The sequence below is a fragment of the Sorex araneus genome, chromosome 2 (genome assembly GCF_027595985.1).
Source record: "Sorex araneus isolate mSorAra2 chromosome 2, mSorAra2.pri, whole genome shotgun sequence".
Taxonomy (NCBI): domain Eukaryota; kingdom Metazoa; phylum Chordata; class Mammalia; order Eulipotyphla; family Soricidae; genus Sorex; species Sorex araneus.
The window spans coordinates 207,193,837-207,265,213 of record NC_073303.1 but is presented as its reverse complement, the minus strand read 5'-3'; the positions used below and the strand labels follow the sequence as shown (position 1 = coordinate 207,265,213).

Genomic DNA, 71,377 nt, shown 5'->3' with positions numbered 1-71,377 from the left:
AGCACAGCCAGGGGTAATTCCTGCGTGCAGAGCCAGGAGTAACCCCTGTGCATTGCCAGGTGTGACCCAAAAAGGAAAAAAAAAGAAAAAAGAAAAAAAGAAGGGCAAGGTTGGAGGGTGATTCAAAGGAAGGCAACCAGATCAGCCACTGAATGAAGAAAACCAGGGCAAATATTGTAGACACTGACGTCTGGATTCATGCCCAAAGAGAGGGATGATGGGGATGGGGAAGTCAAGAGATGAGTGAAGGTGTCAGCAGGACCTTGTTAGGGCCACAAATAAGGGTCCTATTTTAAACGTGTTTCCTTTGAGGGATGTTTTAACACCCATGACCAGCAGAAAGCAACGTGCACGTGGGAAGCTCCCCTGGTCCTCCCTCATTCTGTCCTCATAAGCATCAGGCTCAGAGGGTCATTGATGCAGTGTCCCCACTTCATTGAAGTGGTAAATGACCTGCACAGGGATGCAGAGAGTCCCGTGACTGACTGGCTCTCTGCTCTTTGTACCGACTTCACAGGAAGCACGGACACTCGCCTCCCCTGCCATCTGTCACCCACGACTGCTGGCGTGTAAAGCCCGCGGGCATCTTAGACCCCTTGCCAAAGAAAGCGAGCAGCTGCTCCGGAGAGATGTCCAGATACGGAGTCTGGGATGCTTTGACATGAGGACCCTGAGGCATGCAAACTGGTTGCTTTGCCGCTCCCTTGGCATAGCAAAGGCGAGGAGAATGCCAACGGGTGGCTAACCTGACAATGTCAAGGCCCAGAAGGGCTAAAAAGACTGGCATCCACCTTCCTCTCACCCACGTCAATCCTTCCTCCCCTGCAGAGGGAAGCCTGCAGCTTTTGGCTAGAACAGGAACGGGCAGCGTGCCAGGGAAAGCGACACAAATGGGGACTTGGCCGGCAATACCCAGGCCAGTGAACAGTTTCTCAAGCTGCCTTTTTGCCGTCCGCTGTGGGACGTGCGCGCCAGTCTTTGCCACCTTGGCATGTGCAGACTCCGTTTCCACTCTGTTCAGTTTCTGGTGGCCCAGAGAAGGCTCTCCCATGACTGGCAGGTTTTAGTGCACACAGAGCAGTAGATGTTATCAGGGATCTAGAGTTGAAAGTCCAGCTAACATCCATATTTTCAAATTCGATACCTAATTACATCTACCTAGCTAGGTACTTGGCCATTGCCTTACAAGTGACATACTGTTGTAACTCTCGTTCTAAAAGAAAAAAAGATGTTAATATCCAGAGCCTGGCAAGCTACCTGGGGTGTATTTGATATGCCAAAAATAGTAATAAGTCCCACAATGAGAGACGTTACTGGTGCCCGCTCGAACAAATTCATGAGCAATGGGATGACAGTGACAGTGATAGAATAAAAATGAAGTTAAGTTTAATTCAAACAAATTTCAAAATATTGTAATCATTTCTAAGGCAAGAAATTTTAGAGACACTCGAAGATTGATACTATACATATTCTTTCCCATATTTTAGAAAAATATTTACATTACCATACACTTAAAAAAATAACTTTGACCATGCAATGATAACTGTGTATAGAATTTGTCAACTACAAGAGCAAAACTGGTTAATTTTTTTAGTACCTCTATAAATAAATCTACTTAATCCTAGAACTGATTTTGTGTTAATTAATTCAGCATCATGAACATTCAGAAATTTTGCTGCATTCTGAATTTGGAAAACAATTGCTGAAAATCCTGTCACAAATACTTCCAACTAGTTTCCAAGAGTTTATTTAGCATTTTGCATATCAATAGAACAATAAACACTAAGGTCCAGAACAATGAACTAGTGACTTACAAATTTTTGGTAAAATTTGGTTTAATCATGTGTTTACTCCAGTTATTTCCTACATTCAAATTTTCCATTAGAAATGTGGGGCCATGGAATGGATGTCTGGTTAACGAAACTTTGGTACATCTACACAATGGAATACTATGCAGCTATTAGGAGAGATGAAGTCATGAAATTTGCTTGTAAGTGGGTAGGCATGAAGAGTATCATGCTAAGTGAAATGAGTCAGAAAGAGAGGACAGATATAGAAGAACTGCACTCATTTGTGGAGTATAAAATAACATAATATGAGACTGACACACCATGACAGTAGACAGAAGGGCCAGGAAGACTGCTCCACAGTTGGAAGCCTGCCTCATGAGCTGGGGGGAGAATGCAGCTGGAGTAGAGAAGGAATCACTAAGTCAATAATGATTGGAGGGATCACTCAGGATGGGAGATGTGTGCTGAAAGTAGATAAAGGACCAAACATGACGGCCTCTCAGTATCTGTATTACAAACCATAATGCCCAAAAGTAGAGAAGGAGTATGGGGAATATTGTCTGCCATGGAGGCAGGGGTAGGATGGAAAAGGGGGGTGTATACTGGGAAGATTGGTGGTGGGGAATGTGCACTGGTGGAGGGATGGGTGTTTGATCCTTGTATGATTGTGACTCAAACATGAAAGCTTGTAATTTTTTCTCACAGTGATTCAATTATATATATATATATATATATATATGAAGTATGAAGTGTGGGACCAATGGTTGAGCTAGATGGGAACTCCCTGAGAAGTCACAGGCCCCGCTGCCATGGGGAGACAGAACTTCAACTTTCCTAATAGCCCTCAGGGCAGAGTGGAATTTCTCTGGACCACCAGACACTGGTATCATTATTGCCAAGGGCAGAGACCAAACATATCCAGGTGCTCAGTTAAAAAAATTTTGTAAAAGGCAAACTCTTTTGGAACCCTGTAATACCCCCTCCATGGAGACCAGCACATTGCCTAAAACAAAGTCCCCTACTATGTGCCAAATCCTCCCTTAAGGAAAAAGCTGACCTATCCCTCCATGCTGGTGATGTTTTGTCTGTGGCACTCAGTGATCACTGTTCACTCTGGGTTCTTTTTCTCCCCAGTGAGGCTTCTCCAAGGTTCCATACTCCAACTGCAGTAGACTGAAGTGTCACTAATGTAAATGAAGTACTTATGTTTTGGAGACATGTTTGCATCTACACTTCTTCAATAGAATGGCTGGGTCTGGAAATTTTCATTTTACTAAGAGTTTAGGCATACCTTTTATTTAAAGACAGGTCTCAGTGACATCAACAGCCTTCACTGAGATGCTCAACTCTAAAATGAGCTTGCAAATTCCTTGAGAATGCAAACTGCAGTGGGTATTCATGCAATTCTGCTTCAAGGATGTAGTATTTAAACTGTAGCCTAAACATTGGCTGAAAACAACCAGGCAAAAGATGTGGGAAGCATATTTCATGTAGAGGGAATATCCTACAGAAGAGACCCAAAGAACAAGGGAAGGATATTTAAAGATCTAAGAGCTGAACCAGGGGGCCTGAGCAACAAGTCGGTGGAATGAAGCTGATAGGAAAGACATACTATGTCTTTATCTTGATCTGACTTTATCTTTTAGGACATAGCGAGCCATCAGGAGTGGGTGACAAGGGGCATCTTCAGATTGTGGGCTGTGTGTGTAGATGTGTGTGCAGGGGCATGAGTGGTGGCAAAAAGAGGGCAGGTCCATGAAAGAAAGAAATAATTAAACTCTGACTCACACAGAAGTACCGCGTGCAAATGGATATATAGCAAATGAAAAGAATAAAGTGATTCTACCCTAGTTTTTATCTCCGTGATGACTAACTTTAGTTCAACCACGTAGGATTTTCTTTCCCATTTGAGAACCTAATTCTGTGCTTTTTTTTCCCTTTTAGCATGAAAATGGCAGGGTGTAAAATCTTGGAGGTACACATAGGCAGCAGAAACAATATCTAAATATAAAAATATTTACTGTTTGTTTTTTTTTTATTTAATTTGCATTTGCTTTGCTTTCCCACACCTCATTCCGGGTTATCCTGGAAAATCCATCACTGAAACAAAGGAGTAAACAAAGGTGATTTACAGCAAAAAAGAAAGAAAAGAAAAAGGGACCGCCTGCGGGGAAATCCAACACAGGGCTGTGCTGGCATTTAGGGTGGGGTGCCAAGCTACGGAGAAGGCGGTGGTTTATGGCTGCCCATAAACCATCACCTGGAGGATCGGGACCACCGCGGGGAGGGAAAGGCTCAGTGTTCTGAGGTGGGCGTGGGGTGGGGAGAAAAGCAAAAAAAGCTTCCGCTGAGAACATCACAGATTCACCCAACCCCCACGCTGGGAGACAAAGAGCCCTTCGGGGAGCTCAGGTCCTGGTCCTCGTCCCCAAGGGGACCCAGCTTCTTAGCCTTTCTTCCCGACCCCACACCTGGGGCTGCCTCCCCGTTACCCCGGCGCGGACCTCCCGGTTCCCAAGCCCCAGCCCTGCGCTGTCAACCCTGGGCACCGCGGGGCGGACACTGGGCCGAATCCAGCCCCATCCCTCGCACTTCCCACGGCCGGCAGGCCGGCAGGCTGGAATCACACGCACCCGCCCCGCCCCAGGGCCAGGGCCTGGCTGCTTACCGCGGGGACCCCAAGGCGGCTCCGCTCAGCACCGCGGTCAGCCCGGGCAGGCGGCTCCGCTCAGCATCACTCTCAGCGCGGGCAGGCGGCTCCGCTCAGCATCACTGTCTGCCCGGACTGGCGGCTCCGCTCAGCATCACTGTCCGCGCGGGCAGGCAGCTCTGCTCAGCATCACTGTCTGCCGGAGCGGCGGCTCCGCTCAGCATCACTGTCCGCGCGGGCAGGCGGCTCTGCTCAGCATCACTCTCAGCGCGGCCAGGAGGCTCCGCTCAGCACCACGGTCAGCTCCGAGCCGGCCGCGGGGCCGGCAGGGAGGCTGCGGGCGGAGCTCCGGGCTCCGGGCCTCGGCCTCGGTTCGGGCCGGGCCGCCTGCGCGGTGCCGCGCTCCGGATCTGGGCCGGGGGCTGCCGCCGCGCGGAGCCGCACCCGGGGCTGGGCCGAGCGCTGTCGGGGGCGGCCCCCGCCCGGCCTCTCGCGCTCGCTTTGTTCGTGCTCCTCCCGCCCCCGGGATGGAGGGATGGGGGTGGGGGGTCTCGGCTCCGGCTCTGCAGCCCTCGGGCCGCCGTCGCCCGTCCCCGCCCGCTCCTTTCGACTCCGGGGACCCCCCACCCCGCGCCCCGCCCAAATCCTCAGCTCGGGGCGGCGGCCTAGGGCAGAACTGACCCCGTCCTCAGCACCAGGAGCTAATCAGAAACCCTAGCATCATTTCCATCCGGCTGGGAAGAAATTAGGGGTGCAGGCTTTCTGGGGGAGCAGACGAGCCTTCCAGAACGTTTCTTATCCAGCCCCCTTCCTGGCTCCAGGTCTAACAGTCGGAAGGAAAGAGCTGCTTCCCCGTCCAGGTACTCACTGGCCCGCAGCTGCTGATGCTGTGTCCTGCCGCAGTCTCGGGGGAGGAGCAGAACTGTGGACTCGCTGGCCACCGCCGGAGCTGTGGACGGAGCGCTCACGCTGCGGGGCAGGGGTGAAATGTGGGCTGGGCAGGAGAACCGGGAGCAGTGCCAGGAGCGAGGGAGTCAGCCGAGGAGCAGGTGAGGGAGCAGGTGCCCTGAGAACTGGCGCCCAGGCGGTGAGAAGCTGGTCTCAGGCAGCAGCAGAGGGGAGGCAGGGAACTCCCAGGGTACTGCAACCAGGCTTGGGATCGGGCTCAAACGGTTTTTTGTTGGTAAGTTTGTGAGAATGGGACATGTACAAAGAGAAAAATCCAGAAACAGTGTCGATGCAGATATGACATCCCCTATTGGTGGGAATGGCCTCTATGGAAAGCAATATGGATATTTCTCAAAAATAGGAGGGAAGGAAGGAAGGAAGGAAGGAAGGAAGGAAGGAAGGAAGGAAGGAAGGAAGGAAGGAAGGAAGGAAGGAAGGAAGGAAGGAAGGAAGGAAGGAATAGAACTCCCATATGACCCAGCAGTACCACTTCTTAGCATCTATCACAGAAACAAACAAACAAAAATTCATTCAAAAGGATCTATGCACATCATGTTCGTTGCTGTATTCAATATCCTGGCTATACAATAGCCATATTTGGAAACACCCAAATGGGCAACCACAGATGAATGGATCATGAAGTTGTGGCATATATGCAAAATGGAATACTATACAGCTGCAAGAAAGGACAATATCACGCAATCTGCAGCAACCTGGATGTAACTAGAGGATCTCATGCTAAGTGAGGTCAGTGAGAGGGGGCAGACACAGGTTGATCTCTCATACAGGAGACCTAAGACACACCATGAGAGAGCAACAAAGGGTCAAAGGCAACACAATGGGGGATCCTGACAACTGAGTTGAAGGGGACAGAGGAGGAGGCGGATTGGGGCTTTGGGGGAGGAAGACAGGTACGCAGTGATAAGTGTGGTGTTGGAATTGTGTGCATAAGAATCCATTTTTATTGCAAAACCCCGAAATAAAATACGGGAGGTCAGTGCTTGGGCAGATGAGAGGTCGTGCTCTTCTTTGATCCTGTTGCGTCCTCTCCCTGTTCCCATGTTCAGTAACAACCCTGGACACCAGCATATCACACAAAGGTGTCCAACCCCGCTTTCTGAGTTTTGTGGGCATAACTTAGTCATCTTAAGTATCCGTTGCTTGGGGATTGCCTCACCCTCCTGCTGGGTCTTCACAAATTTAAGATGAGCCACTTTGTAGCATTTCTTGCAGTCTGACTTTCTCACTTCCTGGTGATGATCTGTCCCTGCCTCCCACTCTCCTTGATAGCACTATTAGAGCACTCTTGGTAGTTACCCTCTTAAGCAGAAAACAGATAATTCCAGGTTTGTTGCCACCAGGATCCAGGAAATACACCCCCGAGTCCAGAGTTGGGTCTCCTTGAGGTCGTCAGCATTAACCTTTCCTATTATGTTCTGCTTCCCTTATGCATCACAAGGACTTTAAAAATTTATTGCTTAAACTTTCCCCCTTGAGCATAGCTGTGGACTCAATTCTTCAGGTGCTCGATTTCTCACCATCGGCCAGTGACAGCTATCCTAAGCAATCCAGTTTGTCTTTCAGTGTGCCTAAAAGCATCCCATTTTAAGTAACAAAATACAAATACATGTACTTTAATATGTTTCCTTTCCTAAAATATGGTATCAGGTTTTCTCCACAGATCCCTGGAGAGATTTTTCACACCAAGATTTCTCAATTTAGGGTATATTGAGTCAGTGTTTTTCAAAGTTGTTCTCCTATAAGCTTACTTTATGTTTCTTTTGGTAACATACTGACTTAAATTTTCTCATGCACGGCTTGGCTTATTATTTCCTTTTCTTCCTCCTACCCTTGGGGTTCTCTAGTCCTGCTCTCTGGATCACCTGACTGACACCCCCTGGTGTTCCCCACAAATGCCTACAGATTTCACTTGACTTTGAGCACAAAGGCTCCTATTCAAGCAGATTCATCAGTAGGGGGGCAAATGAATTTCCCCCGGGGGCCCCAGATCTGAGACTAGAGGCCAGTGAGAGCGACCTCACACACTTGAGGAAGACTACTGGGACTTGGATTGTAAACCAGGATAAGAACATGCTTTGAGGTGAAATTTTGGGATAAGTTTCTGGTGATGTAGAAACACTAGGACCCTGAAAATGCATGTGCGATCCCACCCATGGCAGAGAGATTTAAGTCCGTGGTCAGATGACATGTTCTTTTGTTGCCAGACAGAAGTTGCTTGCTTGTTCTTTAAAAATCCTTCTGAGCACGTGGAGAGATAATGCAGCACACAGAGTACTTGCTTTGGAGACAGCTGACCCAGGTTCTATCTATCCTCAGCTCCCTCTACGGTCCCCTGAGCCTCTCTGGAAGTGATCCCCGAGCACAGAGCCAGATGTAAACCCTGAGTAAAGCTGGGTGTGTCCCAAAATTAGAAATAAGTAAAAATAGTTTTTGAAATCTTTGTCTTTTTTTCACAAAACAGAAGTTTAATTTATCTTTTTGAAGTCGTGGCAAAACATACATAATAGATTTTTTTCATTTTAAGTGTACACTCTCATTAAATAGATTCACAGAATTATAAAAATTTCCATTATTTCTAACATTTTATCAGTTTGTATAGAAATTCTGTATAGAAATTTGTATGTATAGAAATTCTAAATAACATTTAAGCGGTGGTTCTCATTCTCCATTGCCCCCAGCTGTTGGTAAACATGATTTATTCTTTTTCTCCAAGAGTTTGTTCTAAGAACTCACCATACAATCTTTTAAAGTCATAAAATTTCCTTTTTTTTGTTTTTTTGGTTTTTGGATCACACTGTGATGCACAGGGGTTATTCCTGGCTCTGCACTCAGGAATTACTCCTGGTGGTGCTCAGCGGACCATATGGGATGCTGGGAATCCGGGTCGGCCATGTGCAAGGCAAACGCCTGACCCACTGTGCTATCGCTCCAGCCCCATAAATTTTCCCTTTTATGCAAGTTTATTTTATTTAGCATAAGATTTTTACTATGCTATAAGACACTATGTTGACATAATAAGATTTTATTCTTTTTAAGACTGAAGCATAGTCCGTTGCATGTACACCATATATTTTTTATTTATCTGTCCAAATATGTAGGTTGTTTCTACCTTTTGTGCATTTTAAATAAGGCCCCTAGAAACATTACTGTACAAATATTTCTTTACTTCCACCTTCCACCTATTTAAAGTACATAGCTAGAAGAGAACTTGTACTACACCAAATTCAATACTTCATATTTTGATTACCATAGTATGTCTCTTCACAGTGGCTGCACCAAGGACTCCAGTTTCTCCATTTCACTAATAATTTCCCTCTCTGTGTTATTAGTTTAAGTCAGCTTAATGGATAATAGATGTGAGGTGGTATTTCACTGGAGTTTTGGTTTGCATTTTTCTAATGATTAATGATGGATAAGTTTTTTATTTCATGTGATCACTGGACATTTAAACATTTTTTCAAATAAACGTTTGAATCTTAGGTTGATTTTTTATTGTGTTGCTTGTCTTTCCCTTCCCCTCACTGCCTTCCACTAGTTTTATTGGGGAATTACTGAAATTCAAGTGTGATTTAAAGGTGTGTGCAATGATTATCTGAGACACAAATGTTATCAAATAGAAAGCTCATTTATTCCTTTAATTCCTCACCTAATAACTTTGGAAGGGAGGTATGGCGAGACATTTAAGATTTATTTTCTTAAAGAATTTTAAGTACTGGGCCAGGGATGTGATGCAGCAGTACAGTGCATCCCAGATGTGAGACTCTGGTTTGATTCTGGCTACTGCCAAATACTACTACACTATTACGACGGTGACGACGACTGGGCTGGAGCAATAGCACAGGGGCGTTCGCCTTTCACGCAGCCGACCCGTGTTTGATTCCTCTGCCCCTCTCGGAGAGTCTGGCAAGCTACTGAGAGTATGGAGCCCGCACGGCAAAGCCTGACAAGCTACTGTTTTTGGCCAGGATATGCCAAAAACAGTAACAATAAGTCTCTCAATGAGAGACGTACTGGTGCCCGCTCGAACAAATCGATGAGCAATGGGATGACAGTGACAGTGACTAGTAGTAGTAGTAGTGTAGTTATTTATTGTCATCATACTGCACTTTTGAGTCTCCAGATCTTATTCAGGTTGTAACTTAAAATTTTTGCTCTTCGACCAATTATCTTTCTCACCCTGGTATCATCATTCTATTCTCATGCTCAGTTTTTTTTTCAGATTTCACATACAAGTGTAATCAAAGAGTTTTGCCTCTCCCTTGTTTAGCTTATTTCACTTACACAAGAAGCCCTCAAGATACATCTGCATTATTCCAATAGGCAAAATAACCTCCTGAATAATATATCATTTTATGTTTGTGAAGGCATTTTCTCTGTTCTTTCATCTGTCCACAGACACTAGGATTGTTTCTGTGTTGATTATTTAGCATGATGCTGTAATAAAGTGGGAGTGTGGATAATTCTTCCAAGTAGTGTTTTCATTTCCTGTGGATATAAACCAGGGAGTGAAATTTGTGCATCATATGGGAAATCCACTTTTTAATTTTTTGAGAATCTTCCCTACTATTTCCCACACTGATTATATACTATTTAGATTCCTGTGAATAGTGTTCTAGAGTTTCCTTTATGTACCTGGCAACAGAAGGACTGTCTCTTGTACTTTTGATAATAGTCGATCCTACATGTGGGAAGTGATATGACTTTGATTTACATTTCCTGATGATTAGTGATTTGAAACATTTTTCATGTACCGGTTACCCATTTATGTGTCTTCTGGGGTGGGGGGGAATGTTCCTTCAATTGATCTATTTCTTTTTTTATTTATCAAATCACCATGAATTATAAAGTCACAAAGATACTCGTGATTGAGTTTCAGAGGACCATGTTTTAAATACCAATCCCTTCACTGGTATACCCTACCCTCCAGCACTGGTCCCAGTTTCCCTCTCATTCCCCCCTCCCTGTTATGCTCTCTCCATTTTTAATTGGATTTTCATTTGTTACTGTGCTAAGTGAGGGATGCTGTCTTGTTTGACAAGGGGTCAAAAATCAGATGGGCTGGACACGTAATGCGATTTGGACATGACTGCTGTACTAGAGCTGTTAACAACTGGATTCCACGGGAGGTCAAAAGAACGCCTGGCCGCCCACCTATGAGATGGTCAGACTTCTTTGTCAAGACCCTGAGTGAACGGTTTGAGGCTCTTAGTGTTCCTGGAGTGAGCAGATGCCATTGGGCTACACTAGCACTCGACAGGGACGAATGGAGGCGTTACTGGCGCCCTCTCGAGTAAATCAATGAGCAACGGGATGACAAATGATACAAGTGATACTGTGTTGAGTAGATTCCTTGTTTATTTAGATAGTATATCCTTTTCAGATGCTTGGTTTGTAATGTTTTCTCTAATTCCATAGGCTGCCTTTTCTGTTGTTGCTCTTTTCCCTTTGTTTTGCAGGAGGTTTTTAGTTTGATATAGCCATCCTTGTTGATTTTTGCTTTGACTTCACTATCAAGACCAATATAATAAAGTTTTTTCTATATTTTCTTTCTGTATTTTCCTATTTCAGGTTGTATACTTAGGTCTTTAACTCACTTCTAGTTTTGTTAAGTGGAATAAAATTAAGATTGTTTTCTTCTCTTGCATGTGGATATTCAGTTTCCCCAGCATCATTTGTTGAAGCAACTATCCATCCACCATTGAGTAGTCTTGGCTACTTTGCCAATTAGCATGCATTTATTTTATTCATTTATTTTGGAGGTTGACCAAGCACTGCTCAGGACATCCTGGGAACCCCACGTGGGGTTCTTGATTTTTAGCCACCAATTGGGCTGGTGTTCAACACAAGGGCGTGAATGTGTCAGATGTGCTGCTGATACCGTGTAGTTCTAGGGAAACAGGGGCCACATCATGTGATGCCTGAGGGCCTCCAGAATAGCACCTGGCAGCACTTGAAGGACCATCTGGTGCTGAGAATTGAACCTGAATCAGGTTCTAACCACTGTACCATCCCTTGGTTTCTGCATTTATTTTTGACTCTCCATTTCATTCTGTTTGCTTTTTGTTCAGTTTGCTTTTTTTCTTTTTTCTTTCTTTTTTTTTTTTTTTTGCTTTTTTGGGTCACACCTGGCGATGGACAGGGGTTACTCCTGGCTCATGCACTCAGTGCACTCAGGAATTACCCCTGGTGGTGCTTCAGGGGACCATATGAGAAGCTGGGAATTGAATTTGGGTCGGCCATGTGCAAGGCAAACGCCCTAACTGCTGTGCTATCACTCCAGACCCCCCCTTTTTTTTATCAGTTTGCTTTTATGCCAATAAAATACTGTTTTGATTTAATCAATTTTCAAATCAGGCAGTCCGGAGTTTCAGACTTTGCTCTTTCTTGGAATATCTGCTACTGAGTATCTTAGGCTATTTTGGGTCTTTTATAGTAATCTAAAGTTCATATGGAGTTTTCTATTTCTCCTGAAAATTCTATTGGGACTTTGATAAAGATAGCATTGAACCTGCTTTTGGAAGTATGGGCATCTTAACAAGTTTTATTTTTTCTGATCCTTGATTCTGAGTTTTTAAATTTAGTGCTACCAGTTTCTCTGTTATAACTATTTTTTATTTCTGCTCTCTTGGTTTTCACTAACACGGGACATCTTTTTCTATCGCTTTATTTTGAGTTAGTGTGTTTCTTTAAGCTAAGTGAATCTCTTATAGGAAACAAATAGTTGAGTCTTATTTTATTATTTTTATCCATTTGGCCACCCTGTGTTTTTTGAAGGAATACTATTTACATTTAGCATAATTATAATTTTATTTTATAAGTTAGTTTACAATATTTGATTACATTTAATATTCAAACACCAATCCCACCGCCATTACACCTTCTCACCACCAAATTTGGGATGTTTCCATCCCAAACCCCAATCCCTGTGCCAAAGCAAACCAAAAGAATATATTTTGTATTGTCTGTTATGAAGAGCTGTTGAACATGCTTACAGAAAAGTGTTCATATAGGAAACTGTGAATATTGTTCAATTATGGCAGGAGCCATTAAGACATTCTATAGGATATCACTAACATGTTGCTAAAGTTTGGGTGATGTGAGCTTTGGTGTGTATATATATATATGTGTGTGTGTGTATGTATATATATATGAAAATATGTGTATATGAATATATACACCTCTATGATTTCTTGCCTACTGTCTGAATCCCATGAAATATGGTGTGGTAATTATGGAGAATGGGTAGAGAGTGTCTTATGATGTGTTGCACAGCCATGAAAGCGGCCACGGGTCCAGGAATATGTTTGCTCTGATGTGAGGCTGGGTCCAAGCATGTGGAGTGCGGCCTTGAGCATGGTGGTGGTTGGGTTGTGGAAGTCACATTTAGCATAATTACTAATTATTTTTTCCTGTTTTATAGCTCCTTGTTTTCTTGTTGCATTCCTTTGTAAATTGATGATTTTCCATAGTGGTATGCTATGATTCCCTTCTTTTTATAGTTTTTGAATTTGCTATAGGTTTTTGCTTTGTGGTAACCATGAGGCCTAGATCAAACATATATATATATATGTATATATGCATATATATTACACATATCTATGACTGTGTAATTTGAACTTACAAATCTTAACTTACATAATGTACAAAAATCCATTTTTTGCACATCCCACGTATTGTTGGATACCATTAGTTTGTCCTTTCTCCCCCACCACAAAGAGCTTAGATTTATTGAATAACACCCATCACTGTGCTCCAGAGGCACTCGTCTTCCTGTGTTTATTTTTAACTCCTCCTTCGTGGTCTGCTTCCCCTATTTGTTGATCATTTATATCACCAAACCAGACTGTGTGGCCTGTAAAGTCAGATTCTCTGAGGACTCTAGATTTTGTATATGCAAGTGAAATATTGCTTTTCTCTTTTCTTTATGTCCTGTGCATAGTTTATTTTAGAGCAATGTCCTTTTTGCATAGATACAGGAAGACAGTTAATGCTCTGCTTTTGTAACTTGGGAGTTAATGATTCCAAATAATATTTACTCCTGGGCATCTGTCAGATTTACTCAACTTAAGCCTCAGCTGCTCTTAGATCCTAACACCCCAAAACTGGGGTCCCTCTGAGGAGGGACCCAGGGCAAGCTGAGAGCAAACCTGGCATTGAAAAGAGACAGGCTAAGTGACATAGAACATATAATATGTTAAGAACACGTTCATGAAACAAAGTATGTCATGAGCCAAAAAGAAGTAACTGGATAAGGATCCTGCTGGGATTAGGAAAGACTAACCTGGTCTGAGGACTGTAGTGTAGTCTGAGATATATACAAGATGATCCCAGGAAGAGCCACTCTTTAAGTGTAATATATCTCTTACTGGGCTGGATCGATAGCACAGCGGGTAGGGCATTTGCCTTGCATGCAACCAATCTGGGTTTAAATCCCAGCATCCCATATGCTCCCCTGAGCACCGCCAGGAGTAATTCCTGAGTGCATGATCCAGGAGTAACCCCTGTGCATTGCTGGGTGTGACCCAAAAGCCAAATATATATATATATATATATATATATATATATTACTGTGTCCATACAAAATTACTAGAAACATTAATTTAAAATAATTTTAATTTAAAATAATATTAATATAAAATAATTTTAAATTAATTTAAATTTAAATTTAAGATGACTGCTTTAATGGATTTGGACTAAGGAAAGGAGAAATACACCCTTAAATGGAATTCTGCCCTTGGGTGGATTTCCTAGAAGGATGAGATTTTGTCCTAGAGGACCTTCCCCTGAGAGAAGGGCTTTTCATCTGTAGACTGCGCGACCACGGCTATGTGTATTGCTACCCCCAGCCCTTCATGATTGCTCTATAACTAACACTGTGAGACTGGAATAAGACGTCTTCACTGCTGTCTCCGCTCAGGTGGCTCAGCTTCTCCGTGATTGCTACCCTGCTTCCTTCCCGCCTGCCTGCTTTCCTCTTTTCCAGCAGATGATGTTGTCTTTGCTTTCCATTTTTTTCTCCCTGTAGATTTATACCTTTTAAAAAGTCCGTGTAAAGTAAGGGCTTAGAAAATTAAGAAGTCAAGATAAATGTCCCATCAACTATTTTAATAAAGAATATTTCTCGGGACTGGAGTGATAGCACAGTGGGTAGGGCATTTGCCTTGCATGTGGCCGACCCAGGTTTGATTGCCGGCATCCCATATGGTCCCCTGAGCACCGTCAGGAGTAATTCCTGAGTGCAGAGCCAGGAGTGACCCCTGTGCATCGCTGGGTGTGACCCAAAAAGCAAAAAAAAAAGGAATATTTCTCTTTGGGGACAAGAGTTATAGGGTATTTGCTTTGCACATTACCAACCCAATTCAGAACCCCAGTACTACATATGGGCCCCTGAGTCCACCAGGAGTGATCCCTGAGCACAGAGCTAGGAGTAAACTCTGAGCACCTCTAGGTATAGCCCCAAATCCATTTAACATATTCAATATATTTATCTAGTATCTAGTATATGTATATCCAATATATGTATCATATATATCCAATATATATTTATCCAGTATATATATATATCCTCCCTCTTGGAGAGCCTGGCAAGCTTCCAAGAGTATCCCGCCTGCATGGCAGAGCCTTGGCAAGCTCCCTTTGGCGTATTCAATATGCCAAAAACAGTAACAACAAGTCTCACAATGGAGACATTACTGGTGCCCGCTCGAGCAAATCGATGAGCAATGAGATAATAGTGCGACAGTGCTATTATATCCAATATTATATATATATATATATATATATATATTAAGGGATGGGGAGATGACCCAAAGGACAGAAGTTCAAGCTCCAAATGCAGAGTCCCTGGTTTGACTCCAGTACCACAGGGTTGCCTGAGTCCACCCAGGAGTGATCCTCAAGCATGTACCAAGATAGAACCTCCGAGTACTGCTGTGCGTGACCTAAAATCCAAAACCCAAAACTACAACAAAAAACGGGTGTCTCTTCTCCATGGAGACCTTTCCCTTCCCCTGCATCTCTGTGACCCCTCATGGGAATGCAGAAACCCCAAGGGTGAAGTCCCCTGGGGTGTTCCTACGGCAGAAAGGCTCACACAGCAGCACCCTTCACGACACACTGCCCTGGAGGACCCAGAGACCTTGGCAAGGGTCAGACTTGTCCTATAGTTCCCAGTTTGCGTCCTTAGCTAGCCCCGAGGGGCAGGCACAGGACGAGTGAGCCAGAGCCTGAGTCCTGGGAGCCTCAGCTCCGCACCACTCCAGCTGTCTCTGGGTCGGACTGACCTCTGAAGCCTCTACTCACTCGGACATCCGGGGAATGGGTATGAGACCCCCGAGACCAGAGGGCATGGCAGGTCAATCCTCTGTATCTTGAGAACAACAGCCCCCTTAAGCTCCGCTCGCTAGCTGCTGTCTGAGGGAGTAACTATTGCTAAACGTCCCCGGCCTCCCCAACTCCAGTTTGGGGACGTTGTGTTGGTTCTTGCTCCAGAGATGATGGTGAGTGAACACAGAGACTTAGATCATTAGGATTTGAATTCCTGTCGTGGGATGAGGCTGGGGAGCCCGGGGATGTAGTGAATGATTCTCCTCTCCGGGGGGAAGACATGAATTCAGACAGGCCAGAAACTGAGCCCAGAACCTTTGATTGGGGAAGGGCTTTGTGATCTGGTGAGCACTCCACCCTCACGACTAGGTCATGCGCCCTTCTACCAGCGAGTTCGGCTCTAGAAAGTGTCATGGGTGGTCCTTGTTGAGATCGGCGGGATAGGAGGGTGGGTGCTTTCCAGACCTGTACGGCAAGTTGGAAATCCCTGGTGCCCTTGGGAGAGCTCTGACCTTTGGCCGTTGGTGCACACTCCTTGGTCAACAGCCCGCCTTGGCAGAGGCCTCCACCATCAGACTAAGGAGCTCGGTGTCTTCCACCTACCGGACCCGTCGATGTGGGCGCCGGCACCCAGGGCAGCCCGGCAACAGGAAACGAGGGGGCGGGCGGGCCGGGGCTGGGGCCGGGACGCGCCCCCCTGGCAGGGGGCGGTTTGGAGCCGCCAGCCCCGCCCTCGCCCCGTTGGCCACGCGCCCGCTAAGGCAGTCCTTGACACCGACGCCCACACATCCCATGGCGAAGTCCGGGCCCCCAGACTCAACACCAGCCTGGTGGGTGGCTGCAGCTGTGTTCCAGCTGTGCCTGCTCTGGGCAGAGCTCCTCCAGCCCATCTTGGGGAATTCTACTACCACAAAAGCGACGAAGAAGATGACGGTAGCTACCACCGTGCCAGGTACTGCTTCGCAGGGGCATTGTCTCAGGACCGCCCTGAGGGGGGAGCGCGTCTCTTTGGCTTGGGTGGGCTCCAGGCTTGGGGTGGGGGTGTCCAGGCCAAGGCCTGCTAAGTCTCAGGCCTTCTCCCCGACCTGTCCCATCGGCCTGTGGGATAGGGCTGGGAAGGGAGTGCGGGGATGTAGTCTGGCCCCAGGGTTCCCCATCCCATGCTAGCATCCCCGTCCCACCCCGGCGGGACAGCGGAGCACCACTGAGTGTGGCTCCCAATCCAAAAAAAAAAAAAAAGAATGGGGAAAATAGATTTAGGGACGAACACTTGCTTTGCCAGGGAGGCATTGGGTCCCATTTCTCACACGGTGTGGTCACAGGAGCACCATTGGGAGTCGGGACCCAGCAACGCCCGGCATGCCCTGTCTAATCAAAGAGTGGAGGGCCCTCCTTCAGAGGGGTACCACAAGCAGAAGCTGCTCCCTTGGACTCTGTCTTCCTGGAATCGTGGGTTGAGGGGGGGAGTGACCGCAGGGCTGCCCTAAGCAATAGCCTCTCTCAGACCTGGTACTTCACAAGTGGTGTGCTTGTCGTGGCAGCAGCGGGCCAGGTGTGCAGTGCCTTGCCCCAGCCTGATGCGCTGACACCCCTACACACACACACTCACACACACGCACACACACACACACGTACGCACACACGCACCCAGGTAGCTGCTTGCCCTCCATCTGTCCACTCTCTCCTCCACGCCCAGGCTGACCGCTGCTATTGCCCTCTGTCACACGACCCACGTCACCCGAGCAGGAGCCGTGGCTTTCCTGTCTGCGAAGTGGCAGGCTTCTGTCCTGCCGACACGGCCACTGGCCTATTGTTCCTACAGGTGTCCATTGCGGGAAGGCCCCTGGAACTGGCAGGATCTTGCACGGCCAAGACGCACCTGAAGGAAAGTGGCCCTGGCAGGCCAGTGTGGTCTACCGCAACAGACACGTCTGCGGTGGTTCCCTCATCGACAACTTCTGGGTGGTCACAGCTGCAACCTGTGTGCAAAAGTGTGTCCTCCCCACCCCCTCGCCCAGGAGTGGGGTTGGGGCTAGAGGTGTGGGAGGGGCTCAGCGCAGAGAACATCAGCGGGGAAGGGGGTCCCAGACTCTTTTTCAAACAAGCTCGTCTCTGTCTGGGAGGTGTTTACAGTCACCAGCTCTTTTTGGTGTGTTGTTCATCTGGTCTTCACTGCATTCTGGCTCGACACCAGACTGTCCGCTGTCTCAACCGCATCTCTCAGCACAGAGCGCATTTTCCTCCGGGAAGACTTGGCTTATCCTCTCCCCGCACTCTTGGCTAATACCTGCCAACATGGTGTGGTTGTCTCAGTCACATGTACCTTTCTTTCAAATAGTTCACTCAAAGTCGGCGCTGCAGGCGCTTGCCAAGAAGGACAGGAAAGCCGACTTTAGTTTCAGAGTGTTTTTGCTCCCAGTTCGTCCATCGTCTTCCCCGACCTTAGATCCAGATCTTATTCAGAACAGATGCTGGTGTTTGTGCATCTCATCTATGACAGGACAGCTGCACAAGATCTCCGTTTCCTTTTTTGCAAACCCACTGGGTGTGCAGGGTCTTTATTCACATGCACGGCACAGGCTTGGTGTTCAAAATAAGACCAAGAGCAAAGAAGCAGAAGCCACGCTTGGTACCAACAGCTCGTTTGCCCCTTTCCGGTCTGGCTGTCAGATGGGTCCTGCAGTTAATGTCAGCAGAGGTTTAGGGGAGATAACGTCTAGGGAAGGAGAGAGCATGAGAAGGAAGGGGAGGCTGGAAAGATGCAGGAACACTTCTGTTTGCTCCATGGATGTCGATGGATTCTCTGTCACTAGGCTTTGGAGCAAATGGAATAGACCAGACTAGGCTGGGAAATGGGGCCTTTGAGAATCACTGTAGGCCATGGGATTGCTGAGACCTTCTGATCAGAGCTGCGAAAGAACCATCTTCTCTCCTCTAAAATGTTTGTCCTGTGTCCCCAGTGGCTCCTTCCAGCATTGATATTTTCCCTCCAATTCATTCTGGAGCACACTGGAAAATTGTCGGACACTTTTAAAGGACACATGACACACCTGCATCAAGAGAATGTTAAGAAGGGAGAAGGCACATCTCTCTCCACTGACGGGGTCGGGGCTCTTGCTCGGGAGGCAGGAATAGCGTGAGGGGCACACTCACACAGCCTCTCTACCACAGGTCCAATAATCCAGAAGACTACAAGATCCTGTTAGGATACAGTCAGCTTGAAAAACCCGCCAGTTACAGCCAGATCATGAGAGTCCATAACATCACGGTCCACAAGTCATTTAACAAGCAATACTACATGGAGAACAACATTGCCATGTTGCAGGTGCATCAGCGTGTGCATTTTAGTCCTTACATCTTTCCTATCTGCATCATAACTACTAAAATCACGATTGACTCTAAAAGCAGCTGCTGGATAACCGGCTGGGGGATGCTCACCGAAAACAGTGAGTTGGGGCTGGGGTGGGAAGGGCAAGGAAGGGTGTGGCATGGAGGGGGAGGGTACCAGGGCAGTAAGTTCTTCTGAAGAATCAAGTCTTTATCGTTGGTTCAATTCTGAGCACGTAGGACTTCTGGAAACAGGAGGAGCTCCGGCCCTCTTGACTCTGACCCACAGAGGGTCCCCTCGGTGATGGTGGAGCTGGCCTTCCAAGGCATCACCAGATGCTCCTGCCACTGTGAAAGACACACGGGAAGCAGGAAGCAGTTAGGAAACAGGTCTGTCTTCTCTCCGAGAAACTAAAGTTGGGAATTGATGCAGAAAGGCCATTTACCTCTATATGAATTTTACTGTCCTATCTTAAAACATGCCCATGCTGCCAAGTTGCTGGAGTTTTCTATGCCTTTGAGTCTGAGAGAGAAGGAGTGTTTGCACAATCTCTGCCACTATCACTGTCATCCGTTGCTCATCGATCTGCTCGAGCGGGCACCAGTAACGTCTCCATGGTGAAACTTGTTGTTATTGTTTTTGGCATAACAAATATGCCACGGGGAGCTTGCCAGGCTCTGCTGTGCGGGCAGTATACTCTCGGTAGCTTGCCAGGCTCTCCAAGAGGGACGGAGGAATCGAACCCAGGTCAGCCACGTGCAAGGCAAATGCCCTACCTGCTGTGCTATTGCTCCAGCTGCAAAATAGTGAATGCTTTTGAATCAAGAAAATAGAACTGGGGCTGGAGTTATAGCACAGCAGATAGGGCATTTGCCTTGAATGCGGCCGACCCAGGTTCGATTCCCAGCATCCCATATGGTGGCCCAAGCACCGCCAAGGGTGATTCCTGAGTGCAGAGCCAGGAGTAACCCCTGTGCATTGCCCGGCGTGACCCAAAAAGAAAAAAAAAAGAAGAAGAAAATAGAACATGGAGTAAAAACAGCCGAATGTATATTTGACATTATGTAAAGTGCTGTAAGATGACTTACACCTGTGGGAGATTAAAGTTACTGTGTCAGACAGTGCTGGGTTATGTAGGTACTGTTGATTCTGTCACATAGTACTATTGAACAAACTGCTCACTGTCCAGTATTCCACTGGCCCTACCCTGCTGAAAGGGACAGTTCCTTGTTCAGAAGCATAGACTGAACACGATTTCTCTAGGACTGGTCAGAGAGTAGGAGCTGGGACCTGCTAGAATGTCAGGGATCAGAGCAGCTTTCTGAACAAGGAGCAACTGCCCAGAGATTCAGTCCAGCGCTGTCCTTCTTCCATCATGTCCCCAACTGAAGCATTGGACACAGGCTTTCCTTAAAGATATGGAGGGGCCTGACACAGCAAGCCCTGCCCATGCGTGACCTGTCCCTCTCATTCACCGGGTTGCAGCTTGTGGACTCCAGGTGAAATCTGTGAGCAATAGCCGGAAATAGAATCCACATGGAAAGTGTGCGAGACCAGTTGCTACTTGATGCCTACTGTATTGCCACCTACTTTTACACAGCATGCCTTAACATATCACAGCCATGCCTGGCCAGACCAGGACGTCTGCTTCCAGACCACCACCCCTATCACTTTTCATCCAGATAATAGCGTCTCTCCACATGGTCTCTTCATATTGTTTTTAAAATGATAGTAGCACTGGTCGCACTGCCATCCCATTGTTTGTTGATTTGCTCGAGTGGGCACCAGTAACTTCTGCATTGTGAGACTTGTTATTACTATTTATGGCATATCAAATATGCCACGGGGAGCTTGCCAGGCTCTGCTGTGCAGGCAGGATAGGTTGCCGAGCTCTCTGGGAGGAATGGAGGAATCGAACCCGGGTCGGCTGTGTGCAAGGCAAAAGCCCTACCCACTGTGCTATCCCTCCAGCCCAAAATGATAGTAGCCACCAGAAAGCCAGGAACAGTGCCTAAGCACTGCTAGGTGTGACCCCCCAAACAAAAAATTAAATCAATAAAAAGAAAACATAAGTAGACTATGTGGTATGCTTAGGAAAAAATCCAACCCACATCCTGAGGGTGGTCCTGCTTGCTCTGGCCTGTTCATTTAATTGGAGTAGCACTGGTAGCACTGCCATCCCGTTGTTCATCAATTTGCTCGAGCGGGCACCAGTAACGTCTCCATTGTGAGACTTGTTGTTACTGTTTTTGGCATATCCAATACACCATGGGTAACTTGCCAGGCTCTGCCGTGTGGGCAGGATACTCTCGGTAGCTTGCCGGGCTCTCCGAGACGGACGGAGGAATCGTTAAATATCTTCAAAAAGATATTTACACTCCTGTGTTCCTTGTAGAGCTGTTTGCAATAGTCAAAACCTGGCCTCAGCCTCATCTTTGTTTGCTCCTGCTCCAACTTGACTCACCCAGTTGAAGACAGACTGACTCCCTCCCCAAGGCTCCCCACCCTCCCACCACAAGTCCTTTCATTTTGCTTAGTCTTATCCATTTAAACCTCTTTGGCCTTCGTCTTTGCCCGTGCTCTGGGCAAGGCCACCTCACTCCTGCTGCACCTCCAGGAGCAAGAGTGTTTGGGAGGGGGCAGTCTGCTCTCCTGGGTCTCACTCCTCAGCTGACGTTTATTTCTCCACTCGACAAGGGCATCTGGACTCACCTTACCAACTTCAGGAGGCAAAGATTAATGTGTTAGAAAGATGGGTCTGCGAGATACATATCCAGCCACCAACGAAGCATTTACAAGTAAAGCATGATGGCACGATTTGTGGTGGGGGGTTCAAGAGTGGAAAGAACATATGCCAAGTAAGTGAGACACTGGTTGTTTCTTTGATCAGGGGCTTGGGCTCTCTCTCTCTGTCTCTGTCTCTCTGTCTCTTTCTCTCTCTCTCTCTCTCTCTCTCTCTCTCTCTCTCTCTCTCTCTCTCTCTCTCTCCCTCTCTCTCTGGTGTCATTTCAGCCCCTGACTCCTTTTTTCAGAAGCATACCCCAGCCTGGAGAGTGAGAGTTGAATGACAGTGTCCCCAAAGAGGACTTTTATTACATCCATTTTTCCTTTAGAAAGCTTTGTGAAGTATACAGAGACTAGTCTACAATTACAGTGGCACTGTCATCCAGTTGTTCATAGATCTGCTCGAGTGGGCACCAATAACGTCTCCATGGTGAGACTTGTTGTTACTGTTTTTGCCATATCGAATGCTCCATGGGGAGCTTGCCAGGCTATGCCATGCGGGAGGAATACTCTTGGTAGCTTGCCGGGCTCTCCGAGAGGGACAAAGGAATCGAACCTGGGTTGGCCAGGTGCAAGGCAAAAGCCCTACCTGCTGTGCTATCGCTCCAGTCCACAATTACAGTATTGGATGATATTTTTAAAAAGAAATCAATACACTCCTGTAAACTGCACTCAAAGCATCCTTTATATTTGTCCTTCCTGTCACTAAACCCTCCTTATCAATCCTGTTCTGATTTCGAAAATCCCCTGCATTCATGCAGGGCTGGGATATAGATTGGTTCGCACAGGATGCACTTCTAGGTGACCTTCAGTCAGTATTTTCTGAGGTTTATCTATCCTGGATATAGTTCATATCAACGAATTGCTGTGTCATGTTCTAATGAACGCACTATGTTTTGTTTGTCCTTTCTCATACCGGGGCTCTCTGGGTAACTTTGACAAAGGACCATTGCAAGTAGCACGACTGTGAATGTCCCAGGACAAAACGGATGCCATTTTGTTTGGGTATCACTCTGGGAATTAGTGGGAAAATTATACCATAAGATCTGCCTCTGTTAGCCTCCAATGGAGACTGGAAAGCAGCTCTCTCTTCCCTCCTCCCACAGCAAGTAGAGTTTCCGGCGAGCCCTGTTGCTCACCTGCTTCACACGGTCACCATTTTCATTCGATCCCCTCTAGTTGACTTTTCACTTGATTTCTCTGGTGAGGGAAGAATGCAACCACCGTTTCCTATGTGCATCATCTTTGTCCTACATAGTCTCGAGGACTTCTGCTCATTCTGTGGTGTTCTTTGTCTTTCTCATGGACTTGCAGGAGATGAGTATTCCCTGTGTATCTGTGTTGTGAATGCCTTCTCCCATCCTACACAGCCTTATTTTACTGCAGGGAAACTGAGTCCCAGATAGGGAAGTGAGTAATCCAAAGCCGGGGGAGTCAGACTCGGAGAAACCGTGCCCTAGGTTGGAACCGGGACAGCCACTGACTTCCACCCACAGCCTCCTGCATACCTTCATTTTATCTCCTTTTCTTTGCCCTTCACCATTCTCTGAAGCTCAGGAGCATGGTGCTGTGCTCCTGTCTTCATCCACCTCACAGCACAGTGCTCCCCACCTCAAACCTCCTTCTCTGCTTGCCAGCTTGTCCTGCTGTCAGGGCTCACCTCAGGGATGCCTCCACTTCCCCTTTCTTGCTTTCTCGTCTCTCCTTCTTGCCCCCGTGCCCTCCATGACATCTTCTGTCTTCCCTCGCTCGTGAGAATCCTCCCAGCCAGAGGCTCCAGTCTCACCAGGATTTCTGGTCTCGCCAACCTCAGACGTCTCCCCCAGCAGAGACCCCCTTCAAGCCCCCTGCAGCCCTCTCTGTGAGTCCCGCCCTCTCTCTGGCTTCTGTCAGCCGAGAACCCACTGCTCAGCACCCATCCTGTTTTTCTGCCTGACACTATTTTCCCCTGAAACGAAGGAAAGAGATGAGATATGGCAAATCCTGTTCTTCACTATTTTGTGCCTGCGTTTGTCACCTTTTTTTGTCGCTGGCATGTCCTGGATTGCCTCCCAAACCACCTTATTGGTATCAGGTCACCTCTCTTCCCTGCTGGTTGTTCCTCACTGGTGCTTGCACCCCTGCCCACTCCCATCCCCTTCCTCCACCCCCGATGAAGCCCTAGAGGCTGCCCGACCACTTCCATCCTGCCCAGTGAGGCATGCTGGTCACCGGCCTGTGACTTGGGAGTGTCAGGCCACGCCGGGTGTGATGGTGCAGGAAAAGCTGCACCGCCTTGTGTCATCATGAGGCGACTGGGAACCCCGCGACTCTCTCGCCGCCTGAGTTTGGTGGTCTCGCCCCGCTTACCCACCCGGGACAGCCGATACCAGGGGTGGACGAAGGCGGAAACAAGGGCCGGGCTGGTTGGTGGTCAGTTGCCATTTATTCCCTTCTCCCCACGCACCTGTTCTAATCTCACTAAACTCCCCATTCTAGGCTCACACTGCCCCTCATTCCCGTCTCCTCCCGTGTCTCCCGCTCATCTCTCCCGCTCCGTCTCACAGCCTTGGTCTCTCCCTCGTCTCTCTCCAACTCCCCACATTGGGGGTAGCCACCACACCCCATCCCATCCCAATAGCACAATCAACATATGAAAGCCCTTCTGCTCAAGAGCAAAATACCACTTAAGGTGTTTCTCCTCTCCTTAGTCCAATAACTTAACCAACATCTTAATGAACATCTTAATTCTACTTCTTAATATTAGTTATTTTGTGTGGACACAGGAAGAGATACATTAAGCTTGTAGGGTGGCTCTCTTGGGGACATCTCGCTATAGATCTCATACTACAGTGCTCAGGCCAGATTAATATTTCCTAACACTAGCAGGGTCGTAATCCAGCTATTACTTTTTGGGTCATGACAGAATTTGTCCGTGACCATGCTCTTAACTTATAATTAAGTACTGTGGCACTTTGGCCTGGCCCATTTCAATGCCAGGGTAGTTCACAGCTTGCCCTGGGTCCATCCAGTCCCTCATCGGGACCCTGCTTTTGGGGTGCTAAGAACTAAGGGCAACTGAGGGTTAAGTCAAGAGAATAGATGCCCAGGAGCGAATATCTTTGTTTGTTTGTTTGTTTTGTTTTTTGCTTTTTGGGTCACACCCGGCGATGCACAGGGGTTGTTCCTGGCTCTGCACTCAGGAATTACTCCTGGCGGTGCTCAGGGGACCATATGGGATGCTGGGAATCGAACCCGGGTCGGCCGCATGCAAGGCAAACGCCCTACCTGCTGTGCTATCACTCCAGCCCCCCCGTGAATATCTTTTGGAGTCAATTAACTCTCAAGTTACATAAGCATAGCATTAACTGTCTTCCTGTGTCTATGCCAAAAGGACATTGATCTGAATTAACTCTGCAAAGGACTTAAGGAAAAGAGAGAAGCAATACTTACAAGTTAACAGAACCTGGTTAGGAGATAAAGGTGATTGACCAGCTGGGGAAGCAGAGCACAAAGAAAGAGGTTACAAGTAAACACAGAGGAATGGGAGCACTGTGATGGGAGTAGCCCAACAAACCTAAGCTCCCTGTGGCAAGGCAGAGAGGACAAGGCAATGTTATCCCACGCTGCCTGGCCGTCTCCTCTGGATGCCTCTGCAGACTTGCTTGCTGAACACGTCTGCATCTGTGTGATATGTGCCCTCCGCCTCTCGTGTGCACAGACGGTATTCAGTCACGTTGATTCAACAAGAGACCTGATGTGTTTCCTGACCCCCAGCTTCGGGGAAGGAAGCATGAGCCCGAGGAACAGGCTCTTCTGTGCCTTGGATGTGCTCACCTGATCCCCAGTTTATGAGATGGAAGCATTACACTCCTGCAGCACCACGGTTGTGCCTTCGAGTCTGTCACAGAGTTCCCTGGGCTCGTGTGGAGTCGCTCAGACCCACCCCTGCAAGTCCAGTAGCCGCCCCCCCACCCCACACCACCCCCCAGACTGCATACAGCCATCAGCTCTTTTCTCTTTCAACACATCCTCTGTTGGGCACATTCCCAAAAATTTCAACCAGGAAATGGAGGAGGAGCAGGAGAAGGAGGGAAGTGGAGGTAGGAAAAGGGAGTGGGGGGAGGGGGAGAGAAGGAAGAGGAGAGTGAGGAAAGGGGAAGGAGGGAAAGAGGAGGAAGAAAACTAGAGACTAGAGACATGGTTAAAAACAGAGGGCCGGGGGCTGGAGCGATAGCATAGCGGGTAGGGCGTTTGCCTTGCACGCAGCCAACTCGGGTTCGAATCCCAGCATCCCATATGGTCCCCTGAGCACCGCCAGGGGTAATTCCTGTGAATTAGCCAGGAGTAACCCCTGTGCATTGCTGGGTGTGAGACAAAAAGCAAAAAAAACCAAAAAACCCACCAAAAACAGAGGGCCAGGTGGGCTACCCCGTGAGGTTACCACAGCAGCCTCCCCAGGACACTGAGTCGGTCCCTTCTCCCTCACGCTTGAGAGGCAGGGAGACTGACTGGAGGCCTGGAGGCCTCTAAACTTTCTCTCCTGATGTGCTTACGAGTCCAGAGAGCCACTCTCAGTGATGACTGATCCAAGAGCGGGGGTCCGATGGATACTCAGGCCTAGTAGTGCTGGGGCTCTCCCGGGCTACTGAGGCACCAGGGTACCATCAGGAGTCCATCCGGCAACACGTGCAGGGCATGCCCTGGAGGATGACCAAGCTTGGGACCTTGAGTTCGCAGGGCGTAAGGTCCAGCCCTGTAAATGATCTCAACCTGCCTACCGCTCATATAGATTCTTTTTTTCTTCTTTTCAGGATTTCTTTTTTATCTTTTATTTTTTAATAAGTGAGTCACCATGAGGGTACAGTTACAAATTTACCCAACTTTGTGCTTGTGTTTCCCTCATACAATGTTCAAGAACCCATCCCTCCACCAGTGTCCATTCTCCACCACCAATGAACCCAGTATCCCTCCCACCCTCCAGTTCCCCCCCCACCCCACCCCACCTCTGTGGTAGGGTATTCCATTTTGTTCTCTCTCTCTTTTTGGGTGTTGTGGTTTGCGATAGGGGTATTGAGTGGCCATCGTGTTCACTCTCTAGTCTACTTTCAGCATGCTTCTCTCTTCTCGCACAGGGTCCCCAACCACATTTCACCTGGTGTTCCCTTCTCTATCCAGGCTGCCTTTCCCCCCAGCATGTGAGGCCAGCTTCCAAGCCATGGAGCCAACCTCCTTGTATTGTATACTACTATTCTTGGGTGTTAGTCTCCTACTCTGTTATTTTATATTCCACAGATGAGTGCAATCTTTCTATGTCTGTCCCTCTCTTTCTGACTCATTTCACTTAGCATGATACTTTCCATGCCGATCCACTTATATGCAAAGTTCATGTCTTCATATTTTCTAACAGCTGCATAGTATTCCATTGTATAGATGTACCAAAGTTTCTTTAACCAGTCATCTGTTCTCGAGCACTCGGGTGTTTTCCAGATTCTGGCTATTGTAAACAGTGCCACAATGAACATATAAGTGCAGATGTCATTTCTACTATACTTTTTTGTTTCTCCAGGATATATTCCCAGAAGTGGTATTGCTGGATTAAATGGAAGCTCAATTTCTAATTTTTTGAGAAGCCTCCATACTGTTTTCCAAAAGGGCTGAACCAGTCGGCATTCCCACCAGCAGAGTAGAAGGGTCCCTTTCTCCCCACATCCTCGCCAACAGCGGTTGCTTTTGTTCTTTTGGATGTGTGCCATTTTCTGTGGTGTGAGGTGGTATCTCATGGTTGTTTTGATCTGCATCTCCCTGATGATCATATAGATCCTTGTCACTCTGTCCTGCCAGTCTTGGAATGAGGCTCAGGGTCCCATAACACAGCTGTGTAAAATAAACTCAGATCCACACCCTTGAGGTTTGGATCAAGTGGTCAGCATAGAGTTCCAGATCATTTTGAGAGCAGCACCTGACCACACCACTTGGCCCCAGGCCACCTCGAGCCTGCTCTGAAGGAGCACAAAGGGACTGTTTGACATAGCCCGAGTCATGCATGTCCCTCTCGTTCCAGCCCTCCACACCCATGTTGTCATTTTTCTCCAGGGCGACGCTGGTGGACCCCTCGTCTGCAAAGTAAATGGAGTCTGGTATCTCGTTGGGATCTCCAGCTGGGGCTTTGACTGCAAAGACCCCACTGGCCCCAGCGTCTTCACCAACGTCAAGGACTACAGAAACTGGATCAGTACCACTAAGTTTAATGTAACTGAGCCTTTGGATGCTGGCGAGTCAATGGGATTAGCTCCTTCATTATCTAACTATACTATTAATTCCCAAAACTGTCTGGCCCTGAAATCCAAAACCAAAACCATCATTTTGCTGCTGGTTTTTCCTCTGGAGAGCTTTTTGGTAAACGCCTGGCCCTACTGACCCCCCTGCGACAGTCTGCCTGTATTAAGTGCTGAGCGCCTCTGCTCTTGGCAAATCTCTCCTGCCCTGAGCTTCGAAAGCAAACTCTTTGAGGTGTGACCTGGGATGGGCAAAATAAAAGTCATCAAATAAGCCTCTGATTTATTATCCTGTTCCCTCGAACACTCCCCTGCCCCCTCCCTTACCACTGTGATGTTTCCCACTGCAGGTTTTAGTGAAGAGAGACAGGGGCAGAAAGTTAGCTGCCTGGCATCAGAGCTCAGCCTGTGTTCTCTGGGAGTTTTCCTGATGAGTCATCCTAGCTCAGGGGTCTAGAGTGTTACCCCATTAACAACTAACATGCTTGGGCCTGCTGAACACTGATGATCTGTACAGTGGGGCTATCTTAGCAGTGAAGGGTTGTTGTCCCTGAACTGCGGGGAAAGAAGCGTCTTCCCCACATCTGGGGGTCCCCCTAGCATCTGGGAAGACTTTGCCTTTCAACGCTCTGCCAAAAAAGTGAGAGGTCTTCAGCACCAGCGACTCTGGCCCTGTCCTGCTCCTGGCCTTCTCTGACACCTGACTCCCACTGGGCCCATAGCCCTAGCCCACATGGTCTCCGTGGGCCGGCCCACCCCTACTGTGGGCTTGGGTGACCTGTTGTTTTGTGGCCCAGCACTGAGTCCCGATGCTCTGTCCTGAGCTTGTCTCTGACAGAGCTAGCCTTTTTTTTTTTTCTGTGAACCAAATTTTTATTTACACACCGTATCTAGAAGCAGATACATAAATCCTTATACAATTTCCAAAAAAATGTGCAAGAAATTACTATTTGTTTACAAACCAAAACATGTATTAAAATCAATGGACTTTGGATAATTCATTCTGCGGTGTCCTCAGTACAAATGGTGCACACCTGATTTGAAACTTACAGGAAAGTGTAAACTACAGCAATCTGGACTGCGAGTGTTAACGTCATGGCCCTCCAACAGCTATAAAGCTCCTCTAGCCCCGCACGTGTCCTTCCTTCAAAACTCTGGGGGAAACTGCTCTGCCCTCCGGACTGGGGTGTGGACTGACCACGGCCTCGCCACGGGATCGTTAGGAAAACAGATGTTCATAAAAAAATCATCATAGGATTAAAAAAGGTATTCAGAGACACCAAATTTGTGACTACTAGCGTACCAATACTTCATTTTGGCATTTTAAACTTGCTTCTGGAAGGGGCGCTTGGTCCTCCTGAGAGTCTCCGAGACTGCCCACTCAGGCAGCGCGATTTCACTTCCAAGTTAAGACTCACACTCAATTTAAAGGCGTTAAGATTTAAAATATATTATTCTGAATCATCCGTAAAATAAATCTCATAAACAATGTGAAATATATGATTCAAATCAGCATTTCTGAATGCATTAAGGTATTCTGATCTGCAACTCTGACAGAGACATTGCATACAATCGTTAAGTTTTTAGTATCCTGTTTTTCATCCCGTTTCAGTAATACTGGCTCAGAAATCCCTCTGCATACTCTGCATTTTATTTACTGTAAGTCAGCGAGTTGGCCTTTTGGCACATGATTTTTAAATCAAGACGATTGCCTTGAGTAGCTGGTTTCTTTAGAAATTATTTTGAGTTCTATGATCATTTCTGCGATGTAAGAACTTTTTATCTCCTAAGTCTTCAGATTAATTATTGCACCAAGTAGAAAGAGAACAGTTTTTCTTAGCTAGTGAGATATCATTCAAGTACTCTCTATAGTTTTATTATTTATAAAAATGCATAATAGTGTCCTAGAAAGTCTAGAAGTAGCTCCGGGTCTCCATCAGGTTTTCTGATGAAGTATTAGATGAAAACAAAATTTTCTGATTCATTTACTATGGCAAAAAGGACACGGTTTTCCTGGTTTCTTTTCCTTGCCTTAAACTCTGATCTGCAGAAACATGCAGGGGTCCCCCGGAGGCGGGGTCCACATGTCTCCACTCTGCCACTCTAGAAAATCCAGACACTGACCCACACTGTATCTAGACCCAACTGCAGGATGAAGGTGCCATTCTCCCTCTGTCTGCTCCGAGCACACGGCCGCTGACTCGCAGAGTCACTCGGGCACGTGCGCTGTGGTGCTGCGTGGTTTGTGACTCCTTGGCAGATACTTTCAAAATCGATTCCCCATCAGACTTTGAACAGCATCAGAATAGGGCACTTCAACCGCCAGGTATTTATTTCATGGCTAATGCGAAAGCACGTGAAAAAACAGGCTTTCTGCATGGAAACAGTCTCAAGACTTGCCCTTCAGAGAACACAGAGTACAATCTCGGGGAAGCTTCAACGGAATCCAGAATCATCTGAACAAGAAATGACAGGGCTGGATGTTCCCATCCAGGGTGTCACGGGGAAGAGGGCGGGGAAGACGCTAGCCCACGTGGTAAGACGGATTCAGGGCAGTCCAAAGAACTCTGTGCACCACGATGTCACAGGGTGTCCACGTAAATGCTACAGGAAACACAGAGAAGCCAGCTCGACACTTAGTACGAACACACAGTGACTCTGTGACAATACCTGCCATCTAATATAGATGCACAGGGACCTTTAACTTACCCTAGCTCTATTTTTAAATTGTTTAAAAATAAATAGTTTTGCAAAAAAATAGTTTAAATGTCTTGCATTAATTTGATAACAAGTTTACAACTCTGTAATAGTTCTTACTCCAAATAGCTTATCATGAACACGTAAATTATATTATTACAGTATACTCCATATTCCATCTTACTGAGACACAGGACATGACAGAGGAGTCTTTGTGGCAAGGTACAGTCAACAGTCCACCAGAATCAAGTACCTTCCCTCCCGCAGGTCAAAATTGGAACACGGCATCGTGGCATTCTGTGGCCTTTCTTGGCAACTCTCAGTTCTGACACTAAACTGGGGGGGAGGGGGACAGGGAACGGGACTACAGATACGACAAATGACAAAACCATGAAGTCTGACCAAGGAACTTCCCACCCTGTAAAAGGCAGGAGAAAGGAAAACAGGAACCAAGGAAGAAATGACTCGAACCCCAAGTTGTGTGAAATGTTTCCCTTCAAGCTGTGGAGCTGGAGGCACTGTGGGGATGGGACAATCCCAGAGACACAGTCTCCTCAGCTCAGAGCCACTGGGAAGGAGGCTCTCTCCCCGCCCCCAGTAGCAAGAGAGAAAGCAACCCCAGTGCCAATTTACTTAAGATGTAGCTAAATTACAAAGAAGTTGGGAACCCATTTAAATGGCAGCATAGACGGTAGGGAAAACAATTTCCACACAGCTCACAGAGGTCAGCTGTTTTTTCTTTCATGATACGCCACAATCACCACTTTCTGCCTAAGGTCACTGGGGTCTGTTTTCTTGGTGGGGGAAGAAGGAGAGGATCAAAGCTCACGCGTCTTTAGTAAAGACTACATAAAAGGACAAGATAAATTGATTTTGAGGCAATGTTTTCTATTGAAATCAGTTAATAATTTTATATATAAACTTCCATTTGTATAAAAATCAGTTCTATATCAAGTTCATCCAAGAAAATGTCGACTCATCTTGAGAGACAAAGCATTTCAACAATGAAAACATGGGTAACAAAAAAAAAAAGAAAAAAAGGACCTGCTCTCCCAGGAACCTACGCTCACCAAAGCATTTTCTCCATGATCCTGACCCCGTCAGTCTTTATGTGCCATGCCAATCTGGACCAGAGTTTAACGACAGAAAAAGGCAACAACTTCTAGAACTGGTGGTGTAGCATGTCTTTTCACCCCCCTAAAGTAAGGCCATTTATTAAAATTGACAAACCACAAGAATTGAAGGCAACAACAACCAAAAACAGGGGACTTTTCATAACCAGAAAAATGAGCACGGCTTTTAAAACGTAATTTAGAAATGCCTGTTGGAAAAAAAAGAGAGAGAGAGAGATTGCGGGTGGACGCTCCATCTCCCTCGCCGGCTCTGAGCCCCGCCCAACCTCCGCCCGTGTCCGTGGGAACCGGGGAGTGGTACCCACGGGTGGTGGCTCCAACACCTTCGTTTGAAAATGGGCCATGGGGGCGGGGGGGGGGAAGAGAGAGGGAGAGAGGGGGGGAGACTTGGCATTATTTTACTCTGTAAATTCCATTCGACTTCGGGTTGGAGACACATGAAATGTGCTTTTAATGCATAAAAATCACAGTGGATAGCAGCAAAGGACGTGTGGGGGGGGGCGGGGCGGGGCGGGGGCGGGCTCACTCTGCTCCGCGGGGAGGAGGGGCGCCCGGGCCCCCCACCCCCACCCCGACCCCCGGGCCTCAGTAGTGCTTCTCCTGCAGGTAGGCCTTCATCTTGGCGGGCAGCGGCAGCTTCTGGATGAGGTCGATGCGCGTGGACTGGCGGATGACGAAGCGGCACAGGTACTGCAGCGAGCGCACCTGCATGAAGCGCGACACGGGGTGCGTGAGGCGCACGGGGTAGGTGGCGGCTCCGGGCAGGCGCGAGCGCGAGTAGCAGAAGGCGCCGTTCTCCGAGTCGCGCACCGAGTGCTCGATGAGGTCCACGACGGAGGCGTGGCCCTCCACGTCGGGCTGCTCGTAGAAGCTGAAGCGGCCGTTGGAGTGCTCGATGCGCGTGTGCAGCGTCTTGCCGTGCGAGCGGAAGCTCAGGCTGAGCAGGTAGCGCTCGTCGGAGCTGTCGCGCACCAGGAAGGAGCCGTCGGGCACGCTGGCCAGCTTGCCCTCGGCCTCCCAGCGCGTGATGGGGCCCCAGTACCAGCCCTGCCGCGCCAGCTTCTTCAGCTCCTCCGTCAGGCTGCTGGCGGCCAGCGCCGGGCCGGGCGCCGCGCCCGCGTCCAGCCCCAAGGCCACGTGCGGCTCGGGCCTGGCCAGCGCGGCCAGGGTCCTCTGCAGGGGAGGTAGCAGGGGGCACAGCGGGGGCAGGTCCGCGCGGGGGCCCTGCAGCACCAGCAGCCCGGTCACCGCGGGCCCCGCCCCCGTCCCCGCCCCCGCGGGCTCCGCGCACAGGTCGGCGTCGGCCGGGCCCTCGGCGTCCACCTCCTCGTCCTCGTCCTCCTCGTCGTCGTCGTCGGGGTCCCCGGCGCCCGCGGCCGACACGTCCATGGGCGAGGGCGCCTCGAGCAAAGGCACGGTGTAGTGGATGTAGTCGGGCACCAGCCCCAGGACCACGGGCACGTGCGCGTCCAGGCGCAGCCGCAGCTCCGTTGGGGGCGGCCCGGGGCTGGGAGGGCGGGGCGCGGGGCCGCCGCCCACGGGGGGCTCGGGGCCGTCGGCGGCGGGGGAGCTAGCCTTAATTACTCATCGGTCACTCCCAACTACATTGCCTGAGTGAATCCTCCCTAATCATGGGGCAGCTACCAGTTGTTAAAGATCCACTGTGTTGCCGAACCTCTGGTTCAGGGTACGTGACATTACCCCCTGCCCAACATGCATATGTGCATGCCCGTGTGTGTGCAAACACACACACACACACACACACACACACACACACACACACACACACACACACACACACCCCTTACAGTCATTAGACTGGCCGACACCTTGTGCCTTTCATGCAAATCCTTCTTCACCAGCTCAGCAGAGCCTGCAGATGAGAAGAAAAGTGTCGCCCTAAAAGGAGATTCAGTTTGGACTCCGGATTGCTGCTCCTTGGAGTCAGCACTTGGACTATCAGCTCTTCTGTGTCCTAGACCCCCAACCCCACCCTCCTTCAGCCTATGTGCTTATGTGCTAGCTAGAATGTTGCTTCTCGGGATCACTAAGAAAATGGGAGATGTGTGCTGAAAGTGGATAATGGACCAAACATGATGACCTCTCAGTGCCTGTGTTGCAAGCCTTAATGCCCAAAAGTAGAGAGAGAGTCTGGGGAATATTGTCTGCCATGGAGGCAGGGGGAGGGTGGGAAAGGGGGGGTATACCCGGGATATCGGTGGTGGGGAATGTGCACTGGTGGAGGGATGGGTGTTTGATCATTTTGTAATTGAAGCCCAAACATGAAAGCTTGCAACTATCTCACCGTGATTCAAAAAAAATCTTAAAAATTAAAAAAAAAAAGAATTTTGCTTCTCACCACTCCTGTTTTGTTCACCCAATGGCATATTTCTGCATGGTTTGTGCAGTAGTAGAGGATGGCTCACCCTTCTGTCAAGTTCCTTGTATTTCCTCGTCCCTGCCAAACTCACGGCTGGAAACAGCTACGACCATTCTACAGAACTGCTAATGGACGGCTTTCCCCCACGTTGCTTCCCTTGCGCTTGTAACCAGCAGAATGGGCAGCATTGCTCTCCTGCTTGGCCGCATTTTACACCTCTGAACCCACAGTGTGGCTCAAGTACCTCTTCTTGGTGCTGGAGACGGGGGTGTCTCGGGGCGCCCAGACAGCAGGAGACAGTCCCACACCACACCTGTCCAGTTGTCGTTCCCATCAGAGAGAGAAATCTGGAATAGACAGGTAGTAAAATGATTTTATTTAGGAATCATGAGAGCAAGAGAAGAGAACTGCTTGAGTAAAGGGAAGAGCGCCTGAAAGGAGGACACAGGCAACGCCAGAGGAAGGTGGTAGAGAAGAGATCAGGGATCAAAAGTGAGTTCGGACACTTCCAGGCAGACTGTGCACCCCTTGCCTTGAGAACTCACGTTACAGACCGTTTCCCTCTCAGCTGCCTCTGCTTGGGCTGAGGATTGTCTTAGGGGGTTGTCGTGGGAACAGGCATAGAGCCAGGTGGGTTTCTTGTTACCCTCAGCCCCGTCAGGGCACATTTCTCACCACCACCAGTCATCTTTTGAGTCTGCCTGTCTTTTTTTTTTTTTGTCCCTTTTTTTTTTGTCCCTCCCTTAAACTTTCCACCAAAGAGCCATCTCCTGATTTCCCTACTTCAGTCTTTTTTTATATATAAATTTTATTGAATCACCATGTGGAGGGTTACATAGTTCTCAGGATTATGTCAGTTTTACAATACTCAAACACCCTTCCCTTCACCCGTGCCCATATTCCATCACCAACCACCCCATTATACCTCCCGCCCCCTCCCGCCCCCCCAGTCCCCGCCCTTGTAAGTGATAAGTTTCACTTCGTTTACACTTTATCTTGGTTACAGTCCATGTTTCAACACATAACTCACTATTGTTGCTAGGGTTTCCCCCCAAAAAAGGAAAGACAGTCCTACTGTCAAGGAAGCATTTGATAGCTCTCCATTGCTGAGAATGTAGAGATATTAAGTCCCGCTGTTTGTTACATAACTTTTCTATTTCCCCCCCCCCCCGTCCCGCGCCACCGAGTTCACACCTGTTTAGTAATCACCATGCTGCCTGACAAAGGAAAAAAAAATGAAAAAGATGTTTATTTCCCCTCATCAGCCGGCGTGGGGCTCTGGCTTAGTTGATAGTCTGGTAGAATGTCTGCAAGCAGTTTCTGGAACCAAAAGTAATACGCTGGTATCGGCCCCGGCTCAAGATTCCACCAGTGTCCCGCTGTTCCAAGTACATAATAATTTATTCCCTTGTATCCCATTCCCACGCCACCAGGTCCGTGTCAGCTTAATGGACATCATACTATGGTTAACACCACGCCACGTTTCTTCCCGAGAAAGAAGGATATTTCTTCTCAGCTGGCATGGGGATATGGCTTAGTTCAGTCTATAGAGATGGCTACCACTTTGATTGCCTTCAATATTTCAGCAAAAGAGTTACTATTCTTGTTAGGATTTCCCACCAAAGTCCGACCAGTTAAGAAGGAACCATTTCATATCGGTTATGATTAAATGACATTAGGTCGCGCGGCCATGGCAGCGGCCTCGCAGCTTTGAATTTCTGTATAAAGTCCAGGGAAAGTACAGCCAGAAATTACATGTCACTACAAACTTTAACCCTATTATGGTCCCCCCAAAGTCCAACCCGTTACAAAGGAACCATTTCATATTGCTGATGATTAGATGACATTAGGCTGCCGCGGCCACGCGGTTTTGGGTTTCTATATAAAGTCCAGGGAAAATTCTGCCTAAAATTCTATCGCTACAATCTTTTACCCTTCAACAAAAAAACTCAGTACTATTGTTTGGAGTTTCCCCCCACGGTAAGCCCTGCTAAAAAGGAACATTTACACGTTGCTGACATCAAGAGATATTAGGTCGCGCGGCTGCGATTTGGATTTCTATATGAAGTCCAGGGAAAATTCTTTTGGTAATTGCATCACTCGCTGGCGGCGCCTGGGCCAGTAGCTCCGAGCACACAGTTTGGAGGCATTTTGGGGGCGCCGCTCGTGTCCAAAGTGGTTCAGTTGCCTCCGGGGTCGATCTCGCGCGGCGGCACAAAGGCCCCTACTTCAGTCTTGGTCACACGTCACACGAACTGTAAATGTGAGTTAGCCCTAAAACATAGAATGACTGGCTCTCCGCCCAGGTGAGATCCAGGGCAGCCGCACACAAAACGACTCCTCTGCTCCTTAAAGATTATGATCCCGGAGGGCTACTAACCACTTTTGGCACCCAGCGGCTTCTTATAGAAATGCATCTAGACTGTGAACTGAGCTACAACCCCATGCCGTCCCGGGAGGGGAAAGGTTTTTCTCTCTCGACCTTTTCTTACGGCGGGGATGACAGCAGCGGCGGTGGCAACGCCCACATGGCGACCGCCATCTTCTAGAACCCACTCCCCAGAGGTACGAGCTTGCAGTGACGTGCGCTCAGGAGGTCTTGGGATGGGGGTGTTACCGGCACGCTCTCCGCCCAGCTGAGATCCAGAGCAGCCGCACACAAAACTGTGAACTGAGCTAAAATATCAGAAATCCAAAACCGCGCAGCTGCGAGCTCATATACTCTTCATTCTCAGCAATGGAAAACAAATTATCAAATGATGCCTTTTTAGTAGGTTTGGTTGTTGGGGGAAAATTCTAAATAATAATAGTTTTCTGTTGAAATATTGAACGTATTCAAAGTATAGAGAGAATAAAGTGAAGATCATTAGCCACACAGGTGGTGAGGGGGCGGGAGGGGGGATATACTGGGGTTCTTGGTGGTGGAACATGTGCACTGGGGAAGGGATGGGGGTCTGATCATTGAGGGACTGAGACTTGAACCTGAAAGCTTTGTAACTTATTTCATGGTGATTCAATTAAAAAAAAAAAATAGAGGGGCTGGAGGAATAGCACAGTGGGTAGGGCGTTTGCCTTGCACGCGGCCTACCCGGGTTCGATTCCCAGCATCCCATATGGTCCCCTGAGCACCGCCAGGAGTGATTCCTGAGTGCAGAGCCAGGAGTAACCCCTGTGCATCGCCAGGTGTGACCCCCCCCCAACAAAAAAAAGTAAAAAAAAATAGAATGACTGGATGGAAGGGCATAATGGACTGACTAATAGGACGAAAATGGAAGAGGAAGGCAAGTGTTACTTGGGATATTACTTAAAGTAAGATCGCTTGTACTTGCAGAAACACCAATAACAAAGGTGTAATTGAGGTGTACAGAAGGAGGGCACAAATCAGTAGTTGGCGTGAGGTGCAGCACCAGAACATCTGCCCCTGCCCCAACTCTAAGGTGCAGGGCCGAGAGAGAACGGAGAAGGGGCTGTTCTGAGAGGAGCAGGGACCCTCAGCTGAGATGCACGGTGGGAGGAAACTCGTGTTAAAGGAGCATCAGGGAAAATAAAGATCCAGTCTTTTGTCTCTTCAATAGTTATTCAGCTGAGTATCCCCATTGCCTGAACCCAGCTTAGCTAGAGGGCACAGGGACTTGGGGACTTGGTTTCCATAGCTGGAGCAGGTAAAGGGGTACAGCTGGAGGTACAATTAGAAGGTAGCTTCTACACGTGGATTGTTTCGGTCAATTCACCAACTAAGAAATGAAGAACTTTGGGGCTGGAGCAATAGCACAGTGGGGAGGGTGTTTGCCTTGCACGCGGCCGACCCGGGTTCGAATCCCAGCATCCCATATGGTCCCCTGAGCACCGCCAGGAGTAATTCCTGAGTGTAGAACCAGGAGTAACCCCTGAGCATCGCCGGGTGTGACCAAAAAAAAAAAAAAAGCAATGAACCTTGAGGAATTCATTTTTATCTAGATTCTGGAATGCAAGATGATTTATACAAGGACAAGAGTCCAGTTGCATCCTCCCTGCCTGACTGCTGCCTCAAAAACTCGATCTCAACCCAACGCTGTGTCTCCAGGCGGGGTTGACCCTCCAAGGACAGTTGCACTAGACTTCCTCCCACGTGGAAGATGACTGAGGAAACTCTGAGGGGAGGTCTGCGAGCAGAACTGCTGAGACCAAGGTGGTTTACGCTATGTGGATATTCTCGAGTTTCCAAACTGGGCTTCAGAAAGGCTGAAGCAAAGAGGAGCAAGAGAGTGAGGTAGGGAGCTTGCCTTGCAGGCGGGTGACCCACGTTTGAGCTTGTCTTGCATGAGGCTGACTCAGACTGGACCCCTGGCACCTCATTTGGTCAGGAGTGATCCCTGAGCACAGAGCCAGGAATAAGCCTTAAGCATAGCCTGGTGTGGCCCAACCTCTGACCTCCAAATAAAGGCTGAAGGAAAGGCTATAAATCCACTGGCAGGGGCTAGAGCGATAGCACAGTGGGGAAGGCGTTTGCCTTGCATGCGGCCGACCCGGGTTCAATTCCCAGCATTCCATATGGTCCCCTGAGCACTGCCAGGACTAATTTCTGACTGAAAAGCCAGAAGTAACCCCTGTGCATCACCAGGTATGACCCAAAAAGAAAAAAAATCCACTGGCAAAGGTTACAGGAAGATAGTAATATTAGTCAGAGTTCTCCAAAGAACCTGTAAAATATGCAGCATGATTCCACATTTTACAATCATATTAGATAACATTTGATAACACAGTTAATTATAGCATGATCAAACATTTTATTAAATGTTTAACTATATAACAAATAGTTGAATTTAACTATAGATATGAAACCAGAATAGCCATTTCAGAAGAACTAACTTACACATCATGTTTCTTTGGACCTCTGGACTAGATCAAACCACAATCAAGTATATGTAGTAAGCCAAGTATTGTAAAGATTAACATTGTTAAATTGACCATAATAAGTAAAGCAATATGCAAATTAAAAACAATATTTACCAAAATACCAATAGCATTTCTCACGGAACTAGAACAAAAATTATGGGATTATCTCAGAACTACATAAGACTCTGAATAGCAAAAACAATTTTGAGAATGGGTAGAAAACAAAAATAGAGGCATTATACTCCTTGATTTGAGATGCTTGAAACTGTAACTTAGCTAGTATGATAATAGAATAAAGCACATACAAAGATCAACAGAACAGAATCAAGAGTTCAGAAATAAATGCACAAATGTATGGACAAAGGATTTATTAGCATACAATGAAAATGAAAATTTTTTCAGAAATGTCGGTGGGAAAATTGAACAGCAATGCACATAGGAATTAAAATTAGACCAACACTCTACCAAAAAAATATGGATTTTAGATAAGTATAAGACCTAAGATAAATACACACACACACAGAAGAATCAATAGGATACTGAGGCAATATGTTCCTTAAATAAGCATGATTTATTTTGGTTTGGGGGCCACATCCAGCAGTGCTTAGGGCATATTCCGGGTTCCACACTTAGGGACACCTCCTGGCAGACTTGGGGAACCATGTGGTGTATAGGTAATCAAATCTAGGTTGGCCACTTGCAAGGCACATGCCCTGCCACTAAACTCTCTCTTTGGCCCTCTTAAAATCAGTTTTAGAGGTATGGTTGGGGGCTTGATTCAGATCAATGGAAATAAAAATTTAAAAATTTAAATGGAATAATAAGCTTCTTACAATGAAAGAAGTTTGCATTGAAATGAAATGACTTCCTATTGAATGGAAGAAAACATACAAAGTACATTTGATGTGGGGTAAATGTCAAAAATATATATATTCATAAAAATCAACACCAAGCAACCAATTTAAAAATGTACAGAGGGAGCTTGAGAGCTAGTATCAGAGTTCAGTCACTTGCCTTGCATGCAGATGAGCCTGATGTCGGTGGGCCCCACGGGTGACTTATGTGAAGCGGAGAGGAGAAAGATGGTCACTTTCTCCCTATCCACCTCTGCCACCCAGGACCAAGGGTTATTGGGTTCTTGTCTCGCCTCGCAGAAAAGCATTTCAGGAGTAAGCGAGCAGTGAAGTAAAACAGATTTTATTGGAGGTTTTTGAAGGGGAGGAGGAAGATAAAGTGGGAGAGAGTGGAGAGTAAGGTGCTCAGGAGAGAGAGCGGGCTCTTCCAAGGAGGGAGAGAGTCCCTGCACACATCCCAGAGTTAGACAGGAAAGTATGAAAGTGCACATATCAAGAGGGGAGATGCGGGTGACACATGTGCTTGGTCACATGGGCACAAACAGCTCATGGGTTCGGGCAGCATAAGCGCCCTCCCTTTGGTCAAGGTGCCTTTCATAGGATTTTTCCAACCTGCCCCAACGTGGGGCTTCTACCTAGATAAGAGTCCATTGCTAGATTTGTTGTTAAGTGGGTAGAATTGGGAGCAGCCTTTGAAACTCCTTTTTTTGACCTTTGGTCCTACTGGAGCTTCTCTCGGAGCATGGGTCCAGCCTTCTCTGGTCTGGACTAGCCGAGGGTTAACCAGATTCATCATGATCATTCCGTTGATCATCGATTTTCTCAAGCGGTCTCAGTAATGTCTCCATTTGTCCTAGCCCTGAGATTTTAGAAGCCTCTCTTTACTCGTCCTTCCCAACGGTGCCGCATTGGAGGTTCTTTCAGGGTCAGGGGAGTGAGAGCCATCATTGTTACTGGTTTTGGCATATCGAATATGCCACAGAGAGCTTGCCAGGCTCTCCCATGCAGGCAGGAAACTCTCGGTAGCGTGCCAGGTTCTCCAAAAGGAAGAACTAAACTATAAGAACTAAGCTTCTGAGAGCTTGGTTTTATAGTTTCTGGATGTTGGCAGTTTCTGGGTGTGACTGCCTAGCTACTGGAAAATGGGGGATCTGGCTGGAAGAGGCCCAGTCCTGATCTGAGCAAGTTTGGAGATCTCAACCCCTGGTCCCACACACCTGGGTTCCTCTGCTGGTTCCTTCATACGTGAGGCTCATCCGAACATGTGGAGAGGGGCCTTGAGCATGGCTGTGGCTGGGTTCCGGAGGTCTTTGGCTGTAGGGGCTCTGCTGGGGGGGGGAGGGAAATAGCCCACCCCCTCCGAGGGGCCCCGGTGAAGACAGCCAGGCAAGAGACTGCGTCTCTCTCTTCCAGGAGCTTGGTTTTATAATCTTTGGATATTGGCCTATTCCTTTAATCAGATTAAAGGAAGGAATTAGAGGCAGAGAGTCTCTTTTCTTTGGGTCATGACAGAATTTATCCACACCATGCTCTTTAACTATTCTAAGTTTAATGGCACTTGGCCTGGGCCATTTCAATGCTAGGGTAGCTAACAGCTTGCCCTGGGTCCATACAGTCCCTTCATCAGGACCCTGATTTGGGGGTACTAAGAACTAAGGGCAACTGAGGCTAAATCGAATAAATATGACAGATGCCCAGGAGTAAACATTATTCAGAGCCAATTAACTCCCAAGTTACAAAAATATAACATTAACTGTCTTCCTGTGTCTATTCAAAAAGGACATCACTCTAAAGTAAACTATGCAAAGGACATAAGGGAAAGAGAAAACCACTTACAAATACAAAACCCAGAGTCCTCAGGAGTATCTGGCCCTACAAGCCACAGGTTCTGGCTCAGGGGGATGAGTGATTAACCGATAGAGGTAGCAGAGCACAGAGAAGTTAAAGATAAACACAGAGGAATGGGAGTGTTTGAGGATCATGGTGATGGATATAACCCAATAGCCTCTGCTCCTTGGAGCAGACGAGAAAGGAGGCACAGCTGTGAAAGGGATTGTTTTTCTAATATCTTTTGTCATTTTCATTAATTGTATGTAGGAAAGCCAGGGGCTTTTGCATATTAATTTTGTGACTTCCAGTTTTCTGTATAGATCTATTGCTTCTAGGACTTCTTTGTAGAATCTTTAAGGTTTTCTAAATATAGTACCATGTCACTGCAAATAGTGAGAGCTTGGCTTCTTCCTTTCCCCTGGGTGCCCTTGATATCTTTATCTTGCTTCATGGCTATAGCAAGTGCTCCCAGTACTATATTAAATAGAAGTGGAAAGAGTGGAAAACCTTACCTTATGTCTGGTCTTAGAAGGCAGGCTTTTAGATTTTCCTCATTGAGTATAATGTTTTCTATGGACTTGTGCTATATGGCTTTAACTGTACTGAGGAAAGTTCCTTCAATTATCTCATTTTGTTGAGAGTTTTTATCATGAATGGGTCTTGGATCTTGTCAAATGCTTTCTCTAAATCTGTTCATATGATCATATGATATTTTTTCTCTCTTATATTGATAACAGTGTATTATGTTGATTGACTTGCATATGTTAAAACATCCTTGAATTCCTGGGATGAATCCTATTTCATCAAGGTGTTTGATGTTTCTGATAAATTGTTGGATTCTTAGTGTTTTGTTGAGGATCATTTTATCTGTATTTATCAGGGATATCAGCTTGTAAGCCTTTTTTGGTGGTTTCTATGTCTGTTTTTGGTATAAAAGTAATATTTACTTCATAGAAATCACTTTGGAGTATTTCTGTTTCTTCAATTTCCTGGAAGGGCATGAAAAGGACTGGCAACAGGTCCTCTTAAAGGTTTGAAAGAATTCACTAGTGAACCCATCAGGGCCTGGGCTTTTGTTTTGCAAAAGACTTTCAATTACCACTTCAATTTCCTCTATAGTGATAGGTCTATTCAGATCATCTAAATCATCTTGGTTCAACCTTGGGAAGTTATGAGTCCAGGAATTTATCTATTTCTTCTATGTTCTCTTGTTTTGTGGAATAAAGGTGCTCAAAGTAATCACTGATGATCCTTCCAGTTTCCGTGTTTTCTGAGTGATGTCCCCCTTCCATTTCTGATTCAGTTTCTTAGCGTCATGTGAATATTCATTCAGTTGGAGGTGCTGAGACAAGGAATGCGAGAGTAATTATTTTTCACAGAGGGCCCCGGATCCACTCAGATCCTGTGACAAAAGGTAGAGCATCCTGGGATCTCCTTTTATTACCAACCTACCATTCCCTCTTCTGGAAGAAGCAAGGAAGTTACAGGAAGAACTACAAGCCAGTTAGTTTCGACCTCCTTGGGAAAGAAATGCAAAGCCTGAAAGAAATGCAAAACTGAAAGCTTTCGGGAGCTGAAAGCACCTGGGGTTTGGATGTCAAAGACAAGCTGGACAAGCACCTGGGGTTTGTATATAAAAAACAAGCTGGGTCTGGGCTTCTGTGAGAAGAAAAATGCTGACTCTTTCGATTTACTACGATTTAAGTTATTTGCTGACCACAGCTTAAAGGAAGAGATATTCAGCCTCATCCAAACCAGTCATGACACAGGAGTAATCTCACCCATTTTCATGGGTTCTTTATTCCTGCCCATTTGCAGGACAATCTACACAGGCTAGTCCTGACGGCCTAGTCTGGCTCCAACATATTAGGGTTCTCTCTTTCTTTGTGGATCCTGATAGAGGTTTATTGATCTTGTTTACTTTTTCAAAGAACCAACTCTTGGTTTCACTGATCTTCTGAATTGTATATATATATTTGGATTCCACTTTATTAGGCTGTTTTTACAAACAACAGAGGTAAAGAAGCCACCCAAAAGCCTTGGTAAGTGTTGGAAAGATAACAGATTACTGCTGGAATTCCAGACAAGTGAGTCACATTCAAGCAGCTAAGAATAGCCCCCTTGGTGTAGTGACCTTGCAGCTGAACAGAGACAGCCGCCCCCCTGGCAAGCGCCCCCTCTCCCTTCTCAGCTGAGGCAAGTGAGAGCTGAGAATGGTGACTTATCACAGTATTATGCTGAGTCCAGTCTTGAAGTTAGGAAGTTAATATCTAGGTGTTAAACGTTTTGAATGCCTTTTGATTGGAGGATATCCAGAAGACAAAATATGTATTTGTGGCAAAAAAAGAATTTAAAGTTTAAAACATTCTGGCAGAAAAATTTTATCTCAAGAAAAATGAAAGGAAAATAAAGTAATAGAATGGGAAACTGACTCCCAAGAATAGTAGAGATAAGTACCAGGAGGATTGTCTCATGGCTTGGAAACCAGCCTCACATGCTGTGGGGAAAGGCAGCTCAGATAGAGAAGGGACCACCAAGTAAAGGGTGCTAGGAGGGCCTGCTCAGGATGGGAGATGCAGGCTGAAAGAAGACTATAGACCGAACACAATGGCCACTCAATACCTCTACTGCAAACCACAACACCCAAAAAGAGAGAGAGAACAAAAGGGAATGCCCTGTCACAGAGGCAAGGCAGGGTGGGGGGGGATGAGGTGGGGGTGGTGGGAGGAATGCTGGGATCATTGGTGGTGGAGAACAGGCACCGATGGAGGGATGGGCACTCGACCATTGTATGACTGAAATGCAAGCACAGAAGTTTGTAATATTGGTAACTGTACCTCATGGTGATTCATTAATAAAAAATTATTTTAAAAAATGAAAAATGAGGGGCTGGAGTGATAGCATAGCGGGTAGGGCATTTGCCTTGCACGCGGCCGACCCGGGTTCAAATCCCAGCATCCCATATGGTCCCCTGAGCACCGCCAGGAGTAATTCCTGAGTGCAGAGCCAGGAGTAACCCCTGTGCATCGCCAGGTGTGACCCAAAAACCAAAAAAAAAAAAAATGAAAAATGAAAGTAAAAAGGTGATAAAGCACAGAAGGAATATTTGACCTTCATACTAAGATAAATGTAGACAATCTAAAACTTTGTTCCCTTTCTCTATATTAAAGTTATTTTCAAGGCCTAAACATACAAGCTTAAACTGCATACTCCGTGTCTATTTGAGTGTGTACTGCAGAGAAGAACAAAACTTGAGGTTTAAGTCATCAAAAGTAAATAAATAAATAATTACAAAATACAGTCCACCGGAAGTGATAAAGTGGGCAAATATTAAAGGAATACGTAGGTAAATGAAATATATAAATCTGGTGGATCTTTGAAACCTCTTTCATCCGAATTTTCCTAGAGTTCTAAATCTTATAAGCTCTTTAATTGTGAACACTGCAAGCCTTCTGAACATGTCTAGGACAGATGTAATACTTTCGAAAGAGCACTGCAGGGTACAGCTTAGTCATGGCAAATAGGATCATGATTAGCAACTTGTTTCCAAATTCCTCGGGAGAAGGACCCCTTGGATGGGACTTGGGACACGAGTCCCAGCTCACTCTTACGTTGAGGGGGCCGATTTATTTCTGTTCTACCTCACGAAGGAGGAAAGCTGGTCTGGATTCCCGCTCGCCATGCACAGTTCCTCCCCTCCGACCAATCGAAAGAGGCGACTCACACTCCAGGAGCGCGGCCTGCTGAAGGAGAACCGGACGCCTCGATGTGACATCCCCTGGAAGCAAAGGCGCAGCAGACATGTCCGAAAGGCTGCCTCACCTCTGCGACTTTCCTCCCAGCCTTGCTGGCCTACATTCGTGCTTGTCCCGCCCTCTCGGCCAGTGTTCAGTGGGAATTTTCCGTGATCCAGACTACCCTAGGGAGCACCACTGCTGAGGCCCAAATGGTGGGACTGGGTGTGCCTCAGCCATCAAGATCCCACTTACCACTGACATTGATGAGACCTGGGTCCATACTCCCATCTGTTTCCATACCGGCCAGGTAGGGCGTCCTGCCTCCAGCCAAAGGACGTCCATGGAGTTGGTATCATGCCTCCTACAATCAGGAATATTTCTATTCAAACACGGGACCAGGCCCACCACTGACATGTTTATACTTAACACCCTCACAGGAACAACCGTTGCAGATACCGGACCCCTGGCACCAGCGCTGGCAGGAGGGGGCTGACGGGTCTCTGTATATCTCCAGGTGGGCAAGTAAACCAGCGTGCAGGCTGCGGGTCTCAGAACATCGGTCCCTGTCCTGGCGTCTGCTCTAGTTCCGCAGAGCACCCAGGAGCCTGAGTATTCCCTGAAAGAGGCTATCAAGAGGGGCCACCTTGAAGGGATGGGTGTTTGAACATTGTATAACTGAGACTTTAACCTGAAAGCTTTGTAACTTTTCACATGGTGAATCAATAAAAGAATTTAAAAAAAAAAAAGAGGGACCATCTTGCTCCCTCCTGACCCCAGTACTTACAATATGCATTTGATCTCCTGAGAGACATAAATTCTAAGTGGCAGGAATTATTTCTTACGTGCCTCCCTCTCATGGCCACTGTTTGCGGCACTGCCATTAACTGGTGTGACTCTTCGCTGAACGACACTGTTCCACCCGCTGTGGTAAAAACCTGCTTTTTAACTGCTACTCTCCCCCAGTTCACTCTCTACAGGTAGCTGAACTCTCCTGGCTCCTACCCAGAATCTGACAGATGCGTGCAATTTTCCTGCCCCTCTTGGCCGCCTCTGGTCTAGCTGCCTCGGTGGGACCACCCTCTGGCGCCCGGGCTGAAACGCTCCTGACAGCCGGAGACTTCGCCAACAGCTGCAGGGGGTGACTGACTCCACCACATCAGGTTAATTCCCTCGCTGAAGCTGTTCTTCAAAACCAGAGAGCACTGGACTTAATAATGGCAGAAAAAGGGGGTCTGTGTGTTTTTTGATGAACAATGTTGTTATTTTATTAGTGAATCTGGGATAGTTGAGGATAATATCAAGAATATTATTAAAATTCTCAATAATCTTAGGGAAGGCTTCAATGACCACACCCTCTTCTGGTTCTTGCCTCAGTCCCCCCTTGGTTATTTGCTTCACTTCCTCCTTTTATTGTGGTTCTCTGTTTATTATAGCCCCTCGCTTACTTAGATTTGCCCAAACATGTCTTCGGGAGATGACTCGGGTAATGGTCCATCAATTTATAGTCCAGGAATATGAGTTCCAATTTTCCTACATGTGGGGACTCCCAATTGTAATGTATGGGTGTGTGTATATTGCTTTTCTCTTTCCTTCATGTCCTTTTCGTAGTTTATTTTAGAGCAATGTCCTTTTTGTATGGACACAGGAAGACCGTTAATGCCATGCTCTTAACTCCATAGGAGTTAAGAGACTCCGAATAATATTTATTCCTGGGCATCTGTCATATTCACTTGACTTCAGCCTCAGTTGCCCTTAGTTTCCAGATGAAGGGAATGGGTGGACCCACGACAAGCTGCAAGTTATCCTGGCATCGAAACGGGATAGATCAAGTGCCATGAAGCTTATAGTAGTAAGTTAAGAGCATGGTCGTGGACGAATTCTGTCATGACCCAGAGAAGTGACTGGACAAGGGCCCTGCTAGGGTTGGGAAGGACTAATCTGGCCTGAGGACTGTAATCTGATGGTGAGATGGCCCCAGGAGGAGCCACCTTTAAGCTTAACACATCTCTTGCTGTGTTCATACAAAATCACTAGAAGAAATCAATTTAATATAATCGCTTGTGCATTACCAGCAAAGGAAATAAAAAGGCAATATACCTTAAAACAGGACTAACCCGGGCTGGAGCGATAGCACAGTGGGGAGGGCATTTGCCATGCACGCTACCGAACCAGGTTCGATTCCCAGCATCCCATATGGTCCCCTGAGCACCGCCAGGAGTAATTCCTAGTGCAGAGCCAGGAGTAACCTCTGTACATCACCAGGTGTGACCCAAAAAACAAACAAAAAAAAAAAACAGGACTAACCCTTCATGATCTTTCCATTACTAATGCTGTAGCAAATTAAAAAGGGGAGGGGTGGAGCATGGTGACGGGCACTGGAGGAGACAAGACCCGACCTTGTAAAGCCACCCAGAAGCGACACCTCACAAGAGGGAGTATCTGTGCAAAGTTGGCAGAAACAGGAACAGGGTGTCAGCCAGCAGCGAGTGTTTGGCCTTGAGCCTCACTCGACTTTCTAGTCACGTGAGCCCAAGACACAGAAACGGTCACGTCTGCTGAGCAAGTCATCCTTCCCTCTGCGTCTGGCCTTGATGGGGACCAGGCCGGGGCAGAGCTGCCTTGGAGAGGTGACAGGCCAAGAGTGCTACACTTCATGTGATTGGACCTTTCTGTAGGCCGAGACCCTCTCTACAACATGCGTGTATTTGACACTAAAGCGAACGGCCATCAGCTGCCCCCGTCTGCCCGGACCCCATGTACAACGTGTTTGGGCACGTCGAGGGGAAAACTGTTCCCCAGCAAATGTGCCCCAGAGAATGAAAGTCCAGAGCCCAAGCCAGTGCAGGCCACACGGGCAAGACTGGGAGTCCCCGTCTCAGGCCTTGTGCGATAAGTGTGGAAGGCCAAGGTCATCCCCGTCATGGAGTGTAGCAGCCACTCATGAGGCACCTTTCACTCAACCACGTGACTTTATTTATCATTTTCCCAAACTGCTTCTCCCGGCCCCCATCGTGCTATGGTGGTTGCTAGGGGGAGAGCTCAGAGCTGTTGACAGCCTGATGTCCTCCGGCCTCTGTCCGCAGGGTGTCCAGCCCTGCCCCTTCCAGCCAGCCTCTCTCACACGAGGCAGCTCTGCAGATGGGGGTACCCAGACTCCAGACGTTTCCCCCAACATCCGTTGCCAGGGCTTCCCTATCCCCCGCCCACAACAATGACAGCAGATGGTAAATGAAACGTCGCCAACTCAATTCTTTTCAGCTCCTTTAAATAAATTGTTCCCCTGGATGGTGACTGGTAGTAACAGTTTAACCGGAAGGTGCTGAGAAGAACAGCAGGAAGGCTGCAAGGGATCACCGTGAGGAAAGAGGACGTCGGGTCACAGACATCCCACCAGGTGGCGACCGTCCCGCAAAGCCGACACCGAAGACTTCTCAGCCTCGCCAACACCCCAGCGGTGTCCCTGGTCTTCAGGCCATCAGCTGTGTCCCAGAATCCCTTGCTGGATCTTTCCTACCAAAGGCTCTGACTAAGTCCTGTGGTTGTTGCAGGGACCCTTGAGCCGGTTTCAACTCCTGGGTTTCGCTTTCATTGTTTCTTTCCCTTTATATGTTTCTCCTCTTCGACTAATGTTTGCAAGTAGGTCCGGAAAGGTAGGAGAGCTCAAGGCACTCGCCTTACCCGCCACTGACCCAGGTTGATCCTGACCGCCACATGCGGTCCCCCCAAGCCTCACCAGCGGTGTTCCCGGTGTCAGGCATCAAGCACTGTGGGGTGTGGGCCAGAAAACACCCAGACCCCAACAAGCAGCAATAGCAAATGGGCAAAGCAAAGGGACACTGAAAAGTCTAACGTCCGCAAGGAAACGTGACGCAGATTCAGAGTTAGCCCTAATTTCCGTCTGTGACCAGTTGCCTGATCTCTTGTGCCTGTTCCCTCCTGCCAGCGGCTGGAAAGAGACGGCATCCCAGGGGCATGGGGCCAAAAGCTCTGGAGGGCCATGAGCAGGGAAGGGGCTGCTTTGTCGGGGAAGGCCCCCCGGCTCCCCCTGCAAAGCCATAAGGAATGGCAGAGGGTGTTTGAGTAGGGAAGAGGCAGCAGCCTGAGGAAGGGGCCCCTGACGCCCCTGCAAGAACAGGAGGAACGACAGAGGGTGTGTGAGTGGAGAAGGGGCTGCAAGGTCAGGGAAGTGCCCCCGTACACACACACACACACACACACACACACACACACACACACACACACACACCACATACCACACACACCCACACACACACACCACACACACCACACACCACACACACACACACGCACACACACACACACACCACACCACACACACACCACACACACCACACACCACACACACACACACGCACACACACACCACACACACACACACCACACACACCACACACACACGCACACACCACACACACACACACGCACACATGCACACCACACACCACACACCCACACACGCACACCACACACCACACACACACACCACACACCACACACACCACACACCACACACACACGCACACACACACCACACACACACACACCACACACCACACACACACACCACACACACCACACACCACACACTACACACACACCACACACACACCACACACCACACACACACCACACACCACACACACACCACACACCACACACACACACCACACACCACACACACACCACACACCACACACACACCACACACCACACACACACCACACACCACACACACACACCACACACACCACACACCACACACACACGCACGCACACACACACCACACACACACACGCACGCACACACACACACCACACACACACGCACACATGCACACCACACACCACACACCCACACACCACACACACACACCACACACCACACACACCACACACCACACACACAACACACACACACCACACACACACACACGCACGCACACACACACACACCACACACCACACACACACACACACACCAGTTCCCCCTGCTCCAGGGCGTGGCTCTCGCTTTGTTCAGTCCATGCCTCATCCACGACACTGGTGGCTGCTTGCTGTCTGAGCCCTGCCCTGGGGACCACCACTGAGTCTGAGCAAACGTGGGGTCGCTGGGCCCGTGTGTGCGGAGCGAGGCGGGTCTGGAGGGCACAGTGCAGGCTGAGGCCTGGGAGTCCCTTTCCTGGGGCCCGAGAGGTGGCGACGTTACTGGTGCCCGCTCGAGCAAATCGATGAGCAGCGGGATGACAGTGCTACAGTGACAGATAAATCCTACAGATACACAATTTAACAAGAATGAATTTGGAGATGCGGTGTGGTCAGAACCACCACACCGCCGTACTTGGCAGAGACAGCGCTGCTCCCAGGAGACAGACCACACCAAGCACGGGTCTTACTGTCTGGGCTCTGCGGCATCCCCAGCCCACACACTCCCCGAGTTTCTTTTGAAGATAGATAATAACAGCCCCTCCCTCCCTGGAGCCCCTGTCCGTCACAAGCTGCAAGACTGGGTAGCCCCATCCTTCTGTCCCGTGCACTGCACCCCTCCCCCAGGCCAGGGACTCGGCCTGCCTCACCTCTGTCTATGCTCCAACCTAGGTGGGTGCCCTGCAGGACACAGGCCTTCCCCTCATGCCTGCAAACCCATCCTTCTTGCCTGCTCACTGCATCCTGCCCCTAGGCCGGGGATGGGGCCCACCTCATGTCCCTCTGACCTTCTAACCAAGCCTCGCAGATGAGTAGTGTCCATGCAAAAAAAATATTACTACATGCATATTGGGGAAAGGTGGAATGCGGCACTCCAATTTCTCAGACAGTATGCAGCCTTCAATCTCAGTTAAGTCAGAGGAGTAACCAGTTGACCATATTCAAACAACACTGCATGGTAGGGAAAATAATCTAAACTGTATCACTGTATCACTGTCATCCCGTTGCTCATCGATTTGCTCGAACGGGCACCAGTAATGTCTCCATTGTGAGACTTGTTGTGACTGTTTTTGGCATATCGAATACGCCACGGGGAGCTTGCCAGGCTCTGCCATGCGGGCAGGATACTCTTGGTAGCTTGCCCGGCTCTTCGAGAGGGGCGGAGGAATCGAACCCAGGTCGGCCACGTGCAAAGCAAACGCCCTACCCGCTAGGCTATCGCTCCAGTCCAATCTAAACAGCAGCTGTATTACTAGTAGCCTTCTGGCATAAACAGCTGAACAGATCAATACTCAAGTAATTGAGAATGTAATGCTCCACCATGAACACCCACAAAACCCGAAGAAGGACGAGGGAACAAAGGAAGTTAGCTGTCATCACAGACAGGGACAGTTAGGGACAGAAACCCAGGCGAGTCCCCAGGCCCATCCGAGCACTTGAGTCTGGACAATGAGAACTTAAAACTAACACTGCACTGGCAACCTCGACTGCTCCACGACTAACCACGACAGAGACACCAAACTGCAAAAGCTCCAGGTGCATCGGTTTTCAGGTTGAAAACTCCAGGGCCTTCTCAGAGAGGGGGCCAGAAGCCCCCCCAGCCCCCGCTCCCTGTACTCACGGGCGTCTCTGCCGACACGTCACAGGTGCCACCATGTCAACTCATCAGCCCAGGTCGACAGTTCCTTAAGTTTCTGGGCGCAGCTGTAAGGCACCTCCCAGTTCCACAACACGGACAACCCAGTGGGAGCACATCAAGTTAGTTGGGAAAGCAACATCGAAGGCACTGAACTCCACAAGCAGGAACACAGAAGGCCCAAACTAGCAGCAAACCGCTGAGGAAATCCTCAGGTAAGGACTTAACAACCCCACGGTCAGGTACAACAATTCTCACAAATTATTTTACTGAAGTATCATTTTGATTCTTTTATTAGCCATTTTGTTGCAACAAGCAGTATGAAATAAATTATTGTGTGCCTGTTAAGGGGGCAGGCTTGGGGGTGATTAGGAAAATAGACACAGTGGTGAAGGAAACGTCCCTCTGGTGGTAGTTTTGGTGTTGGAACATTGAAATGCACATAATAACTCTATTATGAACAACTTCGTTTATAACAACCTGAGTTTAAACTGTTTTAAAAGGTAAAGGTGTTTGGGGCTGGAGCAATAGCACAGCAGGTAGGGCATTTGCCTTGCATGTGGCCGACTTGGGTTCTATTCCCAGCATCCCATAGGGTCCCCTGAGCATGGCCAGGGGTAATTCCTGAGTGCAGAGCCAGGAGTGACCCCTGAGCATCGCTGGGTGTGACCCAAAAAGCAAAAAAAAAAAAAAAAAAAAGTTAAAGGTGTTAAAATAAAATTGAATTAAGTATTTTTTAAATAGGTGTGGGGGGCTGGAGCGATAACACAGCGGGTAGGGTGTTTGCCTTGCACGAAGTTGACCCAGGTTCGATTCCCAGCATCCCATATGGCCCCCTGAGCACTGCCAGGAGTAATTCCTGAGTGCAGAGCCAGGAGTAACCCTTATGCATTGCCGGGTGTGATCCAAAAAGAAAGCAATAAATAAATAAATAAATAAATTAAATAAAAATAAAATTTAGGGGCCAGAGCGATAGTACAGCGGGTAGGATGTTTGACTTGCATGCGGCTGACCCAGGTTTGATCCCCCGCATCCCATATGGTCCCATGAGCATCACCAGCAGAGCCAGGAATAACTCCTGAGCATCACCAGGTGTGACCTCTGAAGCAATACATAAATAAATAAATAAATAAATAGGGGCTGGCGTGATAGCACAGCAGGTAGGGCGTTTGCCTTGCATGAGGCTGACACAGGTTCGATTCCCAGCATCCCATATGGTCCCCTGAGCACCGCCAGGAGTAATTCCTGAGTGCATGAGCCAGGAGTGACCCCTGAGCATCACCAGGTGTGACCCAAAAAGAAAAAAAATAATAATAATAAATAAATAAAAATTTTTTAAAAGAAAAGAAAAGAAAGTTGCCCTCGTCTCAAGAGGACCTTCCCATGCAGAGCCACATGGGGAAATGCCAGGATCAGCCAGGAGGCAGGGGGGCCTGGTGGGAGGTGATATCTCATTGTTTTGGGGGCTCACATGGGGTGCTGGGGGTCAAACTGAGTCAACGGGGTGAAAGGTAAGTGCCAAGTAATAAGGGGCATCCCCTAGACCCCAGATTTTGCTGAACTATTCAAACCAATACTAACCTTTCTCCCGTTGCCTCACCTATTTGCCCCCTGAGAATCCATAGTTAAGGCTTTTGCCTAGATTTCTCCTTCAATCTCTTTCTCCCTGACCAATACGGGCACTCCCTAATGTCACTGTGTGTGGCATTCCCAGCTTCTCATGGAGTCTGTATTATCTTTTTCCTATTTAACAGTAATTTCTGTGTCTGTATGTCTTATTACACCAGACTAAGATATTTTCCGGCCTCTTCAACAACTGGTGTTGGGAAACCTGTGTTAGCTATTGGTAGAAAAATTAACTCAACTCGAGCAGGTAATGTGCTTTGCAAGTGGCTGACCTGAGTTTGATCCCAGGCACCTCATTTAGTCCCGGTGTCTTTCCAGGAGTGATACGCGAGTGCAGAGTCAGGAGTAAACCCTGAGCACTGGCAGGTGTGGCCGAAGAGAAAAAATGAATTGAATGAATGAACTCACACCCCTATTAGAGAAGAATCCTTCGTGATATTCAATCAATGCCACTGGTGAGGGAAACAAGGCAAAGATAAGTTAAGTGTGACTACATCAAAATAAAAAGCTTCTGCACCACAAAAGAAACAACGACCAGAACAAGGACACCTCACAGACATGTATAAAATATGTTCGCACCACACATCTGACAAAGGATTAGTGTCCAAGCTATGGAAAGCACTTAGTAACAGGGCGGAGGTAATAGTACAGTGGGTATTTACCTTACACCCAGCTGACTCAGTTTGATCCCCAGCACCTCATGTGATCCCCCCAGCACCACCAGCAGCAATGACTGTGTGCAGAGTCAGAAGTGACCCCTGAGCACTGCTGGAGTGGACCAAAAACAAACAATAGAAGACACAGATGGCCAACAGAGAGATGAAAAACTGTTCATCATCAGGAAAATGCAAATCAAAACAATGGGATATCGCCTCACACCAGTGAAAATGATACCTCAGAAAGAACGAAAACAACCAGTGTCAGCATGGCTGTAGGACAAAGGAACCCTCGTCCACTGTGATGGAAATGTGGCCTGGTTCAACAATATGGACATTTCTCCAAAAACTAAGAATTGAGCTTCCATGATGTAGGATAACATGGGGTTTGTCCTTTTAGCCTTGCCTTAGGGAACATAGATTATCTTAAAGCAATGTCTTTTCTGTATGGACACAGGAAGACAATATTGTGCTTGTAACTTGGGAGTTGATTGACTCCAATAATATTTACTCCTGGGCATCTGCTTTCTTAACTCAGCTGCCCTCAGTTCCTAGCACCCCAAAAGAAGGATCCCAAAAAGGGACAGGACGGATCCAGGGCAAGCGGTGAGTTATGTGCTACCCTGGAATCGAAATGGGCCAGGCCAAAGTGCCACAATACTCAACTATAAGTTGAGAGCATGATCATGGACAATGCTGTCATGATCCAAAAGTAACGATGAGATTAGGATCCTGCTGGGGTTAGGAAGATTAACCTGGCCTGAGGACTGTGGTCTGGAGATGTCCTCAGGAAAAACCAAACTTTATATCTCTTACTGTGCTCATACAGAATAACAGTGTTAGAACTATTAGAAGTAGATTTACTACAACTATTTAAGTAGATTACCAGCTCACACCCTGACACACCCTTGTTTGGACCCCCACCCTTGAGTGGATCCCCTTAGATGAGATTTCCTTAGGTGAGATTTTGTTAATCTCCTCGAGAAATAGTCTTACCCTTCTTTGTTGATTTGTTGATGTTAAACTCACCTTTGTGTCACCACCCTATGTAATTTGCTATATAAACTAAGACTGTGGGGCAGTGAGGGGAGATAGAAGAGACGGGGATAGGAGAAAGAAGACAAGGGAGACAGAGGAAGGAGACAGAAGAAGAAGACAGAGGAAGAAGACAGAGGAAGAAGACAGAAGACACAGAGAGGCAGAGGCAGAGAGACAGACGCAGAGAGCACAGTGGCACACACATAAGCAGAGCACAAGGTGAAAGAAGTGAGAGCGAGCGGGACAGAAAGGGGGATAGAGGAAGATCCAGAGAGAGATCGAGAACCGGGAGAGAAGCAGAGAGAGAGAACGAAATAAACTGATCGAGCAACCAGTTTGGCCTTCTTCCTTCCTTCACCTGCCTCATCATCGCCATCAACCTCCCCGGGTGGGGAAGCGGCGCGAGACTAACCGAACTCGGGCAGCGGGAGAGATAGAGCCCCGCTGGGCCCCCTCTTCTTTTTTGTGTTTTTACACACATATGATCGCTCTGCGCATCTGCCCAAAAACCATTTGGAAAAGACGTTTGAGCATCCATGTTCACTGCAGCACTATGCACAATAGCCAAATCCTGGGAGCAATACGAGTGTCCAAGAACAGGTGACCGAATAAAGAAACTCTGGTGCTTATACACAATGGGATACTGTTTGGCTATAAGACAAAATCATGCAATTTGCTCCTATGTGAATGGATTTGGAGAGTTTCATACTGAATGAAGTTAGAAGGAAAGAGACAGACACCGAATAATCTCTCTCATATACGTAGAAACTAAGTAAGGAATAACAGATGCCCAAAGGCAACAGAAAATAGGAACTGATCACCAGAACTTAGATTATCATCACAGGGGGGATAAAGAATTGGGTTGGAGGTGAGGGACTTCCTGGTGGGGGGTGTTATATCAGAATACAAAATTATACCATTAAAAGAATACCACAGTACCTAAATTTAAAAAGATTTTTATAGACAAATCTGAATTATATCACAGAACAGGAAAAAAATACTCAAGTCCAAAACCAAGTGAAATTTTTTCATATGTAAGTGTCAATATTCATAAAGATTTTTATTCATTGACAGTATTTGTATAAGAATTAAAAGTAGTTTTATCATAATTTACTTGCCAAATTTAATGAGAATAAGGTTACTGGAGAAAGAAGCAGTGAACAGGTTGTCAGATTATCCTCTGATCACAACCATAGATTGGGTACATATACAAACTCAGTAAAAATCAACAAATTCATTGGTTTTATTTAACTAATAATATATTACATATTTCATTATATTCATCATCATCATCCCATTGATCATCAAATTTCTCGAGCGGTCTCAGTAACGTTTCCATTCGTCCTAGCACTGAGATTTTAGAAGCTTCTCTTTTCTCGTCCTTCCTTATGGTGCCTGCGCATTGGAGACTCTTTTAGAGTCAGGAGAATGAGACCCAGCATTGTTACTGATTTCAGCATATGAATATGCCACGGGGAGTTTGTAAGGCTCTCCCATGTGAGCAGGAAACTCTCAGTAGCCTGCTGGTTCTCCCAGAGAGAGAAGTAGGCTGTCATATGTCAGGTGGCTGCAAATCGGCCGAGCGGTTCCAGGAGCTTGCTTTTAAGTCTCTGGATGTCGGCCACTGATGGGATTATAGGGTGTTGGGGGCAGTCCCCGAGTGTGACCGCCTAGCTACTGGAAAATGGGAAAAATGGGCGGAAGAGATTCAGTTCTGATCCGAGCAGGTTTGGAGGTCTCAGCCCTGGGTCCCACGTACCTGGGTTCCTCTGCCAGTACTTTCATGCGTGAGGCTCATCCGAATGTGTAAAGAGGGGCCTTGAGCATGGCTGTGGCTAGGTTCCGAAGGTCTTTGGCCGAGGGAGCTGTGCTCAGGGAGAGGAGGGAAGCTGGAGCCCACCCCTTCGAGGGGCCCCGGGGAAGACAGCCAGGCACGCAGGCCAGAGTCTCTCTAATATATATATAATATATAATATATAAAATAATCTATTATATGTATAATAATATATTATATAACAATAATATATTATTATATTATGTATAATAATAAATATTTCAAAAGTTTGGTTAGTGAATAATGACCAACAGATCAGCGGCTAGACCACAGTGGAAACGTACAGCTCATCAGCGTGGTAGTGAATCAGCTGAGGATGACCCTATTATCTCTATGCCTACAAACTTCCCTAGAGCCTGGTTTCACAGGAACAAACGCTGATCTGAACACCAGGGTGTGACTATGAAGAGAAACACAGTCACTGGTTTCCCTTTACCAACTACCAGTAGTTCAGGAAGAGGGAAAACATGGAAATCTAATGCTCATAGACTTCAGTTGATGTATTCAAAGCAGAACTCAAGAGAAAGGACAACTATAGACCTGGGTAATGCGGAGCTACAGATGTCAGTGACTCCTACCAGCAACAGAGTTTGAAAAAGCATCCAGAGGCTGCTTGCTAAGGCAGTCAGCCAGGGAAGGTTAGGTGCTGCCTCTGGAGAAAGGGGGGAATTGTGACGTGATTGAAAGGTGCCGCAGGGCCCCTCTCTCAACCAGCAGGCATTGGCTCAGCTTTTTCTGAAGTACAGTCTAATGCTGGCAGGTGGAAGCATCAGGAAACGCAAATCAAGGAACCTATACAGACCCTGCAGTTTTCTCTGTTTCTCTTCCTCCGGCAAGAATGCACAATCATAACGTGAAACAGCACTTCCGTTCAGAGGGCGGGGTAGGGAAGTTGGGGAGAAAAATAAGTTCCTTCTGTCACCAATCTAGAGTGGAGAGGGCTTTTCCCAAAGGCAAGGGCCCTCCTGTCAGGGTGAGCAAAACCAGGGATGTCAAAACGGCTCCCCGCTGGGGGTGAGATAAGGACCCAGGAAAGCTGTCTCCACAGCTCTCCACAGCAGGAGACGAGAAGCCAAGTGACATACTTATGTGAAGATTCCAGCTCCCAGCCAGGCTCTTTTTTTTCTTTTTTCCTTAAATCTCCCAGAAAGTTTCTACTCTTTGAAGATCTCTCTGCACACCGGAGGTATCTTTTAAAGGAAAAAATACCTTGTATCCACAAAATCTCAAAGCACAATAAAATAGTGGCTTACTTGTCACAGTCCTTGCATGAAAACAAAATGCATATTATTTTCAGAGCTAGGCAGTTAAGGATTCTCAATTATTCTGTTTGTTGAGTAAGTGGGCCAATGACTAGAGAGGGAGATAGGCAGGTAGGCAGGATTAAAAATCATCATTACATAAAAATATTTATGTTTCAAAACTCAAACTACTATTTCTCATGAGCCAATTTCCAAATCAGTCATTTCCTATATTTGACCTTTTCCTTTAATACTCATCTATTACATTGGATTTCTATTTCATAGCCCATGGTTAAAACTTAGTATAGATTTTTTTAAAAAATAAAATAATATGGGCTGGAGTGATAGCACAGCGGATAGGGCGTTTGCCTTGCACGTGGCCGACCCGAGTTCGATTCCCAGCATCCCACATGGTCCCCTGAGCACCACCAGGAGTAATTCCTGAGTGCAGAGCCAGGAGTGACCCCTGTGCATCGCCGGGTGTGACCCAAAAAGAAAAAAAAGTAAAAAATAAAATAATGTGCTATATAGGCTTATGAATAAAAGTGAATTTAAACAGCTGGAAACTCAACTTCTAAGTTTCTGTGTGCTGTTCACGGGAACGCAGCTCATAAGCGTGAAGGGTCATCTTCCTCTGAGGAGTCCTCAGCACCTCTAATCCACCTACTCAGACGGTTTCGCTTCTCTTTCACACTTCCAACTTTCAAGACTGTGTCACTGAGTCCATTATACAGTGAACTTCAAAAGTATTTACAGAATTGTGCATGTGCGCGCGCTATGTAGAACCCATTTAATTTTACATGACTTTCCACTGCAGGCAGTTATCACGCCAAGCCACCTGATCCTGCACCTGAGCTCTCCTCCTCTCTGGGTCCCAGGGAGACAGCAGGAGAGGACGGTAAAGCATCAAGGGAACCAGCTAATTTGGCTGTGTTCAGCTTAAATCCCACATACCAGAAAGATCTCCAATCAGAATAGGTGATGGAATGGCCGATGGGTGGGAGATAACGGCAGATAAAAGTACGTCCCCAGCCAGGTTCTCTCTCTCTCTCTCTCTCTCTCTCTCTCTCTCTCTCTCTCTCTCTCTCTCTCTCTCTCTCTCTCTCTCTCTCTCTCTCTCTCTCTCTCTCTCTCTCTCTCTCTCCCACTCTCTCCCAGGTGGCTGTGACCAGAAGTGAAAGAAAAGCCAGAATGATGGAGAACTGCACAGTTCAAGAGAGGCCAAGCCAAAAAAGTACAATCGAAACAACATCTGCACATGTATGTTCATCGCAGCACTGTTTACAATAGCCAGAATCTGGAAAAAACCCGAATGCCCCAGAACGGATGACTGGTTGAGGAAACTTTGGTACATCTATACAATGGAATACTATGCAGCTGTTAGAAAAAAGGAGGTCAAGAATTTTGTAGTCAAGTGGATGGGCATGAAAAGTTTCATGCTGAGTGAAATGAGTCAGAAAGAGAGAGACAGACATAGAAAGATTGCACTCATCTATGGTATATAGAATAACAGAGTGGGAGACTAACACTCAAGAACTGTAGAAATAATACCAGGAGGTTGACTCCATGGCTTCGAGGCTGGCCTCACGTTCCGGGGAAAGGTCAACTCAGAGAAGCGATCACCAACTACATTGTAGTCGAAGGCCATGTGGGGGAAGGGAGTTGCGGGCTGAATGAGGGCTAGAGACTGAGCACAGCAGCCACTCAACACCTTTATTGCAAACCACAACAGCTAATTAGAGAGAGAAAACAGAAGGGAATGCCTTGCCACAGTGGCAGGGTGGGGTGGGGGGGAGATGGGATTGGGGAGGGTGGGAGGGACACTGGGTTTACGGGTGGTGGAGAATGGGCACTGGTGAAGGGATGGGTTCCAAACTTTGTATGAGGGAAGTATAAGCACAAAAGTGTATAAATCTGTAACTGTACCCTCACGGTGATTCTCTAATTAAAAATAAATAAATTTAAAAAAAAAAAACATGGATACTTTGTAAACCATGGTGCCTTAATAATATGATTGAAAAATCAAGCTGCAGAAAGATATAAAAAGAAAAATAAATTCAATAAAAAGAATAGGTAGCATACTATAGTGTATCAAATGATTTAAATTTCCTTATTTACGTAGGCTAAAATATATCAGTAAATCATCACAATTTGAAATTTATTGATTTATTTTCTGATAATTCCTATTTTAATTTCTTTGAGTTTTGTTAGAGCAAGTAATATGAGAAATAAATTTGTTATATGTCTGCCAAGGGAGATGCTGGGGGGTTGGAGAGAACCTGGTGACATTGGTGAAGGGAAGGGGACATGGGTAGTGAGATTTATGATAGAACATTGTATGTCTGAAACACCTCTATTCTGAACAACTTTGTAAATCATAATGTCTTAATAAAAATGAAAAAAAAATGAAAAAAAAAAAAGAGAGGCCAAGCAACAAGATTTCGGAATAGGAAAGTATACACTGGACCGAGAGTGTCATAAGGACAAGACCAGGCCATCATGCCCCGGAGATGAGCAGCCTGTGGGGACAGGACTTAGGACTTAGGACACTGCCCGCTAGCCTGAGCGTGGAGGGACAGGACGAGATGCCCTCCGGGGTGAGAGGAAAGGCTGGACACTACAGAGGGACCTAGGCCCAGTTACTAGAATTGCACGATCAATTTGAACTCCTTAACCTTCTGAGTTTTCTACACAGATCTCTCAAACAATTTCCAAAAATCTATTAGAAAAAAATGCACAGTCCTGTTAATGTTAATTTGAATTATGTCAACTACAGCATAGTTTTTCCTTAGCCAAGCACCAGACAAATATCTGCTGGGTTTCTGAGCACAGGTTGAAAGATGTTTTTCTGCGCACAAAACTTCTCTAGGGGACAGAGCGATAGCACAGTGGGGAGGGCATTTGCCTTGCACTCAGCCAACCTGGGTTCGATCCTTGGCATCCCATAGGGTCCCCTAAGCACCACCAGGAGTAATTCCTGAGTGCGGAGCCAGGAGTAACCCCTGTGCATCGCTAGGTGTGACTCAAAAAAGAAAAAAAAACTGCTCTAAATGCATACAGCTCTATCTCACATGAGCAATAAACCCAGTGGTGGTTTCTTAAAAGGCTCCAATTGGCCTGAAAGGAGCAATTAGGAAATAGGTGTTTGGTGCCCAGGGGTCCGCCTTCAGTCTCCAGTCTCTGTTCTCTCCTTAGCCTTCCTCCTCCCCCTCCTCCTTCCTCTATGTTTGACGCATTTTTTAGGCAGCTGCTCTTTGCTAAAGCAGTAGTGCTGGAAGCGCGCAGTAGGGCTGAACTGGCCCTCCAAGGACTGAGTCAGCGCTGGTGCGTGTAGGAGCATCTACGTGCATCTCTGTGCAAGGAGCGAAGGGCACTCAGGAGGGCTTGATCAGATGTCTCAGAAGAGGGGCTCTGTGTTCTGGGGGCTGTGTGAGGACCCAGTAGCTCCCAGTCTCTGGTACTCAATCACACGTGTCAGTCATCTGCCCGGAAGACTTAGGAAAGCAAGACAGACTCTCCACGAGCATGTTTATTAAACAAAAGAATTGGTAGTGAAACGGGAAGCATATCCAAGTAATAGTTCAGCTTGTAAAAAAAGCAATCAAACCTGCTGCAACCTAGACAGTCAGAAGCGATGCCTAGAACGGCCGGGCCTGCCGTGGTTCCCCAGAGTCTGAGCGATCCCCTCTTCCCTGAGGATGCACTGAAGCAGGAGGCAGGGCACGACGAGGAGGAAACTCAGCAAGTCAGGCGAGCTCAGTCCGTCAGCGCGGGAGGCCAGAAAGTCGTGCAGGTCTAAAAATACATATACATCCAGAGTTAGATGAACTGTGGCAAGCTTGCCTTGAAAGAGAAGCAGAGATGCTCTCACCTATTCTCTCAGACCTTCTCTCCCTGGCGTCCTCACAAGACCATGGCCCCTGGGCAAGGGATGGGCTAAAATTTCCACCTTCACACTAGAGCCACAAAAGGTGGGGCACCGAGTAAGCAAGACTCACTTCCCTTTAGACTTTCTCTTTGTCTTTATTTTGTTCTGGTTTGGGGGCCACAGCCGGAGGTATTCTGGCTTAACTCCTGGCGGGGCTTGGGGGACCATCTGGGGGGCTGGAACTCAAGCACAGGTGAGCTGTGTATGGGGCAAACACCCTGCCCAGCACTGGCCCTCTGACCTCCTTTAGACATCCTATCCCTTTCACTGCAAACAAAACAACAGTGGACTTTTATGGAACCGAGAGAAATTTTGAAGGCGGACACAGAAATAACCTTCCTCAGCTTCAGAATTCCACCCAAGTCAGTCAGTCACTGGGGGGGAGGGGTCCAAAGATCTAATTTAAAATAAAATAGCGAGGCTGGAGCAATAGCACAGCAGGTAGGGCCTTGGCCTTGCACATGGCTGACCCAGGTTCAATTCCCAGCATCCCATATGGTTCCCCCGAGCACCGCCAGAAGTAATTCCTGAGTGCATGAGCCAGGAGTAACCCCTATACATTGCCAGGTGTGACCCAAAAAAGCAAAATAAATAAATAAAATAAAATATCTAGGACAATTAGGACAAAGAAGGGACCACTATGATAATGGTAGTTGGAAATGAGCATTCTGGACAAGAACTGCATGCCGAAGGAGATAAAGGGTTATACATGGTGAACTTTCAGTACCTGTACTGCCAACTATAATGACCAAAAGTAGCGGGGGGGGGGGGGGGGGGAGGGGGGAAGGGAGATAGAGAGGGGAAGGGAGAGAGAGAGTGGGGGAGAGAGGAGGCAGAGAGAGGGGCAAGGGAGAGAGAAAAGGGGGAGGGAGAGAGAGGTGAGAGAGAGGAGGGAGGGAAGGAGGAGGGAAAGAAAGAGAGAGAGAGAGAGAGAGAGAGAGATGTGTCTGCCATAGATTCAGGCTTGGGGGCGGTGTGGTTGGGGCGGTGGGATGTCGGGAGGGGAACCAGGCACTACATTAGTGACAGGAAACGTGCCCTGGTGAAGGGATGGATGTTGGAGCGTTCATGTGTGACTGAAACCCAATCATGAACAACTTTGTCACTGTGTATCTCCTGGTGATTCGATAAAAATTAAACACATAGCTAACAATAAAATGACGGTTACAAGGAAATCCAACTTGCCTGCCCCCTCCAGCCCTCAAGTAGTCCTGGCCGGGTTTATTGACTAGAGGCCGCTCACACACTAGATGACTCCTCGCTCCTGAAGTCTTGGGGGATGCCGCAGCATGACAGACCCCCTCCCCGCCAAGGCTGCCACCATTCCTCCTGTGCCCACCCCCTCAGCTGCAACCAAGTGGCTGTAACACAGCAGCACTGACTCTGAACCCAAGAATCCTGGAGTCTGACTCTTCTTCTAGCTGAGATTCCAGGCCAAAGCTGCTGAGGATGGGAACTGGAGCGATAGCACAGCGGGTAGGGTGTTTGCCTTGCATGCAGCCAACCCAGGTTCGATTCCCAGCATCCCATATGGTTCCCCCGAGCACCGCCAGGAGTAATTCCTGAGTGCATGAGCCAGGACTCACCCCTGTGCAACTCTGGGTATGATCCAAAAAGAAAAAAAAAGGCTGCTGAAGACGAATCTCTGTATGGGGAGCAGTGCAAAGGCCCCTTTAGCTAAAACTAACAGTCTGTTAGCAAGAAATGATCATGTGAAGCTGACAAGCCCACAGCCTGGAAACCAGCAGAGGGGCCAGCAACACTGAAATATTCTCACGAGCAAACCTGGGGCTGGACAAAGGAGGGTGGGAGGAAGAGAAGCCCCCAGACCAGCGCCCAGTGCTCAAAGTCTCAGGGATGCCCGGGTGAAGCCAGCCGATTCCCACCCCACCCCCGCCCCCACACAGGCTTACACAGCCCTGCCATCTAGCATCCTGATGGGGGGCTACAGCGATAGCACAGCAGGGAGGGCGTTTGCCTTGCACGAGGCCAACCCAGGTTCGATTCCCAGCATCCCATAGGGTCCCCCGAGCACTGCCAGGAGTAATTCCTGAGTGTATGAGCCAGGAGTGACCCCTGTATATCGCCGGGTGTGACCCAAAAAGCAAAAATAAGTAAATAAATAAATGAATATCATCCTGACGGGTCTGAAGTGGCAATTCTGAGTAATGAGAAAGAAAGCCCCTGCAGCGGGGCACAGCGGTGGGAAACCTCCTGGTGGAGAGAGGGATGCGGGACAGACTAGCTCTGAGCCGGTCACTGCGGTCTCGCTTTCCCCTACCTGGGGGAAGAACCACGCAAAGAAGGAATCCAAGCACCCAGCCCCAGAAGAGGCCGCTGAGGACACAGGGCTGAGGAAGAGCCACCAGTGGCGCTGGGGCTCGCGGTGTGAGCACGAGGTGAGCTCTCCTGAGCCGGAGCAGGAGGGGGTTCTGTCCCACAGCCACATGCAAGTGCTCTCTGGTCCTGAGCCCCAGGGCGCCCGGTCGGCCCAGCTTTGTGAGTGAGGTCGGGGCGAATGGGCCCCTCCTCCAAGCAGGCGCCCCCACGTGGGGGCTGGGGCTGCAGGGAGTCTCTCTGGGTGGGCTCACGGCCACTCCCTGAGCTGAGGAGGAAACTCTTAGGACTTCCACAAGAATTCGTAGAAAGCTTTTCAAATAAGCATTTTCTGTCTTACTGTGTTTATCACACTCCATGGGACCAACAGAGGGGCCTGCTGTTATTCTATATGATTGCAAAAAGGAAAGGGCAATTGATAAGGGAATAATGAACCTACCGGTAATGGAACAGGCACGATAACCTCTCGGTATCGGCATGGCAGACCATAGTGCTCAGAGGGGGAGAGAGGGAGGGAGAGAGAGTCAGAGACAAAGAGACAGAGAAACAGAGAGAGAAAGAGAGAGAGAGGAGAGAGAGAGAGAAAAGGAAAGTGCCTGCCATAGAGCTGTAGAGGTCGACTGGCAGACTGGGGGGGGGGGTGAGGTGACAGGAGGGAAACTGGGGTCATTGGTGGTGGGAAATGGACACTGGTGATGGACGGGTGTTGGATTATTGTATTACTGATACCGATCATGAACAGCTTTATAACTGTGTATCTCACAGTGACTTAATCAAAAAAACTAAAAAATTAAAAAATTGCACAGCATGCGTGTGCAACCTCAGAGAGCCAGTTTGACAAAAGTCCAAGCTCCTTTTTTGTTTATTTTGGGAGGTTTTGGGGGGGTTTAGTTTGGGTTCTGAGCCACACCCGGAGGTGCTCAGGGCTTCCTCCTGGCTCTGCACTCAGGGATCACTCCTAGCAGCTCGGGGGAACCCTGTGGGGTGTGGCGGTAGAATTGGGCTGGCCGCACACAGGACAAGCACCCTACCCGTTGTCCTATTACACCAGCCCCTTTTGTTTTGTTTTGTGGCCACACTTGCCAGTGCTCAGGGTTTACTCCTGGCAGGGCTCCAAAGGACCCTATGGGATGCCGGGGATTGAACCCAGGCTGGCTAAACGCAAAGCTGCGCCTTCATGAAGACCCCTTTAACTGCGCCCTGAAGACCGCCCTGTTTCACCAAAAACAGCTGCAGGTGGGGTGAACACTACTGAGTTCATGGTTGGACCCTCATTGGGCCCTTGAGCCGTCGCCCACTGCAGGGTGTGGGCAGCAGGGGAGGACCGGAGGTTGGCTGATGGGGCAACTCACTGGTGCTGCCCTCACGGGAACCTCCCAGCGGGCATGCGAGAGGCCCTGCAGTGTCACTGTGCCCTGGGTTGGGTGGAGGGTGGGGCTGGGCGCCCCCAGTAGAAAAGCCCCCTGGTTAGCTATACTGCTGTGTCCTGTGTCGGCTAACGGTGGCCTGCAGGTGAGGCCGGTGCTGTGCCTTCCCTCGGTGCCCTGAGCCCTGCCAAGACCACCCGGCACTGCAGACCAATCAGCCGCGCGCCGACCCGGGACAGTCACGTCCCTTGCTGGGTTTCAGGAGGGAAAGTGCTGTGTGGCCTCAGCTCAGACATCCCTGCCAAGGCTGTTGGCGCCGAGGCTGTCCTAGGAACGAAGCTGGGCGGCGGGAGTCGCGCAGGGGCGCGGGGGACTTACCGCAGCGGCCAGGCGCGCGCGGGGGCAGGCAGCGCAGCGCGGCGAAGACGCAGCGGCACAGGCGGCAGCCGCCGAACGTCCAGGCTCCGTGCTCCAGGGCGCCGCAGCCGCTGCGGGGACAACGGAGGGCCCGACCGTGGGCGCCGGGCCCGTTAGAACCAGACCCTTAGCGCGGGATCCCGTTAGAACCCAGAGCGCTTAGCGCCGGATCCCGTTAGAGAAGGATCCGGGTTAGCGGCCCGCGCCCACCCCCGCGTCCTGCCCGGCGCTGAGCCCACCCTGCCCCGCGCCCACCCCGCGCCCACCCCGCGCGCACCCCGCGCCCTCCCGACGCTGCGCCCGCCCTGGCCCAGGCCAGCCCCGCGCCCACCCCACGCCGTGCCCGGCCCTGCGCCCACCCTGCCCTGCGCCCACCCCACGCCCTACCCCGCGCCCACCTCGCACGTACCCCGCGCCCTGCCCGACGCTGCGCCCGCCCTGACCCGCGCCCACCCCACGCCTGCCATGCGCCCACCCCGCGCGCACCCTGCGCCCTGCCCGGTCCTGCGCCCACCCCGCACCCACCCCGCGCGTACCCCGCGCGTACCCCGAGCCCTGCCCGGTCCTGCGCCCACCCTGCCCCGCGCCCACCCCACGCCCTGCCCTGAACCCACCCCGCGCGCACCCCGCGCCTGCCCTGCCCAGCGCCCACCTGTGCCTCTGGTCGTGCTCGCAGTAGCGGCCGGTGAAGTGCGCGGGACACACGCAGAAGCTGCCCAGCACGCAGGTGCCCCCGTTCCTGCAACAGCGCCGGGGCTGGGGCTCACCTGGTGGTGGGGGGAAGAGGGGTGGAGGGGTGGGGCGGCTCAGCTCCTTGCGCCCCTCTCCACCCGACCTCTGCTCCCCACCACCTCCCTCCCCACCGGAGACAAAAGCACAAGTTCGCCTCCCGGCTCCTCCTCCCGGCCAGCAATAAAATTAGCGCCTGGCGGGAGTGTTTGCTCAGGTACCTCGACCCCTGGGATGAAAAGCGTCGCGGAGGGGGCGGGCGAGACCCGGGGGCCGGCGGAGCCGCGGGGCGCCGGCTCCTCCTTTCTCATGCTAAGCCCGCCTGCGCGGCTTCACGCGACGGTGATTAAAGACAGGCCTCCGGGCCGACCACCCACGGGAGCCGCGACACCCCCTCCCCTCCGACGCCAAAAACTCCCCCAGCCAGCCCCACTGGAGGGACCCCTGGGGACACGAAGTCTTGGATGGAGCCCGAAAGTCTGCAGACAGAGGTGACGCCCCCGTTATAAGGAACATTTGTTCCCAAAACATCCTAAGCTCTGGACCTGTGGGGAATCCCTGGTCACAGCGAAACATCTAGGAAGTTTTTACCAATGAAATGGTCACACTCTTTTTCAGAACTGAAGAACCCCGCCTAAGGTTAATTCTTTTAAACCACAGTGCATCTGCATGAAGATGAGAAAATGTTCTCTATTTATCTAACCGATTTTTTTAAAAAAAATTTTTATTTATCCTACCTGTATTTCACTGCATAATATCAACACACTGGCTTTTGGTTGGTCTATTTCTTGTTTGTTTGTTTGTTTGTTTTGGTCCAAACTTGGTTTATAGTCTTTAAAAAGACTTAACCCAGAAGTGAAGACCAATGAGCCACGTGAGTGCTTACGTGGCTGTTGTTTCTTAGCGCAGAGAATTCATTTCCTAAGCAGTGTAAGGAGCTGGGTATTGGACCTGCTTCGCAGAAGCCAGGTGATAACCAAACACGCTGTCAAGAAAATTTTATTTCTGATGTGAGGCTGGATTAAATAATGAATTCCCGCTTAACTCTAGATTTGTGATTTGATGACTCCTCTGAAAGTTAGCCCACACTCAACATACTTTATTATCACAAATAGGTGCTAGCTATCTTTAAGTACCTTACAAAAATAAATCATAATCACTGCACATTATTCAACATAAGAAACATGCCATCAAGAGAGAAGTATGACGACGAGGAAGGCACTCTGAGACAGAACTCATGTTTTATCCTAACTTTGTGGCCCTCAAAACTCAGTGCCTGATTGTTGCCAAAACGGGGTGCGGGTGCCCCCATTTATATTGAGAAATCATCTGTGAAAATACCTTGTAATAAAGCAGCATTACAGAAAACTATTAAAATAAAAGCCTTTTTTTAAAGTTTCACATAATGGTCACACCCCAATTTTTGCATGCGCACGCACGCACACACACACACACACACACACACACCCCACAGGCATAATGTGGTATAATGTGGTAGCTATTTCAGAATCCAAAGACCTCCTTCTGTCTGTGGGTGGGGCAGTATCAAGACTTACTTTCCTGGTGACTCTGGGAGTGGATGCGTGAACCCTGCAGCCTCCAGCCATCTGAGCTACTATTCACTGTTCGAACATCGTCCAAGGGCGAGTGGAATGTTTTCTGCTGGAACTTCTGAGCTGTAACATTGTGAATTTCTTCTCTATTCCTGTGTCTCTCTCTTGGATGACCTTTTAAAAACATTGAGAATCTGAGACTGATAGTGACTGAGAAAGAGACATACTAAACTCAGACTATAAATAAAATGCTCCTTACTATTTCCCAATTGAATTGTCTGTAATGCCAAACTGATCAGAAACAGGAGCCTGTAATGATCAAAGAAAATTATTGAAGTTTAAAATATAAAAAGTTAGAAACATGTGCATAAAATGTAATGCAATCATTGTATACAATATGTGAAATATCTAAAATATTTAAAATTATATAAAATATCTAGAAAAAATAATATCATTTTCAATTATAAATCAAATAATAGTGCAAATATTTTCCATTTATGTTGCTACTTGCTCATTTTTGTTATGTGAAAGCAAATGTACAAATTACAAATGTACAGATTATGGCTTGGAAAGATTTTGAGATGCAGAAAGTGCCTTGTTCCTTAATGAGAAGAAAAAATTGTGCATGCTACTACAATTTTTTCCAAAGGCTTTTAAATGCCCCTCTTGGTTCCAATATAGAAACAACGGTCTCTGTCCTTACCTAGCAGGGCAGCTCTGGGTCATTTTCCCACTGCTCTGAGTGTCCTCTCACCAAAACACTGAAGCTGGATTTCCAAGAAAGTTGAATCTGAAAGTATCTTCGCACTCAGATCCGGAGGAACCTCATCAAGCAGCAGCATGGATCAGAAGACAGCAATCCCCTACCTTCTGCTCAGGAGAAAGATCTTTGAGTTGTGCTGTGCTAACCAAGGCAGTGGCCTGCTGTGACAGGCGGAGCTCATGCTGAGAGCTCTGTCCTCAGTGAGTCCTGGCCAGGGGGTGGGGTCTGGGCTGAGTACCTCCTCAGCAGAATCTCTGTCCTGATCACAGCTTCAGAGGTTGACCCTTGTGAAACACGGGCAACCAGGCCACAAGCCTTTCCCTCACTGAAAACAATCAAATCAAAACAGGATTGGAATTTCAACATGAGCGAAAATAGGAAACTTGATTTCGCACTGCACAGATTGTATGTATGCATCATTGCATGCTGCGTATTGGAAGTTTATAATGCACAGGCTTTGTGTAGATAAACAGCCAGGGCCCAACTGAAAAAGAAGCTTCTTAATAAGCCATGCTCCCCCAAATCCCAAAGTGAGAACACAGTATCCAAGGCTATTTCCATGTCTGCCTGATCTAAACCTGTCACTATTCCAAACCAAGCCTTCTCTCTACACAGCGAACATGTCAGATATGTCACCAGACAGAAAAGCACAATCCCTCCGGGAAAGGCATTATCCCCCATACAAAAGGGAGGCCAACTAGACTTGGCAATTTAAGCTCCATGTATGGGGCGATGCTGATTCCAAATATATCTGATAATGTATTAAGGTTTTTTGGTGGGCTTGTTTGCTTGTTTGTTTTGGGACCAGTGGTCCTGGGGCATTGCTCCTGCTTTTGTGCTCAGAGGTCGCTCCCAGTAGTGATGGGGACTGGGTGGCTGGGAAAGACCATGCAGTGGCTGGGATCAAACCAAGGCCTCTCACAGGCAAGCAAGTGTCCAGCCTTTGAAGCTAACTTTATGACCCTATCAAAGTTTTGATAGTATTTGAAGTCTAATGTTTTAGTGAAAATTTGTACTAAGAACATTTCAAACATATGCAAAAACCAGGACAGTGATCCAATAATGAATCACTACAACTGAGGTTAGCAGTCCAGTGCTGACTTTGCAAAAAGGAGGTCTTAGGTTAGATTCTTGGCACTGCAAAAACGTGTTGGTTGAACAATTGATACAAACTCTTGTCAATCTTCATTTATTTGCTATGTCATTTGGAGTTTCCTGGAGGTATTTTGGGCTGTTGTTTTGTTTTGAGGTTCTTGAGTCACAGCAGGCAGTGCTCAGGGGATGTTCCCAGCTCTGTAAATGGGGGTCACTTCTGCTCAGGGCCTGTATGGTGTTGGAGATTGAACCAGGATTCCTGGCTGCAAAGCATGTACTCACCTCATTAAGCTCTCTCTCCAACCCCTCTTGGAGCTCTTTTATTATTTTTTTTTCCAGGCAAATCTCAGGCATCACGACATTTCCTTTACCAGATAAGTTTTTTCAGGTTTGTGTTATATAAGTGGAAACTTGAAAAATATCTTGCCAGCAAGAAAGGCTTAAGAGACTAGAACAGCTGTGGTGGTCCTCTGGGTGTTTGCTCACTGAGCTTAGGGGGAGTTAATGTCTGTGGATGTGTATACGTGTGTGCATGTGCACACACAGAATGCATAGACAAGGAGGAGAAGTACGCTAGAGTTACAACTTTTTGGAATTCATTTG

The 71,377-nt window shown here is 48.0% G+C and overlaps 3 protein-coding genes across 4 annotated transcripts in view; all 3 read right to left on the bottom strand.

Annotated features, from left to right (window-relative positions):
* AMER3 (APC membrane recruitment protein 3) overlaps positions 1-5,512 on the bottom strand; it is an 11,631-nt gene extending 6,119 nt beyond the window's left edge. The window contains exon 1 of one of the 2 annotated variants that reach the window (XM_055127754.1): positions 5,309-5,512. The gene's annotated coding sequence lies outside the window, so the exon portion shown is untranslated. The other variant, XM_055127753.1, reaches the window with a different exon arrangement.
* A 26,932-nt stretch (positions 5,513-32,444) lies between these two features.
* On the bottom strand, positions 32,445-36,856 carry LOC101545187 (suppressor of cytokine signaling 6). Its single transcript, XM_055124551.1, has 2 exons — positions 36,807-36,856; positions 32,445-33,441 (listed from the first exon to the last, which is right to left on the bottom strand). Exons 1-2 carry the CDS (start codon positions 36,854-36,856, stop codon positions 32,520-32,522), a joined length of 972 nt encoding a protein of 323 aa, XP_054980526.1. The 3' UTR covers positions 32,445-32,519.
* A 25,461-nt stretch (positions 36,857-62,317) lies between these two features.
* CFC1 (cripto, FRL-1, cryptic family 1) lies at positions 62,318-69,227 on the bottom strand. Its single transcript, XM_055125343.1, has 5 exons — positions 69,176-69,227; positions 68,920-69,090; positions 67,287-67,401; positions 66,596-66,705; positions 62,318-62,380 (listed from the first exon to the last, which is right to left on the bottom strand). Exons 2-5 carry the CDS (start codon positions 68,968-68,970, stop codon positions 62,342-62,344), a joined length of 315 nt encoding a protein of 104 aa, XP_054981318.1. The 5' UTR covers positions 68,971-69,090; positions 69,176-69,227; the 3' UTR covers positions 62,318-62,341.
* Between the last annotated feature and the right edge of the window lie 2,150 nt (positions 69,228-71,377).

What these genes read in the sequence shown, in the direction of transcription:
- LOC101545187 (XM_055124551.1), bottom strand. Translation starts at nt 36,856, where the DNA reads ATGGCGGTCGCCATGTGGGCGTTGCCACCGCCGCTGCTGTCATCCCCG. An exon ending in CCGCTGCTGTCATCCCCGCC is followed by an intron (nt 33,442 to 36,806) that starts GTAAGAAAAGGT and finishes CCGCCCTCCCAG; the next exon opens with CCCCGGGCCGCCCCCAACGG.
- CFC1 (XM_055125343.1), bottom strand. Translation starts at nt 68,970, where the DNA reads ATGGCTGGAGGCTGCAGGGTTCACGCATCCACTCCCAGAGTCACCAGG. An exon ending in CTCCCAGAGTCACCAGGAAA is followed by an intron (nt 67,402 to 68,919) that starts GTAAGTCTTGAT and finishes CCCCACCACCAG; the next exon opens with GTGAGCCCCAGCCCCGGCGC. An exon ending in GAGCACGACCAGAGGCACAG is followed by an intron (nt 66,706 to 67,286) that starts GTGGGCGCTGGG and finishes TTGTCCCCGCAG; the next exon opens with CGGCTGCGGCGCCCTGGAGC.